This window comes from Quercus lobata, unplaced genomic scaffold (assembly GCF_001633185.2).
Source record: "Quercus lobata isolate SW786 unplaced genomic scaffold, ValleyOak3.0 Primary Assembly Scq3eQI_49, whole genome shotgun sequence".
Classification (NCBI taxonomy): Eukaryota; Viridiplantae; Streptophyta; class Magnoliopsida; order Fagales; family Fagaceae; genus Quercus; species Quercus lobata.
The window spans coordinates 1-72,089 of NW_022154709.1; the positions used below are offsets into that span (position 1 = coordinate 1).

The 72,089-nt window shown below is 37.6% G+C and overlaps 3 protein-coding genes and 1 long non-coding RNA gene across 8 annotated transcripts; 1 reads left to right on the forward strand and 3 right to left on the reverse strand.

Moving 5' to 3' along the window:
- Positions 1-726: 726 nt before the first annotated feature.
- On the reverse strand, positions 727-14,039 carry LOC115972997 (DNA-directed RNA polymerase I subunit 2-like). Its single transcript, XM_031093209.1, has 11 exons — positions 13,359-14,039; positions 8,738-8,814; positions 8,094-8,157; positions 7,504-7,574; positions 5,397-5,474; positions 5,260-5,305; positions 3,003-3,183; positions 2,868-2,920; positions 2,649-2,722; positions 2,430-2,547; positions 727-1,672 (listed from the first exon to the last, which is right to left on the reverse strand). Exons 1-11 carry the CDS (start codon positions 13,833-13,835, stop codon positions 1,535-1,537), a joined length of 1,377 nt encoding a protein of 458 aa, XP_030949069.1. The 5' UTR covers positions 13,836-14,039; the 3' UTR covers positions 727-1,534.
- A 5,457-nt stretch (positions 14,040-19,496) lies between these two features.
- On the forward strand, positions 19,497-24,857 carry LOC115973011 (ERI1 exoribonuclease 2-like). The gene is made up of 5 exons (XM_031093249.1): positions 19,497-19,583; positions 19,760-19,843; positions 22,015-22,607; positions 23,702-23,877; positions 23,974-24,857. The coding sequence occupies exons 2-5, from the start codon at positions 19,822-19,824 to the stop codon at positions 24,425-24,427; spliced, it is 1,245 nt and encodes a 414-aa protein (XP_030949109.1). The 5' UTR covers positions 19,497-19,583; positions 19,760-19,821; the 3' UTR covers positions 24,428-24,857.
- A 1,640-nt stretch (positions 24,858-26,497) lies between these two features.
- LOC115973000 (retinoblastoma-related protein-like) lies at positions 26,498-35,237 on the reverse strand. Of its 5 annotated transcripts, none has more exons than XM_031093214.1 (19): positions 35,024-35,237; positions 34,475-34,617; positions 34,044-34,148; positions 33,820-33,947; positions 33,639-33,735; positions 33,484-33,530; positions 32,555-32,753; positions 32,131-32,197; positions 31,801-31,980; positions 31,526-31,719; positions 30,536-31,427; positions 30,064-30,241; positions 29,868-29,940; positions 29,039-29,215; positions 28,832-28,951; positions 28,612-28,756; positions 28,390-28,502; positions 27,030-27,145; positions 26,498-26,929 (listed from the first exon to the last, which is right to left on the reverse strand). In XM_031093214.1, exons 2-19 carry the CDS (start codon positions 34,604-34,606, stop codon positions 26,779-26,781), a joined length of 3,114 nt encoding a protein of 1,037 aa, XP_030949074.1. In that variant the 5' UTR covers positions 34,607-34,617; positions 35,024-35,237; the 3' UTR covers positions 26,498-26,778. The 5 variants fall into 5 exon arrangements, with proteins under 5 accessions (XP_030949074.1, XP_030949072.1, XP_030949071.1 ...); XM_031093212.1 differs by having other exon boundaries at positions 34,475-34,613; positions 34,991-35,237; XM_031093211.1 differs by having other exon boundaries at positions 34,991-35,237.
- Positions 35,238-70,481: 35,244 nt separating this feature from the next.
- LOC115972999 lies at positions 70,482-71,050 on the reverse strand. The gene is made up of 3 exons (XR_004087586.1): positions 71,030-71,050; positions 70,867-70,938; positions 70,482-70,535 (listed from the first exon to the last, which is right to left on the reverse strand). It is a non-coding gene; the product is annotated as an uncharacterized LOC115972999 (long non-coding RNA).
- Between the last annotated feature and the right edge of the window lie 1,039 nt (positions 71,051-72,089).

The window sequence follows — 72,089 nt, forward strand, 5'->3', positions numbered from 1 at the left end:
GCATTTAAAGAATCAATAAACAGTAATTCAAATTCAATTCAAAAGGATGGATGATTATCAAATGTGTTTAACTTCATTCTTCTTAAAAACCAAATTCAGGCATTAATTGAGAGAGAAAACAAACACACACACACACACACAAAAAAAAAAAAAAAAAAAAAAAAAAAAAAAAAAAAAACAATAGAAGCAAATCTTACCGTGCCATAAACGTTAAAAATATTCGGATCTACTTTTATTAAACCATCCGAGTTAATCCTGTACTCATAAACTCTATTCATAATTGCACCATATGAAAATGTCAGACATAACAATACTAAACGGCACTTCCGCTTAAAGATTACACCCACCCAAAATGGGAGATAAAAGATTAGCACTAAGAAAGAAGCCATTAAACTCTCAATCCTCAAACGTCTGTCCCAGTATAGCTACCACTCGAAACAACACAGAAAACTCTTTATTTTCACCACCAAACCGCGAAGCACCACACCCCGATAAAAATGTGTTATTCCTCCCCATCCATGTTACCCAATTAAACACCATGGACTATCCATCAAGCGCAATGCAGTTGACCATGACTCACATACTTTCAACCGTTCCACAGTGAAATATTCCACAATCCATCATTGCTAAAAGGTAACACCCAAAGAACTCCAAGCATGGAAAAACAGAGGATCACAACCCTTTAGCAAAAACACAATGAATTAGTAAGCTGTCCACTTGTTTCACCCCTATCTTCGGACGTACAACACCTATTTACCAAAGGTGTACTCCCTCATAAGATTATCACATGTATGTATTTTGCTCCACACTACGGTCCAAACAAAGAAAGCCAATCTTTTGGGAGCATTGTACATAATTCACTCCTCCAAGGAAAAGCCACTACAGAGCATCTTAAAGCCTCATGGGAACGAATATCAAATTTATCATCCCTTAAGTCTCCAACTCAATCTATATTGGCCCATACCTCTTAGGATTTTGGGATACAAGGTATCAAAGAACAATTCAAATGATTACTGATTCCAATCATAAGATCAAGTCAAAATTAATATCCACAAACTGTGAGCGTGTCTCCTCTTCAGCACCTCCAAACAGGAGTGAACAAAAACATCCTTCTCCACAGATAAAGAATACAATTTGGGATATAACGCCTTCAACAGTTGAGTTCCACACCAAACATTATGCCAACAACTCACTCTGAAAACATCTCAACAACACATTGAATAACCCACAAATCTATTCCTATCAGCACTGAAAATAATCCAAAGAATACATCCACAGCTAGCTACACTTGTTGAGACTTTTTTAAAGTAAATGAATCATTAATTAAATGCAAAAGGGATGAACCCAAGTACATGGGAAGCAAAAAAGATATACCCCAACTGTTATGAATGGAAAATTACAAAGATCAAGCATCTCAAGAAGAATCAAAAAAGGGATGCTGCCCTGACATTTGAGACACATTTCATATGGAAATGAAATTAAGAGAGGGGAATAAAAAAGAAGAGGAGAAAAGAGATGGCAATTCTTTAAGCACTCAAAAATATAACATACAGCTGCAAAAATCAAAACTTTTGTTCTTGTTGTTGCTGCCCTTGTTGTTGATGTTGCTCTTTTTATTGATCTCATCTTGAAGAGACTTTTTTGCCTTGCGCAGCCAATCTTCTAGCTTTTCCTAGAAATCACAAAATATATAAAGTCAAAAAAACAGTATATACAACCAAAACTCATAAAACACTGGAAAAAAATTAAATTAGCAGGCATGAGAATCATTATAAAAATGCAAGAAAAGTTCATCGGATGACCATGACAACCTGTGTACAACGTATCAGCAAAATATGGTGATAAATTAATATGAGTAAGCAGTATGGCACAAATTCAAGGCCCATACTATGGCAAAATGATGGAATGTTCCTTTATCCATAAATGAATATTTTATGAAAAGATATGCCACAAAAGATGACAACATAGTATAAAGAGAGAGATGATAACAGTTGCATAATAGGCACTGGGTTTCTATACCAAGACTTGTTCATATAATTCTAATATTCAGGGTTGTGAATTTCTTAGCACTATATTTTAACCAAAATGTTAAAAACACATCATTGCAATAAGTGCTGCAAGGACACAGACACATTATTCAAAACCCCACATCAAACAGAGGAAGGGTAAAAGATAAACGTTTTCATTTAAAAAATATAACATTCCCCAAATAAAAAGACATTTAAGTTGTTGCCAATAGACATTACAACTTGATCAGGTTAGGGAATCTGTTTGAGTTGAAGTGGAATTAGAGAAGTCAAAAGCTTGAGTCTTCAAACAGTAGAAGATAACAAAATGATATGAATGCAATGCATTTAATTAAAAAAATGGTTGCAATCATACGTTATACTAGAAAACTTCCTATGGAACATAGCCGTTCAGTTTTTTACCTTGAGATAAATGGTAATCAGATGACCGGGGAGTAAGACTTCCTGATTCTGCAAGGAGTCTGAGTTGTCTGGTACAGATGTCTGATCTATAAGTGAGAAAAGTTTCTGCAGCATAAAGCTAAGGAAAAGAAGCCAAATACAAATTAATCTGTGAGACAAAAGGCAGCACCATTGTGTTGGGAAAGAGAAACATAAGAGGGGAAAGAGAGAATGGCTAACATGAGCAGATTGAACTTGTCATAATTGTTATCAAGGTGAACAAATATGTAGTCTTCAAGAACAGAATCAGCAACCTGCCAAGAAAGGAAAGATGAAACCAATTAACAGAGAAAACAATTATATAGTAGTTACACTTCAGGTTCTGCGTGCAAAGTAATTTTTACCCTAATTCTATTTCAGGATAGAATAAAGTGTAACAGGAAACAAATCATGACTTACATCAGAATAATTTTTGGTTTCCAGTCCCTCCATAACAGGTTGGAAATGCTCTCCTAATTTAGCATTAACCAAGGTTAACTTATATAATTATTATTTAAAATCAATACTGAAAATGCAATATCCCATAGCAAGTACCAATATGCTCTAGACATTGAAGACGAGTGAAAAGAGACAGATCACGAACTTCATCAAGAATAATTTTTGCCCTTTCACCCATAAGCTGAGTGCCAACAGCACCCTTTTCCATCTCATCTCGCTCACTATAGCAGCACGTCAAACTCACATAAATTTCATGATCAGTCGTGTCAACAAGAGCCTGTTTATTAAAATATGCAAATCCATTAGACCAACATAACAGATATAAATAAATAAGCAATTGTGCATGATAATACAATAGGCCAACCACAAAATAGAACTAAAAATACACATTACATAAAAGTCTATCTCATGCTTAAAAATAAAAATATTTTAAAAAAATTCATAAGGTTATTGCAAATATTCACTCCATACTAACTCTTCAAATTTGTTGAAGAATGTCAACAAGCTTCTCGAAAACTAATTCATTAAAAACTTTGGCATATTGGCACCCTAACTGCATAAATGTTGTGTAAAAACAATTGGGCCATTCAATAAATTTTATTTTATTGGCATAACACAAAGATTAAGAGCTGACGAGCATTTTATAATTAAGAACAAAATAGAGGAATCAAAAAGGGAAAAATACATATTAAACAATACAAGAGATAGCAATTTATTTACCTCCATGAATGGAAGCATATGTCAATCTTAAATGATGGTTAATTATTTATTTATTAAACCAAGATGGACCTCACAGACATGCAAACTAACAAAAATAAAAAGAAAAGAAAATTGTAGTCCGTGTTTTGGTAAATAAGAAATTGTAAAGTAGAAATTAAATTTTAGGAAAAACAATAAAATAAAGGCAATTTTAAAGGCATCCCTTGAAATCTGTATCTTCTCATAAAGAGCTAATATGAGCTGCTATCAAGGATTAGATCAATCCATAGGACTAACCAAAGAGAGAATGAACAAAAAATCGATTCCTGGTGGTGGATGGCAAGAAATATGAAAGAAAAATGGGGAACAGAAATGTAGCTCAAATGAAAAATAATAATAATACTAATCCATTCATCAAAAAACCAAACAAAACAAAAGACTCCAAACATCAGAACCTAAAACACAGAGAGAGAGAGAAAGGCCTAAGCTACATTGCCAAAGGAAAGCACTTTCACACAGCTTTTAATATTTGAATGGATGGCTAAAATTTCTCAATATGCCCATCATATAAATGGGGAAGTTCATATTACATTTTAGCACCTTCCATAATTCCTTTTCACTCAAAAAGACACTATAGCCTATATTTGATGTCTAGGATTGTTCCTAACAGTAAGTACACTAGAATTACAATAAAATATCACAAATGTTTTGTATACTGTTATTGTTGTCTTTTACCACAAAGAAACAATCTCTGTCATAAGCTTTACAAGACCACTGCCAGCGGGCTAAGGATCGCCCATGTGCTAGCCCAAGCCCGATGTTAACAACACTTGGAAATAGAAGTCCTTGCCCCATGGAAATTTTTTACCCTAAGAAATAGTTATGTACACATGTATAGATATCACACTTATTTATACTTACAATCATATCCACGAAAGGCATGGAGGACAAAACCTACCCCTCACCTTGAATGCAGGTTGGGTTATAAAATAAAAATTCCCCTCCACCCCATCCATTTATAGGAAAGGTTGTAATTGGTCACCACAAAACAAGCCAAACCCCTAATCCCATGGTTCAAATGTGGCACTTTGCTCACCTAATGCTCAATTAGTATCTCCTAAAATATGTCATTATATTTGAAACTGCAACTTATAATTTAAACACACACACACACACAAATGAATTCAAAGTGTCATTTTTCCAAATTACTGGTCAAAAAAGTATCACTTTTCTCAAAAAACGTCATATGCAAGTGCAAGTTACAGTGGATTTTAGGTATACTAACGGAGTAGACCTCATGTGGATAGTGTCAATTTATAAAAAGAATATGTTGGTAAACCAAACTTTGATCCATACAAAAGGTAGGAAGGTCATATTTTACAAACAGGATTAGTGTACTAATATTAGCCTAATGAGCCTGGGCTTGAAATCTTAAGTGAAAAAATTAAAAGAACTTCTTTTGCATCAACTTTGCTGAACTTAGTGACTGGTTGAATCACCATGAGAAGGGTAGTTGATATGAAGAACATGCATCTGCTTCAGCAAAAATCACATTCCTTAATAACTGGAAAGCGTTATTCATAAAATAGAATCATTCCACAAAATGCAAAAGGCCCAAGGATATCTGAAAGAAATTGCATGCAACAAACCCCACCTTTAGAACAACGCCTACAGGAAGCAAGTACTCCCTCCCTTGTATCCTATAAAATAAAATATAAGGACAAATTAATTAGGCACGTTCAAAATCACAAGCCAAAAAAGTTAGTTTCTTAGACCCAAGCATAGCTTTACCAAAATCCAAGTCTTGCACTTCCGTTACGAAGGTAATACAATTTGACTGATACTGAAGACTGATTTTTTCTTTCACACCTGAAATGACAATTAAAAAGCAATCACAACCACAAAGTGAAAACGAGTAAATAAGCAATAATTTGTGAAAGCTGACACAACAAAGGGATTTTTTGTTGGTTGACTATTAACAATAATGGGAATTCCATCCATGTCCACAAAGAAACATTACTAATATGACACTATTTCATAATCAACATAGAAAAAGGGATCTAATCATTAACATGCATATCACAGAAACTGAAATGAAACTTTGTATTTATGATACCTCAAATGAGAAAACAGGCCAAAAAAATAGGTAACGGTTAGAGAAGAACCAGGTACCTAAAAGCAAGAATTTTTTGATAATATGTGCACTTGAAACACTTAATGTAACAAAGATGTTCATGCAAAAAAAAAAAAAAAAACCTTTGTCATTAGTGACAATTCAATCTCAAAAGACTTGTAAATGTCCCACTTAAAACTTGGGTCCTAACTGAACTATCTAAAAACAGAGGAATGAACCAAGAGCTAAAAAGGAAAAGGAAAAACCAAAAAACAAAAGGCATTCAATTGCTCAAACTCCAAAGTTTACTAACAAACGCTAAAAAAAATAACAACCACTCTCTTGGGCAAAGCCTTCCCTTTCAAATAGCTAGGCAGGACAAAGAGAGGTTATTAAAAGTTCATTGCATTGCCTTATTGTTGTCTATTCGGGGAAAAAATTAAATGAAATGACTTTTTAGGGGGGTCAGGCTGGTGCAGGAAAAGAAAAGATTACAAATTTTAGTAGTCTGACACATTTGACTCTCATTCTAGAGGTAAATCAATGATGTATTTTGGGCTGGGCAAAACTTAAGTACACTACATTAGGCTCTTTAATTAAATTCAAATGCATGGTTGCATTGACCAATGAAGCACAAACAGTGTAATATTTTCTTAGGACAATTAATTCAATACAGCTATGTGTTTGAATTTAATTGGGGAACCTAATGTACTGCACCCTAGGAATTGTACTTAAGTATTATCCTTTTAGGCCATGGTCAACTTCTTGTTTAAGACTTAATTGTTCTTAAATCTGTTTTCTATTTTACAATCTAATTGCCTACCTAACACATGCCTCTTAGGGGAATTCAATAGCCATTAAGTACAGCAAAGTTGATGCAAAAGAATTTGTTTTCATTGTTTTATTTTTTGCGCAAGAGCTCACAAACAGAATGACATCAAATGCATTAATTGGGGAGATCTTTCTGGTCTTACAGTTGGCTGCAGGAATGATGATATATGTTGGAGCTGCAACGCTATTAGTTTTAAATTTTGAAGTTGTTAGGCAAAGGTATACCATACATTGGTGGTATACTACGTTGGACCTATCTTGTGGTTCAATAGGGCTTTATCATTTATGGCCCTTGTCCAATGTGACATTTGTTTTTAATCTCATATTAGGTCCGAGTATACGTGCTCGTCCCCCAAGTTTATTGGGTCTCTTAGTTTTCTTGTCAAAATATGAACAAGGATCAGAATCCAATTACTATTACTTCAAGTGAATGTCTGAACCCTGAAGTGTCACCCCTAGGGTGTGAAATGCAAAATCCTAACTACTGACTCCCAGGAACCCTAGGGTGATTACAGGCTTATAATATCTTCTTTCTTAGAAATTTTATTAGCTAAAAAGCTGGACATCAACCAGAAATTTTAGTTTCAAAGCTCTTTTTCACAGAATCAGGGTAGGATGAATGAACTTGGTGACAGGCTTAGATATCATATTTCACCCTACATAAGTGAGACTTATATATAAATAAGAATGTGAAATTATTGGACCAAAAATTTGTAAATAAATGTCACAGCTATACGCATCTACAGAATTCTATATTGTGGTATCTTTAAAATTCTATATACAAGAATAAGCTGTCAAATTAGATTATCATATTTCAAAATTACACAAAATAAATCCATATTTAAATCCTCAGTTATCCTACTAAATCAGCATGAGATATCTGATAGGAACATAAAAATTAGATATGTAAATAAGACAAGAAGATACTCCACTGGCATAGTATGAAGAGAGGACCTTATGACAACTGCTTTATCGGTATATCCTTCTCTGCGATCACTAAATGAATTCCGCACCATACTCATTGGCTGGATCAAAAACAGCTTACTTCAGCTATGCAATATTTATTAGTAAGGTGGAAAATTTTTAAAAATAAAAATAAAAAAGAGAAAAAGATTACATCAAAAAAAGTACTGATTCACTTCAAAAACTATCCTTGATGCATCAAAAATTTCAATGTTAACCAAACATAAAATAACATAAATTAAGCAACTAACTAGTTGGGAAATTGTTTGGGTGGTCTCGTATTCGGGGTTTTACACAATGTATTTCCGTTTTTGATTTCGTGTAACTTGTTTCTGTTTCTGTTTGATTTGTTTGTATTTGTTTCTAGTACAATATGTTCATCATCATAAACATGATGGACTTTTTTAATGAAAATATCTATTACCTATCAAAAACAAAAAAAGCAACTAACTAGCTCAAGTTTTTTTTTAGATCTTCCCAATATTACAATAAATCCAAGCTCAAGCCATAATATAAGGTCGAACACCTTCACCCACTTGACTATCACAAAAGATATGCAAAAGACAAAAGGGCTCACTTACATAATTCCGCTTTGGCAATATTAAGAGTCGAACCACTCTTTCAAGACCATTCAAGATGAAGTATCTATAGAAACAACGAAAAATTAGGGGGGGAAGAAATTTAATGAACTAGGAATTATATTCAGATAAAACAAAAAAAAAAACTATAAAAATATAATTAAATTTTTTTTTTTTTAAAAACACTGATAAATATCTTTAACAAACTCTCCTCCCTGAAGAACATAGTTGAGAAAAATGCGACAGTAAATAATACTTGAATCTTTTTTTTTTTTTTAGAGTTTCAATCTATGGCGTCCGTTTTTAATGATTGTGCTCTTTATCATCAAACCAAGACACCAATCGGCTTTTGGTATAGGCGGGGATTGATACTTGAATCTTAAAAGACCACGATAAGTAGATTTCAAGCTTTTATCACATTTATAATGGTACTGAAATCTCCAGCACAATTGTAGAAACACTTAACTTATTTGCATTCACTATGTTAGCAAATTCTAGTCTTTTGATTGACAATATGATGCAACTATATACTAATATACGTCTAAGTTTCATAAGCAAGATAATGCAACCATATTCTCATTAGTTTCATAAGCAAGATAATGCATTCACTATGTTTTTATTACTTTGAAGGACATCACAATACTTACCCGCCCATTTCTGATGGTTCTTCTTTGCAAGAGACTAGTTTCTGGGGATCTGCACCTCTCAAATGACAATACTTTGACTGCATATAATACATTCATGAAATACCAGAATGGAAAAAAGAAGAAGAGGATAATTTAGGTGATTCCACCATATAAAATACAGTATGGCTTAATTTAAATAACAAGCAACCAATTTATGTGTTGTTATCTTTATTGAGCACCGAAAGCATAGGCATTCAAAATGTAACTTCATGTGTATGCACTATGCATAACTATATTCAACAACGTGTATTGAACCCTGCATATACACTCATACCAACATCCGAATAGGATGACAAGATACAGGTTAGATCACAACAAACAAATGGTACTAAAGAGATCAAAAAATCAAAATAATTTCTCTTTTTGTTCGGTGAATTTTTTTTTTTTAAATTACTGACTTCATTGGTGGATGAATTAAATTCTAGAAAAATGCTGCTTCACAAATTTCCACATTAAAAAAATTGAATTATTGCATAAATGAAACAAAAAATCATTGCAACATATTATAAAGACCAAATTTACATAAAAGAACATTCAAAAATGAATAAACACCCCTCTAAGGAAAATAAATAACAGTAAGCAAGGGGTGGCTACATGAGTTCGAGCAAATGAAGTAGAGGAAAGATACGACAAAAGAACACTTGATTACCACTCAAACAAACCCGAAGCATGTATCCACACAAACAAAGTCTTGAGGAATAATAAATTCAGGTCATGAACCAATCTTTCATAACCCTCAAGTGTCCGAGCATTCCGTTCCCGCCAAATGCCCTGCATGAGGCAACGGGGAATCATACTCCAAATCCTACCATTACTACCCACTAAAGTTGCCTTTCCAACTAGCTAACAGATCCATAACACCTTTTGGCATAGCTTAATGAACCCCAAACAAAAAAAATATCATGTTCCAAATCAAAAAAAAAAACAAAACAAAACAAAAAAATCAATGAAATATTTCTTATATAAAAATTATTTATTGTACTCCTCCAGAGTAAGAAGAAATGTAGAGAACAACATTGTGGTGGAAGCCATTCAAATATAGTGTGTTTGAAGTCAAGTCTTTTTATAAAGTACTGAAATCCAATGAGGACCAAGAAATTCTAGGGTCTGCATAAAGCTTTGTAAGACTTCTTTTGTGACGGTTCATCTTTCCCATGGCGTATTTGGAAGCCCAAGGCTCCACTTAGAGTGCCATTTTTGCTTGGAAAACAGCTTTGGGAAGAATCCTCACCATGGATAATCTTAGGAAGTGACATCATTGTGATGCCTAATGCCTAGCGGTGAGATTGATTTACTAGCTTGTTGGCAAGGCTGTTTTGGAAGGCATCATGGCATAGGCATTTGGAATGCAATTCATCATTTCCATATGTGGTGTATTTGGAATGACAGAAACCCTCAATGTACATCGAGGGTCATGAAACATCAGTTTCAGAATTGAAGTTCATATTCCTTAGATCCTTATATGAATGGGTATCACTTCATGACAACTTTCCTTTTCTAATTCATTTGAAATGATAAATCTGTGTAATTTTACACAATAGTTGTTGGTGCATCTCTTGTATACTTAAGTACAGACATTCCAAAAAATACGGCATATCCATGTCAATCACATGCTCACATGTTGGACACAAACATGCACGGGACACTCCTGCATGTGTATCCTCAATATGTTGAGAAGGATAAAAATTAAATAAATAATTTCTTCAATTTTAGATACATTTTTAAAGATTTTGATACTTTTAATTTATTCTAAAACCTTAAAATAAACATAAGATATGCTTAATAAATAAATATACCTAAATTAAGTGATATATTAATTGTCATATGCCCCCTATGAGTTGGGTTCTTAAGTTACGCCGTTTTGTGCAATTACACTATTATATATATATATATATATATTCACTCATGAGTTCTTTGAATCACAAACTTAGTTCTAATTCTCCAAATATTACTTCAACTCAACCCATACCCCTTCCCTACCAGAAATAGGTACCCATCTGATGGGCCAACCGAAAGTTGCTCAACAGCCACTAAAATATAGACAAAAGTGCACTAGCAAACCCACAATGAAAGAGCACCAAAGCCTAGGGCACACTTGTTATGTGCAAGCATTACTTTTATTTATTAGTTAGTTTAAATTTGTAGAAACGTGTGTTTAGTGCACTTGTTTTGGTTGTTTGTTCCGCCATTTGCTGCTACTTCTTAGGACTTGATTGTTGTAGTGCTATAGACTAGTGGTACCCAATTTCTAGCCTTGAATCAATAAAGTTATATGCACTTTAATTATGTGAAAACAATTGTATCCATTTTATCAAATTTGAAGGCATTGGTTCCCTTGAAGCTAGTTTTGTAACTTTCCATTATATTTAACCATAATCACTATGCAAATTCATGCAATATATCACATTTTGTGATAAATGAGCATAGACATATAGTTCTTAACTAAACCAGAATAAACAAACAAGCACTCAAAATTAACTAATCAAAACAAAACCACAAATTGTGATGAATTCTATAAAACCAGAACACAAAGCACAAACCTTAAGCATGTATAATAGGCAAGAACTTTTTTTTTTTTATAAGTAATAAGGATTCATTGATAACGAAAAGAGAGAGACACCTAAGTACACAGGAAGTATATAGGGGAGTACAAATCAATTACATAGATTACATAAATCAAGAAAATCCAAAAAAGAAGAAAAATAATGGTTTCTCCAAACTGAGAACCTTCTAGTAAGGTTCTGAAAACAAGAAGCTTGAGATCAAGCATAGAACGCTCATTGTCTTCAAAACACCTACTATTTCTTTCCTTCCAAATACACCACATCAAACAATGAGGGACAACCATCCATATATCTCCATTGCGATGGCGACCAAAACAACCTTGCTAGCAAGCAAAACGCTCAACAACAGACACTGGCATAACCCAACAAACTCCAAATAAACCAAAAACCAAAACATGTCCGATATGAAGCTGGTCAGGGGAATTGGGTTCAGTTTTGGCATGGCTGCTGGTGTAGCGACCATCCTCTTAGAATCTTTTCCAATCTTGTATGAGAATGCTACTGATCGGGAGGCTTCTGTTGAGTCTTTATTGATGAGGCAGCAGAGGGGGAGGAGTTGGGATGTGCAGTTCCATTGTGACTTTAATAATAGGAAGATGGACTCGGTAGCAGCTTTCATCCACCTTTAGGAGTCACACATCCCTCCTACTGATGGTGGGGATTGAATGAGGCGGAAGTTGAGGAAGAGTGGGGACTTTTGAGATTCATTCTTTTATGGTGTGTTGAAGGGGTCTTCCTCTGCCTCTAGGTACTTGGGGGGTCAAGACCTCTCAAAGAGTTTCCTTTTTTTGATTTGAAAGTGGCACAAGGAAAGATGCTCATTTCATACAATTTAAGGAGAAGAGGTTTTTCTATAGTAGATTGGTGTTGTATGTGCCCGTGTAATGGGGGAATCAATGAACTATCGTTTGAATCTTTGATCCATTGTGGGAGGGCCCACCAGTCGTGGAGCTTTGCTTTAAGATCATTTCGAGTTGCATGGGTGATGCCTAAGAGAGTTATTGATCATTGATCTTTTGATAGAATGGAGAAACTGACTGGGGAAACATCAGTCCACTATGTGGAACTTGACACCTTTATGTTTTACGTGGTGTATATGGAAGGAGAGGAACAGGCGTACATTTGGGGATGTGGAGAGCTCAGGAGGACAGCTCCTTGCTTCATTCATAGGAACTTTATTTGATAGGTATCAGGCTTGGGGACTCACATCCATGGTCATTGCTTCATGGTCTTTTTGCATAAAGTAGTCAAACCAAAAAAAAAAAAAGGAACACATATATTGCGGCAATTCAAACTCTCTCAAACTAGTCCATTTTATCAAATTTGGAGTCTTTGGTGATAAATAAGCATAGACACATAGTTTTTAACTAATCCATAAAAAAAAAAACAAACAAAAGCACACGAATAAATCAAATTTAGAGTCTTTTGTGATAAATAAACATACACATTTATTGTTCATAACTAATCCATATAAAAAAAACCAAACAAGCAACAAAACTTATGTCTTGAATTTTACAAAACCCGAAACAAAATGAAACAAATCTATGTTCCGCTGCTTCATGGAACTGGTTGGGAAAACATTTTTCCACTATATGGAACTTGACACCTTTATGTTCAATGTGGTGTATACGGAGGGAGTGGAACACGCTTACCAAACTTTATTTGATCAGTATCAGGCTTGGAGACTCAAATCTAAGGTCCGCTGCTTCATGGTCTTTTTTGCATGAAGTAGTCTTTTTTTCAATCAAATTTTTTCTAATCTATCCCAAAAAAAAAAAAAAAAAAACTTGGGTATTGTGGCTATCCAAACTCTCTCAAACTAGTCCAAAATGTAGAGTCTTTTGTGATCAACAAGCATATAGACACATAGTTCTTTAACTAATCCATAAAAATACAAACAAAAGCACTCAGAGCATGAACCTAGTAATGATGAACATACATACACACACATAGCAACAAAATTCATGTCATGAATTTTACAAAACCCGAAACGAAACGAAACGAAGCAGAGCACGAACCTTGAGCATGATTGGAAACTGTCCGAAATTGAACCGCTCTCTAATGACAGGTCCGTCGTCGTACTGAAAGCAAACCTCCGCCATCAACGCCCCGGTGTACGAGCTCTTGAACTGCCTGCATTCGTAAGGGTACAGGAACTCGCGAAACGTGGACTTGGAAGAGGACAGAGACGAGGACGAGGACGACCGGTCCTTCATTGGAGGGAAAAGCTTGGGGTTCTCGAAGGAGATCTTGAGGGTGCGGTTGGAGAAGGAGTCGTGAATCTGGACGGGCTTGATGCTGTCGAAGAGGATCGAGAGACCCGCGTCCGCCATGTAGTCGAACGACTCGATTTGGTGGCGGAACAGCTCCCGCAGCGGCTCGAGGTCCTCCGGAGCCGGCATCGGCCTCGGCTTCACGTTCCGTTTCGGCTGCTGTGTTCCGAAATACTGGGGAACAAAGGGCGGCTCCTTGTCTTCTTGCTTTTGTTGTGACATCTTTGCTTTTGCTTTTTGCTTTTTGCTTTTTACTCTCTCTGTCTGTATTGAATGAAAACGCAGGTGTGGTCTGAATGTGATGGTTTTGGAGTGACGAGGAGGAGGAGGAGGAGGAGGAGGGAGCTGTTAGTTGGGGTTTTGAAGAGGTTTTTGAGTGACAAAACGAGAAAGAAAAGGGTTTTGAGAGAGAGAGAGAGAGCGAGAGGGGTTTTAGGGTTCGGGTTTGGTTTGGGCTTTTTATGTGACTTGGGCTTTTTATGTCATGGTATCCACCCATCTGGTCCAAACTGTTTTATATATATAGAACAAAGTTTAGTTACAAAATTGATTGTAGCTTAAAGCTACAAAATCACTCAATAAAATAAATACTACAACATATTTTGAAAATCTAACCGTTGAATTGCATGTTCTTTACGCTCTTAATACACGTGTTAAATTTTGTGTCAATCAGATATCATTTACTATATAATCTATAAGTTTATATTTTGTGCATAATTTTAAATTACAAAAACTTACAATTTAAAAATTTTATTGATGACATAGCTATTGATTTTTAATTTTCTTGAAATTTTGCAAGCATGGAGAATATAAGAAGAAGATGTAATCCAATGGTAGATTTGTCAAAATTCACATCCAATAAAAATATATTAAGTAAGTTTGTAGCCTAAGGCTACAACCAATTTTGTAGCTAAACTTTGTCCATATATATATATATATATATACAAATTTACCTTCTTTTTCAAAGTTCAATTAGCAACTTTAAAATTTTCTCAACAAAAAAAAAATTAGATAATTTAAAATGAGATAGAACCACTACGCACCTTTGGCGTAATAATCACTCTATAAGTTTAAGTGTTTGTGGAGTGTAGAGGGTAAGAACTAGGGTTCAACTTTTTAAGAGGGAGTTTCACATACATATACACTTCAATTAGGTTATAGTAGAATTTCTATCTTGTATAAAAAAATAAAAAATAAATAAAAAGAGATAGAGTTATAAAATGAGACTTTTTTTATTTTTTATTTTAGGTTTAGTGTCATAATGTTTAAAAGTGAAATAGAAATAGTATCTTAATTTTTATGATCTTTTAAAAGTTAGAAATATTGAATTTAAAATGAAAAGTTATAATTTAGATTGAAGAAGAGAAAGGAAATAGTTTAAAATTTATTAGCTTTTTTAAAAATAATAAATTACTCTTTTAACTAATTTGTGTTTTAAATTTAAAATTATTTAACTAAAATATAGGAATATTTTAGAGAATTTAAAATTTTGTGTGAATATATTTTAATACACAAAATGATGAAACCCAAATAGAGGATCCCGTTATTAATAGTATGGAAAAAAAAATTGATTGTTTCAATGGAAAACATTATGTGAAAAAGATAAAAATTTAGCTACAAAATTGGTAATAGCCTAAGGCTACAACATTACTCAATAAAATAAACATTACTGCATATTTTGAAAATCTGATCGTTGAATTGCATGTTCTCTACGCTCTTAATACACATTGATGATTCATTGGAAATCAGTAGGTTGAAAGTCTTGGGCGCTGATGATCTTAGGGCTTGAACCTGAAAATACAAATACTAAGTCAGAGGAGACCCGCCAAAAGTCCTCCGATGATAAAGTCAGTGGATTTGTGATTCCAAGTAAAAATGAAGTATTCTCTGAAAAGTGTCCGAATGAATACCTTTCTGTAGAAGAAACCTTATATAGTGTTTATCAGAGGCAGTTATCTCTCCAATCATTGTAGAGTTTGGAGAATTCGCAGGTAACTTCCATAACTACCAAGGAAGTTATATCTTTTGGGGTTCGTCTTCTAAAACCGTTAATTGAGGGAAGGATTTGTAGTCTTGGTAGGGAAACAAAAATAGTTCCAAGTATGTTTAAGACATAGTAAGCTCGTCCGACCAACTTTATGGATGAACAAGCTTACCTTTGGACGAGTAAGCCATATGCCATCTATCACTTCCTTAGGACGAGCTATATGGACGAGTATTGGAGTTGGAGCATTTTTATAACACCATCACACATATCAAATTTTGTGTCAATCGGATATTATTTACTATATGATCTATTAGCTTATATATTATGCATAATTTTAAACTACAAATTTTTTTAAACTCTGATGACATAGCTATTGATTTTTAATTTTCTATAAATTTCGTAAGTATAGAGAATATAAGAAGAAAATATAATCCAATGGTAGATTTATCAAAATGTACATCAAATAAAAAGACATTGAGTAAGGTTGTAACCTTAGGCTACAACCAATTTTATAGTTAAACTTTGTCAATGTGAAAATAGCTTTTTTGTATTTTTCTGTATTTTGTAATATGTAAAAAAATTTCAAAGTAAAATTATTCCTGAACTTTCCAAATTTAACTTGGCATGAGATATAGTTGTTTTCGCCAACATTTTTCTGGAAAATAACTCTATCCACGCGAAGCTATCTAATGCAAAGTTAAATAAGGAAAATCAAGAGATAATTTTCCAAATCATTTTAAGGTTCCTACCAAATATAAGAAAATAAGACATTTTTCTGTAAAAATGGTTTGTAGAAAATGGTTTTTAAAAAATGATAATCTCTAAACAAACAAAGCATTTGTAGAAAACAACTTTGTGTCTCTATCCCAAGTCAAGCTAAATAAGGAACGTCGTAAGATAGTTTTCTTTTAATTTTTTTTTTATATACTACCAAATATAAGATAACGAAAAAGATTATATTCACACAAGATTTACGATCGAAAAAAACGAAGCATTATAATTCAATTCATTATAATAACTTCACTTTCATTTGATTCATTTTTCTAATTTCAATTCAAATCTTCGGGTTATGAAGGGCACAATTCTAATGAAGAATAAATGAAATTTCAAAAGCTTACGTAACAACCGTAAATAAGCAAAGAAAAATCCAAAGACATTCATTTTATATTTGTTACAATTCTCCAAGACTTGCAATATACAATAAATGATAAAAATAAATAAAAAATTATAAGTGATATCTGTTTAATTGAAAGGCCAAATTTTAGATCAAATAAATTCCTGGTGTATTATAATTTGTTTAGAAAAAATATCAAACCTAATTTAATGAATTTGTGTAGTGTTTTAATGCTTTATAGAAAAGAAGGTGAGGTTTTCTTAATTTTAATTTAATTTTTGTGGAAGATGTTTGATTAATTTATATTAACATATTCTAAAATTATAAGTGTAGGGACACGATCTTAGTTAACCCGGTCCTGGATGGTCAGGCCTTGGCCCAAAAGGTCCCACACAATGAATTTTGTAAAGTATGGGCTGAATAACTTGGTTCCAATTGGTTTAAACGGTTCGTTGCATGTGCTTAGCAGATATGGAAACAAGGATGCAGAAAGTGGATGTGAAGGGGGAAATTTTATTCATGAGCATGCATTAGTACAATGAAACCTTGCTCCTCTGTCTCCTCTCTCCTTTTTTCTCCGTCCCCTCTCTTGAAGGACTCTTACATATTATATAGGCCCTCTTTTATCATCTGGGCCTTACACTTGTTGATCATCAAAACCCCTACTTGAGCACCTATCCCATCAGACGCCCTTACCAGTTCTTTGTGAGTTGCAGTGACCAAGGTAGCACTGTTCAGGGGTCTTCTCTTCATTAATGCGGCCAGGAGAGTAGTTGTGGTGCATTTAATGTGGTGGTGACAGCCTTTGCTGGGATATTTTGGGTCTCATTTCTTTTTACGTGTTTGGAGTGAGGGCTACAGTAGCTGGGATGCATCGTTGACCTGGACTTTGGAACGTCCGAGGAGGAATTACTCCTCGGATGTGTTCTCCTTGCTCCAGTGGGCCTGAGTAAGGATTCTGGGCCACGACGTCTTATCGGACAGAATGGTCCTCAGACGGGCCCAAGGCCCAGCCAATCTGTTATTCTGGGCCGGTCCCCACAATAAGTAATACTAAAAAGAAAATTAAAAAATATATACAATTATAACGATGATTTGGACAAATGTGAGATTTCAAAATTTATGCCACAACATTAAAAGAAGTCAACAATGTAAAAAAAAAAAAAAAATTATTTATATATATATATGTGTGTGTGTGTGTATGTATGTATGTATCTATATATTGGTATGAAATTTTCAAATGGTTCTATTAAAAAAAAAAATTGTTTTGTTTATGTCACTTTGATATATTTCAAGTGAATTCAACCTTATAACTCTTTATTAGAAACACTAGGAGGTCTAAAATTTATAAAATTTAAAAATCTTTATTGGATTTGAAATTTCTCAATTCTAAATTTATAAATTTATTATCTAGATGTGTTTCACACCTATGACTATTTGAAATTATAAAATTTAAAATCTATTGAGGTATGGCTAAAAATATCTAAACTATGAAGTTAGATGTTATTTTATATCAAAATACTTCAAAATTTAAGATCTTTGGTGGATTTGGCTAAATCCAAATCTTTGATTTTTTAAAAAAACTACCCAAAAAAAGGTATTTGAATTTTAATCATCCTAATTCAAATTCACTTGCCAAAATCTTGCTACTTGAACACACCATCATTGGAACGTTTTTTGTTTTTGACAACCCTATCCAAATTAATTAATCTATTTTAAGTTACATCCACCATATTATTCATCATTTTTCTGGGTATCTCATAGGCAATGAATGAAAGTTAGTAAAAAATTTGGGACACCACTCCTTTATATATAAGATAACAAAACTACTAATACTTCATGAGTGGAAAAAGAAGACTCATACATACACTACACACAAAATAAAACACTCATAGACATATTCATTTACTTTTTTTTTCTTGGTAAATTGAAATGCATTGTGATATCAACTCCATAATAACTATTCGTATTTAGCTTATTACACTGATTAATTTTTTATTTTTTAAAGAGTCCATTAATTTTTTATATAAACCGAGTACAAACCTCAGATTTTATATTTGCCAACAATAAACTTTACGAGTCAAACTATTTAAAACTCACCTCTTATTTTACCAAAATTTAAATAAACTAGTCGTAATGAATAATTACTTTAATTAAATTCTTAGTAAATGAAATCTAGTAGTATTTTTTTTCACAAACTCTATTGTTTAAAATTTTTTATTTTATAATGATGTATATCAACCGTAGACATGATAAATATTAACATTAACATCCACACACACGGAAAATTATTTATTATTTATTTATTTTTAAAATCACCCAAGTCCGACCATATACCAACAACACTTGTAGACCCCACAGATACAACAACACAATCGTACGGTCAAAAACTAACTGACACACTTCCACCGCCACACCCAAATAAAAAGACCAAAGAACCAAACACAGAAACCAACGGCCAAGATCCCATCAAACCTCGTATCTTTTATAAAATATCTTAAAGCCCGCGCCAGCGTAACCACCCACTGAATGCGCAACACGTGTCCTCTCTTCCCACAAAAACCAGTTACAACAACAAAAGAGAGAGAGAGATAGAGAGAGTAGTTTTATAGTTTAAAGTACTACGTTTCTTACTGACGTTGCGTGGGCCCCAATCTATTCACCAATACACACTTTCCTTATATAACTAATTCCACTACCTATTCTTATCAAAAAAAAAAAAAAAAAATTCCACTACCTATTATATAAAAAAAACACTACCAAAAAAAAAAACTTATTTAAAAAAAAAAAAAAAAAACTTCTTATTAGCTCAACTTACTCTTTTCTCTTCTCGCTCTCATTCTCTCTCTCTCTTCCTCAAAGAGAACAGGTTTTCTTTCTCTCTCTCTCTCTCTCTCTCTCTCAAAATTTTTGTTTTTGATTCTTTGTGTGTATATTTATATATATGTATATATTGTGTATATATACGTGTGTGTGTGTGTGTGTGTGTGTGTGTGAGATTAATAAAGTTTTAATTTTTGTGAAAAATTATGGTGGTGTGTGAAGGTGGGAATTTGTAGAGAAAGATCTGATGTACTTGCCGGGGGATCTCAACTATACACAAGATCATGATGGCCCTTGAAACCAAAGGTACCAAATTTTTGTTTGGTGAATTCGTTTTTGTTTTTTGATCTGACGGTTACTGCTCTGAATTCTCCTTGTGTCAGTGTAATTCTGACTCTTTGATTGGTTTGATTATGTTATTGTATGGTGGTGTGTAGAATGAAACTTTTAAGGAATGAAAGATGAAATTTTTATTTTGAGAATTAGTGTTTGTTTGAGGAAAAGGAGGAATTGGTGCCAGTGGCAGTGTTGGGATAATGATAATTGGTAGTAGTGAGTGATTGGTGAGGATGTGAGAAATAATTGTGATCTGGGTTTTGAATTTCGAGGTGTTTTGAGTAAATTCAAGTCGTTTTCGGGTTTGAATTTGCAACTTACAAGGTAGTGGTTGAGAGTGTGAATTTACATGTGGGAGGTATATGATAGAAAGTTTCATTCTTGGTTATCTTTTTGTTTCTAGAATGTGAAATTAGAGCTGAGAATCAAACCCAATTGACCAGTTGAGCCGGGGTGTATGCCATGGCTGGGGAAATTCTGAAGCCGAGCATTCTATCAAACAGTTTGGTTTTGTGAAACCTATCAACAACTTTTAGCTTAGATGTTCTTAAGAAGCCTTTTGTTTCATGTTTTCCCCTTGGCATTTGTATAATGGATATTTTTAATTGTAGTGGAGTGATGGTGTCTTAAAATCGTAGTGTGATTGAATAAATTTAGTTGAACAATGAACTTGAAGTGTAAATGAATTAAGGTGTTAATGAAGTTTTCTGTATTTGTCTTAGACTTGCTTCAATGAAGTTCTTAGTAGATCCTAATCCAAGTTAGAATTTCCTTGGGCAGTCTGAATGTTTGCTTGAGTCAAAAACATAGTTTTGTAGTGCAATTTATATCTACATATACAGCCATGATAGCTACTCTACTGCATGTGGTAGCAGATGATATAAGTTTGATTTTGAAGATGTTAACTTAGTATGTTAATTTCCTACAATTACTCATATTGACCTGCTTTGAGTTCTCAAGCAAACAAAAGGGTCTCTTTAGGTAGTCTTGGAACTACCAATTTCGGTTGAGGTTCCTCTTAGCGTATGGTCTGATGGTGCCTTGTTTCTTCTGTTTGTGCTCTTCTTAACATAATGTCTTGAGGGTCTTTATTTCTCTTTTTCTCTGTGTATAAGGTTGCATGACTTTTCATTCTAATCCTTCCCATATATATACTCTTCTTTAGTTGATTGGAAGCACATATTTAGCAAAAAAACAAAATTAAAAATAGCAAGAGAAAAAAGTGGACCCTGCTCTGTCATTTTTGTCCTTAGCAATCCAGCCAGATGATTTTGCTTTGATGAGTTTAAGTTATAAAAAATAAAATAAAATATAAATATAAACAAAGGAAGAAGAAGAAGATGACAGTGATCTGTTGAGTTTAATTTAGTTGATTGACCAATCCAGTCTGTGTCAAATTTTGAGCAAGAAATTCCTTTTGGAGCTTTCTTGAGAATTTCCATTAAAAGCATTTGCTTTATAGATTACTTTTTCTTTTTCTTTTTTTTTCAAAAAAAAAAAAAAAATGTTTTCTTGCATGTTTTTTCTTTTGTTTGATTATAAATTTATTGATGAAGATGGGGGTGGGGTTGTATATCTGTGGTTTACTCTCCAGAGTGGGTCCAAAAGGCCCTACCTTGGTGAGGTTCCATGTCATAAAAAAGAAAACAGTGATGGAGATGAGGATGTGGAACTCAAGTATTCCATTGAGCTCATGGATTCATAATCCACTAGGTACTTGTGTAAATTTCCAATAAAAAAGAGTGGACAAGAAGAACATGAGAGAAAAAAATCAACTAAAGAGAATGTTAAAAATGCAAATAATCAATAAAATCTGGCAAAAATGGAAAAAATAAATGTCCATAGATTGCATAGAACGTTCTGTTTTTTGTCTTGTAATTTATAACCAAAAGCCTCCTTTTTAACTTATTTATCACTTTCCAAAAACTACATCCTTTTAAAGCATTATTAATGAGATGTTGACATCTAATAAATCCGTGAATTTCTCTTTTGTGCTTTGTCCAATTCTTCTTATAGGAAAAACTTGAGTTGGTATTTTTTATTTAATTAGCTGTAAAATAAAAGGGGGCTTATTTATGGTTGATGCTAATGATATTCTATATCCTAATAAATTGTTTTCTGCTTCTTAATTCTTACCACAGAAACTATGCAAAGGAACTCTGAGGCATCCGTAAAATGCCTCCAGAGCCAGGGAATTCCTTACAACCCGCGTTGTAATGGGAATTCTATAGACAGCTTTACACAGCTTAAAAATGAAATAAGTACTCACCAAGGTGTGGATGTTGATCCAGACCGCCCATTGGGTGGTGGGTTTCTTGAGCCACCTAATGATTATTACAGCAAACCTACCTATCAACATGATTTTGGCACCTGGTCGACCTTCCAATTTGACTCTCACAAGGTGCCACAATGCCAAATCAATGCATTTGAGAGCCAGTTTTACCCATTTACTGTGGAGAATCAGTTCCCATATGTTCCAATTAATATGATTGCTCAAGGTCACCCCTATGATTTCCAATTTCAAGATTTTCAGTATTTTGTGGTCATAGACTTTGAGGCTACATGTGACAAGGATAGAAATCCCCATCCACAAGAGATAATAGAGTTTCCGTCTGTCATTGTGAGCAGTGTGACTGGCCAGCTGGAATCAAATTTTCAGACATATGTGCGGCCAACTTGCAATCAGCACCTGAGTGATTTTTGCAAGGATCTTACTGGTATTCAGCAATTTCAGGTTTGTTCTGAACTCACTCAAGAAGTGAACTCCAACTTCTTTTCTTAGACTTGTGATGAATTAACTGAATAGACAAGCATATGCTTTTCTTTGGAGAACCTTTTTTAATTATAGTTTAGTGTCTCATAAAATTTCTAGTTTCTAATTAGGGCATTGAGAAATATTTTGTGACATTAGCAATAACTGATATTGTCAATGGTAGTTTGGTTCTTACTTTATGTAGAAAGTTTAACTTCAGACTGGTGTAGCTATGTGTTTGTCTTTGATTTGTGGATTTTAGTATCTGGAGATTTGACAGATGGTTAAACATTGCTAAGAGTTCTGAGGAAAATATTTCCTCGATGAAGTGCTAATTTATGTTTTAGATCCCCATCCACCATCACACCAGCCTATTTACTGTCTTTGGAACTTTGGGGGAAATGTCAGTAGGACTGTATGCAGCCTATATTGGTAACAGCATTAGGTTTTGGTCTTTTTTCCAATCATAATCTAGGTCATTATATTTTTTTTTATATATATATATATATATATTAAAATCTATATATATATATATATATATATATTTTTTTTCCTAAAAGAGAGAAGAATTTTTATGCATGGATTCTGAAGTTGACCATGCTGATATGTGCTTTATTGGATCATGGTCTTAGATTTGTGTGCAACTTTACATTTATATAAGTGGAATATCAGCTGTTCATCGTGAAAAATATTCTCCAACTTTAATGTATGTTGATGTTGGGTGTCACTGTACATGGTAGTTGCTATCATGGATTTTATTTATTACTACTCCTTCCATCTCAAAAAAGATGATGTGGTTTTAGATGACTTGATGATTAATAAGTAAAAGTATCTGGATGCTGCTGCCTGAAACTGATGGAATATGTGACTAAATGATGGAAGAAATAGAAACTTGTTCAAGAACAATACTGGATTTCTATAACTTCAAAAAAAAAAAAAAAAAAAGAAGAAAATACTGGATTTCTATAATATATATACTGAACTGTGCCATGACCAGACTTCTCATATTTTCTGTCGTCTTACCTGTTTGCCTTTTTACATTTTAACTTTGTTCTTACTTTATTGTCTGGTGCCAGGTGGACAGAGGTGTGACTCTAAGTGAGGCTCTCCTTAGGCATGATAAATGGCTTGAGGAGAAGGGGATAAAGAACACCAATTTTGCTGTGGTGACATGGTCAAATTGGGATTGTCGGGTGATGCTGGAATCCGAGTGTCGATTCAAGAAGATTAGGAAGCCTCCTTATTTTAACCGGTAAATATTTATGCAGATAAATAAATATCGTTTATTTGAACTCTTGGCATGTGGATATCTTGTGATTCAGTTTCTCTGTTGGTGTTGTTTTCGTAGATGGATCAACTTGAAGGTTCCTTTCCATGAGGTTTTTGGTGGTGTGAGGTGCAATCTTAAGGAGGCAGTTGAGATGGCAGGATTGGTATGGCAGGGCCGTGCTCACTGTGGCCTGGATGATGCCAGAAACACTGCTCGCCTACTTGTGCTTCTAATGCGCAAGGGATTCAAATTCTCCATTACAAACTCTCTAATGTGGCAGACAACTGATCATTCATTGATGTGGAAGCAGTCCCCAGACCAAGTGTCCTTTTCCCCTAATCAACCCCAAAAACCGAAAGACATGCAGATTCCTATTTTCCAGCATCACCCTTATTGTTACTGTGGGGTGAAGAGCAGCAGAGCGACGATCAAGAAGCCAGGGCCAAAGCAAGGGTGCATTTTCTTTGGATGCGGGAACTGGACTGTCACTAGAGGAGCCCTCTGCCATTACTTCGAATGGGTTTCTCCCTGACCAGGAGTACGAGAAGATATCTCTCTCAATCTCTCATGGTCGTATCCTAAGTTTTCTAAACGTAAAAAAATGAAAAAAAAGAAGGGACAAGGTAGTGGGTTGTCTCCTAGTAGAAGCTTATGCCTTGCTGCTTGGTGAGGTTTTTTGCTTCATACAGAATACCATATAAATAGTTGGCTCATCTGCTTAATAGTGTGTCTCTGCTAAACACCAAAGTAGTCCTTTAAGAAATGGGAGCTCCAACCTGTAAAGCTGACTTATCGTTGACTGGACAACAATTGGGAATGGTGAGAAATGGGTAGTTAGGATGGTGCTTTTACATGCTCAGGCATGCTAAGTTATCTTAAATAATTTGAGAGGTAGGGACACTTATCTTAATGCATTTTCTAATGGGAATCAGTAGATCATCTGCTTGGCCTGGTTTGCTGCATGTCACTTGTTTGCTTTTAGATTCCTATTGCTGACTTGTCTTTGTTGTCCCATCTGTTCACTGTTCTAAATTGTTTGTTTCCCCTTTAGTGCTTTCTTTCAACAATGGTAACCTTTTGGATTTTACATGAAAGTTAACGTAGTGCTGGTTCTGAATTATTGTTATGTTGGAAAAAAATAAAACAAGGAATTCGATTTTTATTGTTTAGCACACTACCAACTTAAAAGTTACAAATATAAATTATTTTAAAATTTTCGCTACTACAGTTTTCTTTCATATCTCTAGATAGTGAATAATAATACTCTCTAAGGACTCGATAAGTTAAAAATACCATTTTTAAAAAAAACTTGTAGAAGCCTTAAAAAAATAAGACGAAGAAATAGGTGATTCTATTTCAAGTTACATCTGCCCCAAACTTTTTGCTGGTTTTAGTATCTCGTTATAATCTATAAAGCGGTGTATCTTCATTAACTCAAACTTTTTGCTGGAAAAGGTTTCTCTCCAAAGCCCTTCAAACTCTTTCTATATCTCTTTTATTAAATGTAAAATTTGAAAATATAATCATTGTATTGCATATTTTTATGCTCTTTAAAACGTATGTTAAATTTCATTCAAATTGAATGTTAGTTATTATTCTATCAATAAACTTATCTTTTATATATAATTTTTTACCACACAAACTTGAACACTGAAATGTTCTGTAGATTAAACTTTGTGAGTAGTGGCAGCCTTAGAGAACTCATAGAAAGCCTGAAACAACCGCAATTTAAAGCAATTATTTTTTTTCTTATCACAAGATATTTGTTCTATCAATTTACATTGTGAATGTAAATTTTCCATCTTCTCACTCAGTAATTAGTTTATGCATGTTGAATTGGTATTCTCAACAAAGAACAAATGATCTGCTCTCGACTTAACTTTGTTGCCTGAGTAGTGCCTGTTATCTCTTTAACTATGGGTGGGTTCTTGCCTGGATTACTAGGTAACAAGCCCATGATTGAGGAAGCACTATCATTTCAATCTTTTACGACTTGTTTGGATCGAGGGAGAGAGAGAGGAAGAAAGGGAGTAGAGTAGAATTGATCAAAAATTAGTCTAATTTCCAACCAACTCTATTTTACTTGGATTCTAGAATTAGTGCCCTTCCATTCCCCTTTTTTTGTGTTATGAATGATTTGAAAAGAGAAACAATGGAGTTTTTCATGATGTTGAACACTACTTAATATCCTCTTGGTTTTCTTTTTTATATTTTGGACTTGGATGAATTTAAGATTGAAGGTCCCTAGGACTGGGAGTACTTGGATACGCACACCTTATAAGCTAGCTCATCATTTGAAAATTCAAACCTTCTTGTTTATAACCCTTTTTTCTTATGGGAAGGGGGGTGGTGGGAAGGGCATGAGAGCGGTGTTCCGTTCCACAAGATGCCTACAGGCCAAGGCAACTGTGCATATTAATGTGCCATTCGGCTTTTCTCTGAGAGTAAAGGGGCAGCAAAAATAATGTGAATAATGTGAAAGGTTTAGCTGCTGGTATGTGCATACATAGGTTATACCTCCAAGATAATCAGGGAAGAGAAGTAAGCCCAAACATGGTTTTAGGGTCTGGCTGTTTACAATGACTGGACAAATTATGTCACACCAAATCCCATATGGAATAGGCACTAACAGGAGAAAGATTAACAATATACTTACAACCACAATAAGCAGAAAACAAATTTTATTAAATTAGTCAATTAGAGCCACTACATTTTTCAAGCTCCATACCTAACTTACATAAGCACATGGGGGTGGTGGCAGCCATTCTACAATAACTCACTGCTCACACAACACCCCATCATAAGCTAAACAAGTATAGATTAAATAAGTGAAGAAATGAGAGAAGAACAAGAATTTACAAAAAAGGACAGTAGCCCATTGAATCAGGAGTCAGGTTGCTCAGATTTCAGTGGTGCACCTGATGAGGATGCACAACTCCCATTTTGAAGGTAGAGGCTGTTGGCAACCATAGAATCACTAACCAAGCCAACGTCAACATCGTCAAAGTTTAGGGTGCCTCTAAGCTTCCGGGTACTAAAGAAAGAAGTAATTCAGATGAGGATATGGTCAATATAGTACAATAACGGGGAAACAGCCTCAAACCTTAGAAGTTGAAGCATATAGAAAAGCATACCCATTCAAGCGGTTATTGATGGCAGTCAGGTCTTTTGAAGGGCTCTGATATGCATGAGTACTTTCTCCAACGCAAGCATAATAGCTTTTCGAGCTATGTGATATCAGAGCATCCATCTGCAGACATAATTCAATTTTTATTAATTTTTTTTTTCAGCATAAGGAATCAATAACTAGTCCAAGGATGCTTAGCTCCTAATTTAAGAACAGGGTATTTGCTGATTCAAGTTCTTTTGATTCAAGTCTGCTTTGAGATCACAGTCACTGCATTATTATCACCAACATTTTATATTTTATATTTTTGGGTTTGGTCAAAGTATCAGCATCACAATCAACAGAGGAAGCTAAAAAATAATATTGATCCAAAGGAAATAAGTTATCACTGTTAGCATTCAATGTTGAATGAGAACAAGAAATGCATCACAGCATTTAGGTGGTCAAATATGTCATCAAGCACCCATAACAATTCCTTATTATGGATGCTTCATCATCAACATAACCTTTCTTTTTTATTTTAATAAATACATTTTTTTTGGAAGAAGAAAATATAGGTGAAGGTCAAATGCTACACTAAAAAATAAAAAAAGACATGAAAATCATCATCTCAGATTGTAGAGAGAGAGAGAGAGAGAGAGAGAGAGAGAGGACATTGATCAAATTCTATTAAAAGGACCCTCAACATCCACTGGAAACTCTGGTTTGAAGATCTCAAAAACACCAACTTTAGTCCAAGAAGTGGAATCTCAACACCCTCCACAAAAATACCATTTTGAACATACTCCTTCCTATAAAGAATTCATTGTGTAGAGCTTAAAATTTTTGTTCCAAGGAAATTGTAAGAAACACAAGTTCTACAGACTTATTTCCATGCCTAGCCTACAAATTTATTTGCCCATCAATGAGATATTAAATTAAGGGAAATTTCTACATAAAAAAGCAGTTGATTTGCTTTCTAATCATACCACCGAATTCATACAAATCTACACACCCCCTTAACAGTTAACTATGAAATATATATATATATATATATATATTTCATGTCCATTCAATTGGTAATTCTCACACCAAAATTAAGTGAAACAAAATCATCTTTTTGGGAGGGGGGGGTGGTGTCAAGGTTCCAACAAACTGAAAATGTAACGGAATTGCATAGTCAACCCTCTGATGAAAGATGCACATGAACTCAAATGTCAAATATCTAAAATGACTTCACATAACACATGAAGAATAATACTCATCACCAAATGCTTGTTGTCTTTTGCTAGAGGTGTGACTCATCAATATGTGAGGTCGACAAATTTGATCAAGAAGCAAAAGGAGCAAATATCCTACTAATAACACCTAAAGAAACATACAAGTACCTTAGATGATCGCAATGGAGAGACGTACACATTGTGTGTAGCTGATACTTTCTTCGGAGACATATCAGGGAGACTTGGAAAAGGAGATATTTTAGGCGATCCAGGACATTGAGCTAATCAGCCAAGAAAGACAAAAGAGGCATATCAGGCAATGACAAGCAGGATGGCATTTGCAATAAAATGAGCTTAACAATTACATATAAATTTGTAACAAAAGTATACCATCATTATTATTGTGGACTTCAGGAACTCGGTTAGTTTTTGTAGTTGCTCCAGCAGGGCCAAGCTCAACCAGCAGAGGCTTTACAGCGGGGATAAAAATTTCATTGTAAAATGTAATGATATCAACGTGATCTGGTCCTGTTTTCTGTTTCCAAACAGTTCGGGTGGTTAAACTTATCTAGAAAACTGACAACTAAAGAGTAGAGATTAGACCACATACCCCATTGCGCCGTGCAGATGACCAATCAACAAACACACTGCGAAAAACTTGAGGTTTACATTGTGGTTGCTTCCTATAGTTGTAAATAATTTCCCTAAAGGTCAGATTGAGTTGAGATATCTGCAGGCAAAAACAGGTCAAGGGTAAGATAAAAGAAGAATGATTGAACAGAAGTCCAAAAACTCTCATGAGTTCATCATAGCAAACCTTTGCAACTCCATAGAAACAACAAAGGATGATTTGGTCAATGTGATGGTTAAAAAATAGAGATGTCCGCTGACTTAGTATTTGTTGAAAAAGACAATACACATTCTCCCTAATCTGCTGAGACTGTTGTAGCCTTTCGACCATACCATTGATTCTGACAGCAGCCAACTTAGTAATCTAGAAGCACAAGTACACAACATTTAACTGTTAATGCATAACCAAAAAGAAAGTAAAGCAGCAGAGGAATTGAATGCTAACTAAGTCCAGAAAGTGAGGCCAGGTAGCAAACTCACCACAAGTACAATTAATGACTGGAACAGATGTTTACCATAATATTTCATTTGTAAATTTATAAAAATAGTGCAAAATTAAATGCAGACACAGAAAAATTAGCATAGGGACAAAAGTTTACAGAACACATTCACTTTTAGATTGTCTCCAAAATCCTCCACCACAGACCAGACAGATGGCTGACAGTTTGATCTACATGTCATCTACAGGAAGACTTCTGATCTTTCCACAGAAAAGCTTCAAATGGGATGGCTAAAAAAATTATTGGCCAGATAAAATATGCCCCCAAATGGATAGCTAGCCTCATAAGGTCTAATAAATATCATTTGTCAATCCCCTCCCTCAACAACAACACCCCCCCCCCCCCCCCACACACACACACACACAAAGAGTCCCCAACACAACATGGAGGAAAGGCGGAGAGACAAATTATCTCCAAAACCTTAGCCATATTCATGATACATCCATCTGGCAAGTTCTCTTAGACTCTTGAGTTAGTGTACAAAGCAATAATTTTCATCAGAATTGTGCTTAATACCTTGCTAAAGAATATATTGATTTCAGTTTCTGCACACGTCTCCCCTCCACCACTTGGATTTGGCCGTGTTGGACTGCACACATAAATATCCAAATGTAGAACCCTAGAGTTAGAGAATAGCCACAAATAAAATCATGCAAATAAATTAGATTCACCACTTCCTGCCTCCTGAGAATACATCTCTGTTAATTAGTACCTTGCAAACGCAGACTGCAAAGGAGGTGGTGGTGGCTTTGATTTAAGGTTACTGAAGGCCAGGAGGCGTTCCTTGACTGGTGATGTAAAGGAATTCCGCTCCACTAATACACTTCGATAGTCCGGGCATGATCTCTTTGGGGATCTGATATCCCCATTCTGACCTGAATAATAATTAGCTAATAGAGTAAGACGTTAATAAAATTGATATCACAATTTATTTCAACAAAATAAAGCTATTCCAACTACTTCTGCACATCCCAATGTGTCTCAGCTTGGTAGTAAGGCATAACCATTGTGGTAGATGCCATGAGTTTAACTCTTACATTTGCAACAACTACTTTTCATACACCATGATGAGTTATCATCCCTTCACAGTACAAGTTTTTTGATGTTAAGAACTTGTGCATTGCATATTATGTTACTTTGAGAAAAATATTGCAAAACTTAAAAAGGAGTAGAGAAACCATTACCTGGTGAAGTCTCATGCTTCTGCAAAGAAGGGAAGGGAGGAATCCCTCCAGAAATAAATTTAGAATTCATGTTAATGTGCATGCAAATTGCATCCAAAGGTGGCATTGGTTCTGCCAATAGTCCAAGACGGTTTATTTCTGCGGAGAGGTTAGGCCTTGCAACTGTCAAAGAATTATACATGGAGGACCCCTTTTCCCATACCATACTCTCCAAAAGTCGTTCTTCTAATGAATTCAGATGCCGCCTCAATTCTCTCGGGAGGGATTCCTCATGTCTAATGAAACTTTCGATGACCTTGCTAAGATCAAAAGCTGTAATGCCAGTCCTCTCCAACACCGCAGGAAACAACATTGTAACAGTCTTATGTGTTGCCAGGACTAGTTCAGCAGAACAGGCGAGCATACATCTATGGAACCTCTCATTAGTCAATAGAGCTGTCAAATTACTTGCATGCAATATTTGGGCCTCTGCTCTACAAATTGCTTCCAATACCCTATAATATAACTTGAGTGCTTCAAATTTTCGTTGTTCTGCCCAGATACTGTCCATGAGATTTGCAGATTGCAGGTTTGTAGACATACAATGCTCTCCCTGAGCAGTACTTGGAAATGTAGCAAACAATATTATTTTTGCCCTTGTATCTACTTCCTCAGTTAAATCCCTATCACAAGATGCCAGGAAACGCTTCAGCTCTGCTGAGGGCTTTGGTGGAAGTGGTGAAATGACAGTACGAAGCCACTTTGCAGTTGTCATTGCTGTGCTTACAGGCGTAGCTACCATCTTTGAATTAGAAACCCCCATATTTCCATTTGCATGAGATGCAGGAGAGCGCTGAGGAGAGAGTGGACTTGTAATCGTCTTAGCAGGTGAGGCTATCGAATCAAATTTCCTCTGAACAAAATAATAAACATCAATATTGAACATATTTTCTTCCACACAAATACTCAAATTGACATCATTTGCACACACATTCTTCATTGAAAACATACCTTCACACCACTTATATTCACAGAACCTCCTGACAAGCTCCCTGAACCAAGCAAGCTGTCCTCATCATTAATGAAAACCCTCTCATCCAGTTCGGCCTTACTACGAATTGCACCATCATAATCCTTTTCTAAAATACCTAAACTGGATGACAAAGATGAGTCCTCCAGTAGATCTTCAAAATATGTCAAACCATCTGCATGGGTCAAAATTTCAGAAGCGTCTCCTAAATTATAAAATCAATAGTTATAATATATATATGTGTGTGTGTGTGTACCTGTGTCGATATTCTCCAAGTTTCCAATTCTACACTCAGATGCTGGTTGAGGCTTTTTACTCAAGATATCTGCTATTAAATTATTGGCCTTTTCCATTATTTTCCTCAACTCATCTTCTGATGTTTGATATTTGTTGCAAAGTGATGCGAGGATGTCTACACCTTTGCCGTCTTTCTTAACTGAACCACACATTAACACAATCAGTACAGATGATGAAGGAAAATAAGGGATCAGATAGCCACAAATCATGTAAAAAATAGACATCTCTTCTGAAAAAGAAGAAGAAATCATCTAACAAAATCTGCTAAAAGGGATAAATAAGGAATTACCAAATAGTTGAGAATCATCAAATTTGAAATTTCGGAAGCGAACAGGAACATGAATAATTAAGATAGCCTGTTACAGATTTCAATAAGCAGTAAGAAAACACTCTTATTGGAAATGTTGTTTCTACATTACCACACAATCTTCTAAAAAGGTAAAAAGTATAGCCAAAAATTATTATCAACATGGTCAAATTGTCAACCATAATGTACAATATACAAAATCTTTAGCCTTAATTGTTTTCTAATCCTCCATCTATGACGTTGGCTCATGTTGCCACACAATCTAACGACAGCAAAACTGTCATCTCCTAAGCTTCAGAATAGCAACATTTAAAATAAGACACATAACATTTCATGCCTCTAACCAGAACAACATCCCAAAACTTTACTAAGCAATGGAATTGAGTAAAGCAGAAAAATGACTTACCAATATGGAAACCAAACCATTCATGCAAGTCACCAAGTCCTTAAAACGGCTGAACGCATGTACGCGGAGTGCCAGAAAAAGCAACCATCCAAAACGGTGGTAGTCTGAGACATAGCCAGATGCACTAGCAACAGCAGACTGCTTATCAACATTTGCTTCAGTTGTCAAGAAAAATTCCCGGATTGCACGTTTGTAGGACCTTGAATTATTAATGTGAAGATAATTATGCCATTTATGCACAAACTCAAAAAATTATTAAGAGAGAAAGTACTGAAAAACACAGTTGTGTATTGCAATAATAGAAAGTTTCATCATATGCACAGTGAAATTCAGATGCAGAAATAGAATAATACTTTTAACATATAAGAATAAAAAAAATATCACTAGAGCTGTTGAGTTCCTCCAAAGTAATTAGTGGAGCTCAAAGAAAAGTCAACAGCTTTACAAAATCCAATCTTTGACACAAAATTGTCTCCATATACCAAGCAAGTACCACCATGTGGCCACCACTGCCCTACACAACCTATTGCCACCTTAACACAGTTTGCCAACCCAATCTACCATGGCAAACAATGGCAATCATCAATGCGCACTACCACCAAAAGCATTAATTTCAATATGGACACTCAATACTTCAGCACACACATCATGACTACTAAAATACACAAATAAAACTAAAGAGATTTGCATGATCTCCACTAACAAAAGAGCTTCTGGAAGTAGCTGTATTAAATTGCATCCTGGGCTCATCCTTCTTGCATACAGTATATAACAGTAAAACCAACTCAAGCAAAAAGAAAGGGATTAAAACAGAAACATGTGGTGTACTCAATGGAGAAGGCAAAATCTTAAACAAAAAGTCAATTGATGATGCAGCAGATACTAAAGTCATTACTTAAAATAAAAGATGCAAAAGAAAAGATACGCACTGGCTTAGTAGACTCAAGTGCACAAAATTGGCCTGCATCTCTTTTGCCTGATCGGATAAAAATGAAAACAAAACCATGAATAGAAGCCCAAATAAACAGACACATATTTACACTATTTTTTTAATTATAGGCATAAATTACTGTCACACCAATACCTCTAGTCTGTTCTCCCAATCTGCACCATATATATTACTCAAAGTTGGACCAGCCTTAACAACAAACTGAGGAAGCTCCTTGAAGAAGTCCACAATGCTATGAAAAACAAAAATATGAGGATGACCCCGAAACACAAAAAAGCAATCGATCACAAAATAAAGGAAATTTGAATAAACATACTTCAGCTTCGCAGCTCTCAATATCTGGCATAACGTATATCCATTATCATCAGACCCTTGCTTCTTCTCACTTAGCCTTTTAATAGAAAACAGAATAAAAGCAAACCAAAACCTTTCTGCTTCATCAACCTGGTACAGACAAAACACAATTCTGTTAGTTCACATAAAGACCTTTCCTCACCTTATCTTCACATTTATGGGACAATACAAACCAATAACACATACCGTTCCGTTGCCAAAAGCTGAAACATTAGTCTGTAAAAGGTGTTTGGTTTCTTTCAACAGCTTCATAGCTTGTGTGCAAGTGTTCTCATCCAACGACATTCCATTCTGTCATCAAAACCCATATTAAATTCACAGAAAGCCCACATTTTTTTTAATAACATAAAAATATAGAACCAACCCGCCAAACCCAAATTTAAATATAACATTACTAACAAGGAATGAAGAGAAAAATAAACCTTGCAAGCCTAAATTCACAGAAAACTCACTTTTCGCTTATAAAAACTGAGTAATGCCAGGGAAAGCAAGCAGTAAAAACTAAAAACAAATAAAGAATTGAACCGCGCAAACCTCAATTTAAACGCATACAATGAAATATAACATTGATAACAATGAACAAGAGAATAAATAAATTAAAAAAAAAAAAAAAAAACCTTGCAGTAGTCGGAGAATCGAGCTTCAGATGGGTCGACAGTAGCCGCCGCGCTATCTGTTTGTGAATTGTTGGCCGATGCTGCTTCCGAAGGCTTAGCATCTTCCATCTTCTCCAATGCAGCTGGACTCATCCAAACCCTAGCTGATTCAATCCATCACAATAACGCACCAATTTCAAATCTTTCACAAATAATTATAAAAAAAGAAAAAGAAAAAAGAAAAAGAAAAAGCTAATATCACTTAAAAACTTAAATTTCCAAAGTCAATATTCTGAGTCCACAAAACCCTTAAAAACCAAACCTCATCATCCAAATTCAAAAAAAAAAAAAAAAAAAATTTACGGAATTTCTAAAATTAAAAGTTAAAGTATGTAAAAAAAAAAAAATAAAGCAAATTTTAAAAAACAAAGAAAATACTTTCTAATTATTAAAAAAAAAATCACATTGAAGAAAAATAGTATTAACAAGACTGAGATTTTAACGAACAAAAAATTGAAAAAAAAAAAAAAAACTTACGAATTTGGTATAGATCTGGTGGATCTCTCTGACCTAAACTGTAGGTATGAAGAATGAAGATACGAAGGCGTTTTTGTTCAGATCGAAACCAGAAATAGGGATTTTTGGGTTTCTGTTTCTCTCTCGCACACACTCTCTTTCTTCAGTTCTCTCTGAACCCTATCTATCTTTTTTATTTTTATTTTTTTTCCCTCTAAATTTTCTCTCTCTTCGTTTCTTTCTCTCTCATCTATTTTAGGGGTTTTTTTTATTGGGGAAACCCTCTCGTGTGGGTTGGTCTCGCGCGGGAAAAAATCCACACATGGATGATGCTTATCAGTTATCATCATCATCATCATGGCCGACATTCATACATGCATGAGTTGCCCAATAGGGTTCTGACACGTCATGGTAGTTTGAAGGTTAGGTTTTTTCTCTTTTGTTTTGGTTTCTTTAGTCTCTCTTATTTACCGCCAAAATTTTCTCCGTTATGGAGAGGGAGAGTGTGTTATTGAAGTCTATCGTTACGGCGAGGATGACGGTGACTAACGGAAGTTTTTTGGGCTTGAAGTTGGAAAAAGCCCTTTGGTTATGAACTTAGTCTGGGTATGTGAAAAGGGGGCCCAGCCCAAACTTGTGTGAGCAATGGGGCCCAATAGGGTCGGTGCCCTTTTTTTTCTTTTTATTTTTAGAGAATCTCTAAATTCCCCTTGAGTTTCTTATTTGTAGATAGTCAAGTCCAGAATTCCAAATGTATGATAAATAAAGGCTAAGAGTGATTTAACAAGAAATAAATCAAAACTACAATAATAAAGATGCTAAAATACACTTTGAACTTTAAGCCTGAAACTTTGACCCATAAACAACTAGAAGAGGCAATTGAGTGAGTTCGTGAGAGGGAAAGGGAAAGTTCCTCTATAATAGTATTTCCACCCCCCAAGCTTTAGAATAGTGAGAATCTTTGTTGGTTGAATGAGTTTTTACTCTAAAGTTTCAACTCTAAAGATAAAATGTGGCTAATTTATTTTGAATTGATGAAGGGGGGTTTATAGTAAGTATTGGGTGTGTTTAATTACTGGTTTTTAGCTAATGGCTGAGGCTTTGGACCTTTATGGCCTGTTTGGAAGTTTTGAGAGGAAGGAGAGTAGAGGGGAGTAGAGGGGAGGAGAGTAGAGGGGAATGATTCCCCTCCACCTTATTTGGATGTTTTTAAAATTAGTAAGGGGGAAGAAAGTAATTAGCCATTCCCCTTATTTGGATGTTTTAAAAATTAGAATGGAGAGGAGAGGAAATGATTAAAATAGACAAATTTACCCCTATTTGAAAATGAACTTGCAACATTGATTTATGATTAATTTGTTAGTATTTTTTTTTTTTTGATAATTTTTTTATGTGAATTAAATAATCAACATTAGTATATGATTAAATATTTTTTCTCCTTTTTTATTATATTAAAAAAAACCATCTTTAATTGATAATAATTAAAATAAGAAAAAAAAATGTTTGGTTTGTTTTTTTACTGAAAAAATCAACAAAATATTGAATTTTGACTATTTCAATAATCACAGCCATCCCACCAGGTTGAATATTACGGCAAGGGCTTACAATGACATTGAAGCATGAGAGTTTTGGTTAATAAAAAATATCTATTCTTTATTTTTAGAATCAATTGAATGGTATCTCAAATAAGAAAAATCTGAAATAATAAGCTTTGAAATTACTTTTAACTGTACTATCTAGACCACACAACCAAGAATAAAATGCAATCATATCTTATATTCTTATGGAATAAATAAATTGTTATCCATTTATTCCCCTGTGTTTTCATAGTGTCTCAAACCATCACTCTTCCTTTTAGTATACACACAATACACAACATAAATAACTGAAAATCCAATAGTGCTAATGCTGATATAGCTGCTATTAACGTAAGAAAAAGAGCACATTGGTGGGCTCTTAAAGCCTCACTGTAGAAGCCTAGAGCGCAAGAGCTTGCGGTGATGTGATCCTCCTCCTTAGGTGCTCAGCAATAATGAAGGCAAGCTCAAGAGATTGTGAGCATTGGCAATACAACCAATTTTTGAATCAAAGGCCTCATATGTCATTGTATCATGCCTGACAACTAAGAAGTGAAAAGCATAAAAATGAATGTAAGCAGACAAAGTTTTCAAGCCACTGAAAAAAGGACACTGTTACAATGAGCTATGACCATTTTTTTTTCTTATAAAATGCAAACAAAAACATTGAATTAACAAAAACACTGTTACAATGAGCTATGACAATGTAAGCAGACAAAGTTTTCAAATTGACAAGCTCTGTATCCAAACTTGGTCCACCAATACCAATTCTTGCCACTATTTTTTTTTTCTTTCTGGTTTCGGGACAAGAAATTTCAAAAAGAAAAAATAATTTCAATACATTATCAACAACCAAAAAAAAAAAAAATCACAAAAAAGGCTCATAATCACAATACCAACACAAAACCATACACGTACACAAATCTTTCAGCATAATACAATTGTTCTGAAATTGCAAACAAATACTTTTTTTTTTAATAAAATGCAAACAAAAACATTGAATTAACATCAAACTCAAGGACTGTTTGAGAAGGAAGTTTAGGAGCTAGACTGACACTCTGACAGTGACCTTGAAGACTCCTGTAAGAGCATTCAATAGCTCCTCTACTTCTGTTTCATTACTGGCTCACTAAATTACTTATAAAAGGCACATAGTTGGTATCAGATTTGAGACATAACATTTTACTAATGGCAAAGTTCCTTCAAGTCACCATGATGGAAATTTTGCAGCTCACAAACTAGCAATTTGGGCAGAAAACTACAAAATGGGAGCTTCCCATTTTATGAGTACTGTTAATGGTTATATGCACCTCATGCTCATAGCTTTCATTTCAATCCGATCTTTAGGATTTACTATTCCCAATATAAGCACGCAATAACAGTTGAAAGCCTGGATAATTGGAATTTTGGATTACCATAATTGGTTTGTTGAAATGCTAATCACACACACACACACACTTATCAAATCAAATATCACATGCATTAGAAAAAATGTGCCAAAGACCAAATATTAGACAGAACCATTCAAATCTTTGAGTAGCCAAACTCAACCATATGACCATATACACTTAACAAATCATTAACAAACCTTTTTCTGTGAAACATAAACTTGTATTTTCATTGAATTCTTTTTATCAAACACTTTAACCCTAAAACCAGATTCTGATTATAGACACAAAGAATTGTCTCATCTTTACAAGAATCAGCGTCAAGAAAATGCAATCGATTTTTGTTCTATTACTGCAAAAGCCAAAGCAAGAAAGCAAAGACCAAGAAAGACCCAGCTCTCACGAAACTAGTTTGGTGATTGATGATTCCATTGCACCCACACCCAGAGAACTCGATCTTGTACTTCTTGGTCATATTCGGATACACTAAGCTATAAACACTAAGCTATTATTTATGCAAGTTCACAATCTAGACTCACTCAAGCACCTTATCAAACACGTTATGAGCAATACTTTGAGACTTTAAATTTTTTTAAAAAAGGCCCTCAAATCCGAAACCCACCCACAAATAACATGTTATTACCCCATAAAATCACAATTAATAAGAAATTACCCAATAAAATCACAATTTTAAGAACATAGTTATTTGATTCAACTTAAAAGAAACCCATGAAATAGAAATTAAAAATAGAGTTTACCTTTGTGAGAGAATGGTAGGCGTGAGAGACAGTGAAGAAGTTGTGAGAGAGAGAGAGAGCCAGTGTAAGTTGAGAGAGCCGAGAGAGCTTGAGTGCCGAGAGAGCTTGAGAGAACACAGAGGGCTTGAGAGAACTGAGACCTTGAGGGTTACAGTGTTTTTTTTTTTTTTTTTAACGTTGAAATGCCTTGTAATTTTTTTAATATAATAAGGGTAGATTAGGTAATTTACATATTTAATAATTTATGTGCTCTACTCTCCCTCCAAATCTCTCCAATTTGGGGGAATTAAAAATGAAGGGTTGGAGGTAGTTGAAACCCCTCCAAACTCCTCCCCCTCCTTCCTTAAAAAACTTCTAAACAAAGTAAATAAATTACTCTCCTTCCCTCTACTCTATTCCCCCTCCTTTTTTTAACATCCAAACAGGCCATTAAGATGTTGAATAAGGGTAATGTTTTAGTTAGCCTTTGCTTGGATAAAGCCATAACATGCTTTAATCACAATTAGGGAAATGTTTTGACCAATTCTGATTAGGTGTTCTTCCCCAACCATTTCAATTCATTGGGAAGATGTTCATAGTGGTGTCCAACAGCCAAGTTTAGCCAAGGGTGCCAGCCAAGCTTTAAAGGCTAAAATAGGTTGGTCAAAATGTTCAGCCACACACAGCAAAAGCTAAAAACCTCCGATTGGGTGAAAATTTCGGGTATTAGACCCTTTTCATAAGCCTTAGGTGATGCAAATGTCCCTAGCCCACTTTACAACACGTATGACTTGGGCTCTTGCAAAAGACATAAAGAAAAGTCAACTCATGCCCTCCAAACCACACTCTCTCAACTTCTCCTTATATCATATGGATCTAGGCCATGCTTAAAAGAATGAAATAAATTATAATACATGAATTAAGCCCAACATAAAGTCAAACTCGGCCAAATTGGACTTGTAGAAAATGTGTCATGAAAACGACCATGAACAATTATTAATTATAAAATCAAAAATTATATAGCATTGGATCTATTATGTTATATATGTATTTAAGCATTACAATGATGTAGTATGAAGTTTTAGAAATAAGAGATGAATTAAAGCAACAAGAGTCTCATGGCTCAATGAGATAGCATGTCTTAAAGATGAAAGTTCAAATAGTGTATAAAACACCCTTGAACGTTTAGACCCTCAATAACATATCAATTCAAGCTTTATGACAAATAATAAGTGTGTGGAAAATGAACACAAGCTATAAACATAATTGGTAAACAATCTAAACCAATTAAAATCACATCCACAGCATAAAATAAAAGGTAAAGATTAAGAGAAGAGAGATGCAAATATAAGGACGACACAACGATGTGTTATCGAAGAGGAAACCGAAATCCTTGGCGTAAAACCTCTTCGCCGCCCTCCAAGCAGTAAGTAATCCACTAGAAAATGTAGTTAGGATACATGAACAGCAATAGACCCTCCAAGCCTTATTTATTCAGTGTACATAAGCCTTCTAAGCTTCTTACTCCAACGAGGTTGCGTTAAACCTATTTCTTTTCTAGCTTCTCGGATTCCGCTACTTGACCATAGCATCAACCAATGTGAAATTGGTTCCTTCCTAACTGCTTCCCAGAATACCAAATAGCCCTCTCACAGTAATGGATATGATGAGAAAATATTTTGGTAAAATGCCTCTTAAGGATTTAACAATGGAGAGGAAGAGAGTAGAGGAATTTGAAAAGTCTTTTATGTGAAGGTTGTGGATGAATCAATTTTGTTTTACTCTCTCTGAAAGCTCTCTTTCTTTCATGGGTATAAGGGGTATTTATACTTGGGTGAGAATGGAATATAAAGAGTCAAGTTTTTCAAAACAGGGCTAGCTCGCAACTTGGCCTCGTGGCTTAAATGAGTCGCAAGATCTAGCCGCGAGATAAATGAACGGCCAGTTGTCCTATTTTGTCATGTAGTGCTCTAGCTAGCATGACGCTTCAACTTCTCGTGTGTAGCTTCTAACGGTTTGAAGCTACGAGTCACCCGGGAGATCCAATCGCGAGTCTTTGTTTTTCTTGCACACTCTTGAGCATTTCTTCACACTATCTCACTCACTATCCTTATAAGAGTCCCACCTAAATACATGGTTACTAATTGCTGAAATACAAGCAAATTTGGCACGGAATAATGCCAACAAGATGGTTGATTAAATTCAACCTTACAATCTCTCCCTTTGGCTATTCTGTAACAAAACCCTAAAACAGACTTTAGACTTAACATGTGAGTTGGGAACAATTGAACAAAACTCACTCACACCTAACTCTAGAAACTGTGAAACTCTTGAATCATATGAACATGAATCTCCTGAAACACAACAATACACCATGATCATTGTATGCAGAAAAGCATAAAATGCATATGAAGCAGGCATGATGTGATCAAGCAAAGATGGAGTTAAAAAACAAACCATGGCTTGATCAAACAATTAATCACTACAAGGTAGTGACCACATTACTCATTCACACTTGGACATACAAGTTAACAAGAACAATGCCAGTCACTTATATGCCCAACACTCAACCAATGCATAATACACTAAGTATATGCATCTAGGAACAATCCTACAAAGGCACAAGAGTGACAGTACTTAACAAGAAAATGCATGATATTTAGTTAGAAGTACTAATTTAACAAAGCATAAAGGCTGCATAAAGCATGGTACAAACCATAAAACCTATAGATAATGAAAATAAACCCTAAAAACTTACAAAAGCAACATGGGTACAAACAACATTATATACTAAAAAAACATCATCAATATATAAAAAGTAAACCATCCATGAGTTATGAGTTAGAACCAAACATAAACCATAACCACGGTGTATCAAATCCATAGTAACAACAATTATCCAAACCATAATACTATAACCATAATACTATAACTATAAACATTAACCAAGTAATCAAGATAAACACAATTTTTGACTGCTCCCACTGCTCCCCCTCAAATTAGTACTCCCCCTCAAGGGCTACTTCAAAAAACTACTTCTTCCCTTTTTTGACCGGAATGGCCAAAGGGTCACTGCTTATGATGTGTGGTGATGCTGTCAAATTTTGTTGTGAGAACATTAAGTTGGTCCTGCATGGCTGCTATCCTCTCAGACTGCTCGGTCTGGACCTTTCTGAGCCCATCAAGTCTATCCAGGATGACCTAAAATGCATCTGGAGGTTTATCTGAAGAAGTTGATGCTCTAGACCTTTTACCTCTCCTTCTGGGTGTTGAAGTTGATGCCTGACCTGTTGCCTCTGCCTCAGTCTCCATTGGGACACCCTCTCCTTCATCACTTTCATCTTCTTCACCTAAAAGACGAACACTTATCCTCTTGAAGGTTTGCTTGTTAATTGATGAAGGTGTAGATATGGGATTGATGTCTCGAGGGATTGCAACACCCTTCTTTCTGAAAATCCTCATGCGTAGACTAGGAAAGATCAGTTTAGGCCTAAAAGTGGTTCTAGTCTCATCCACAATAGTATCAAATATATGGGAGCTGATATCAATAAATGCCTTTTCCTTGAGCTCCATCAGAAAAATAGCTCTGGCATTGTTAATTGTAGTTAACTTCTTTATAGGATACAAGTTAAACATCATGATAATAGTGAGACACCTCATGTCCACTAGAAAGGCTATGGTATTAAGGCATTTCCCTTCTGTTTGTCCACCAATCCCCTGCTGTATAGTTTCTATAGAAAAGCATCCTATCCTTATAGTTGATGAACTCACGATCTTCTAACCCCTTAAAACCTAGCACATGATCAATGTCATGTGCATCTAAGGTGAATTTTGTTCCTCTAACCCAGCAACTCAACCCTTCTTCTCTTATCACAGCATTGGAGTAAAACTCCTTAATCAGGGGTTTACACATAACTGGTAAATCATTTAGCAGATTTTCCCATCCTCTCCCCTCAAAACAACTAGGGATAAAGGTGTCTCTCAAATCCTTCAAATCCACATACCTTTCTTGTATGATTCCTACCTTTAAGAAAAAATTCTTGTATTTCTTAAAATGGGAAACAGACCTAAACAGATTATGGTCCATTTTCATTCTCTTATCTGCTTTCTTGGCAGGTGTTTTCTTCTTTGGGGATGAAAGAGCCATCTGTAGACAAGTAGGAAAGGCCACAACAACAAAGTACAATACATGTGTACAAAAAAAATCAGTACTCTATTAGTGTCATAAAGAGATAAGCGTAGAACAACAAGACCAAAGATGGCTTAAAGTCAGGTATAAAGGAAAATCCTCAAAACTTAAACCAATAACTCAAATAAGTGTACCCATTGGTAGATACTCAAGAACAACCAACATTTTGCAGAAAAGTTCTAATGTTGCAAAATATAACATCACCCAAAGGACAAACATATGTCAATGAAACATATATTTTGATGAGTATGAAATGACACAAAATAGTCAAAACAGAAGCGCACACTAGATATACTAACAGAGAATCAAATCAATATAACCCAACAAACAAAACACAATCATTTTGAATCAACTAAATAAAGTGGGTTCAAATGAAATGGGTATAAGTCAATCAACACACCCTAAGCACAAAGAAGACAAACATTAATGAACAAATCTAGCAACCTAAACAAGTTCGTATAAACCAAGATCCTTAACACGCCATACATGGACAAAGCTCAACACCGAATCACCAACCCTACGCAAATTAGAAAAACAGCTCATAGAATCAAGAGGGAAATGCTCAAATCAAGAAATACTGAGTGAGAAAGTGAGAACCCATACCTTTTTCTTGAAGATTTTGAGTTGAAATGAAGCAAAAATGGAGTTTGCAGAGAGTGACACAGAGTATTTAGGTCAGTTTTAGTTCAAAGAGAAAGTGAATAGTCATAAAAAGTTCGAGGGAAAACTGAAAAAGGTTTTAAAAACTGCCCTTACTATGCAAAACATGCGTTTTTCGCGACTGAGGTAAGTCGCCAGGAAGTCGCCAACATCACCCGCCAAAAACACTTCAATTCAAAAGTTTTGAAAAATTTGCTAAGTCTTTTTTCGTGACTGGAAGTCTCACTCGCGAGGGAGTCGCGAGCTGAGCCGTGAAAATCTCTGTGTACCCCTCGTGACTAGACCTTCCACTCGTGAACAAGTCGCCAAAATTGACCTGCAAGCTCGCAATTGGGACATACGACTTGACTGACCCGCGACTGAGTCGCCAAAACAGGGCAACACTGTTTTTGAAATTTTCAGTTTTTTAAAGAACAAAATACTTTCCAAAAACAACTAAAACACTCAAAAATATTTTGTGTTTGAATCAACGAAGATTGAGCATGTGAAAACATATTTTATCAAGTACAATCACACAAATGAATATGGCATTCATTAAACATAAACTTGTGTGTTGTGTATGGATATCAATAATGAGATAGTCCTTAGTTTAATGTGAAGTTTCAATAATCAATTCAACCAAGACATACACAATTAGCACTAGATCATGTGACCCGTCTCAATTATAGAAGTATGCATATATGACCTCCCACAAGACTTGATTACATAATTTGGAGCTTTACATTTGACTCCACTTTCAATCATCACATTTGATCTTTTTGATCCTTTTGAAACAATCACCTCTCATTGTGAGAATGATATTTGATATTTCACTTTGATGAGATAGCATTTGGCTTTTCGAAAAATCATACACTTTATTTTTGGTCGCTTTTCCTTTTTTCTAGTCAAATACTAGTATGTGTGACAGGTTTTTACAGCTCAATATCTCTTTACATTTGGAGATTTACGTTTGGTGAGCTATTTTTAGCAAAAAAAAAAAAAGAGTGAGAAAATATATAGACACAAGTTTAAGCATGTCTCAAGATCAACATAACCATTCACTAATCATTCATGACAAGTTTGAATATCTATTTACAACAGTCACATAGATTTCAAGATTTCTCCCACAGTGATAAGAGTGTAAAGGAACAAGTTACGCTCGAAAATGCACAAAGCCATTAGCACAAAGGTATAAGGCAAAACAAGTTTTGAGACAAAACTCAACAATGTCGATCAAACTTTTTGACTTTCTACTTTTTATGTGGTTTTTGGATTTTTGACACTAAAGAAGGAAAAGATTGATCAAAGGCAACATTTTAAAAAAAAATTTAAATGATAGAATGCAAAAACAAATAAACAAATTTCAACCAACATAATTAATAAGCAAACAACCGAACAAAGTCACAAAGCATAGGAAGTATTGATGCATGGACATGTTGTAATGCTTATGCATGAGTACCCTTTTTCACCCATACGTCATTTGCGTTTGGAGTGATTTCCTTATAGGATTGGGTATGAGAGTTAGGGATTTTAAACTTTCGTGTGAAACTTTCCAAGTAGTTGGTGAAAGCATCAATCATCTTCATTACGTCCATCATTCCGGGATCACCACTTTGATCTCTTGATGGTTCACTAGCCCAATTTCTCCTATCATTTCTAGGTCCTCGTGACCTTGGAGCAGTTGTATTATTCATTACTTTCAGTTTTTGACAATTTGGTCGAGTATGCCCTTGAAGTCCACAATGATGACACACATAGTTCGATTTAGGACCTCTTTGTGATTGTGGACGAGACTTGGCTCGGGATTCAGACCTGCCCACAGATTGATTACAAGGGTTGTTTAACATCCGTTAGTTCTCCACATTCCTCTTCTTCTTTATCTTGGGCTTCTCAGCAGTAGGGCCAACTTCAACTGACTCTTTGGCCTTTATAAACTTCACTTCTTTGGTGATATTGCCAGATGAGCTACTCCCTCCGGTATATCCCAACTCGGATTTGTCTGAAAAATGTTTTTGAGATGAAATAACATCATCTAGCTTCTTGGTGGAGACCCTCTCTATCTTAGCATTTGCTTACACAACCTCTTGCTCAAGAAATCACATTTTTGTGTAGACTTCTGACAGCTTACCATTTAGTGTCTCTATCTCACATTTGGCCTCCTTATAGTGAATTAGGAGACTTTTATAGTCCTCCTCTGCCTTCTTCATCTTTCTCACAGTTGTTTTGGCCACTCTTATGTACTCACTCGACCTCTCCAGGAGTGAGTTATAATTCTTTTGAAGATTGGCTATGCTTTCATCTTCTTCAGCATCTAATTCTTCAACAACTCCCAATGATTCTTCATCACTATGTTCTCCAAGTTCATGTACAAGCAAATTTAACTTGTCTGAAGACTCAACATGGGTAATAGTCATAAAAGTAGAATAATTCCCTTCTTCGTCACAGCTTTCCTTAGAATCTGAGTTGGATGAATCTGAGTCACTAAGTGTCATGGCATACACCTTACCTTTCGATTTCAAATAATTCGGACATTCTTTCTTAAAGTGTCCATGCCTGTTGTATTCAAAACAAGTGACACCTTGTGTAGATTGAGATTCTTTTCCATCTTTCTTGAATTCCCTTTTCTCCCTTCCTGAACTTTGGAATTTCCCTTTATCACCAAATTTGCCTTAAATTTCAAGAATTTTCAAAAAATTTCCACAAGGTAAGCAACATCTTTGTCAACCACATCCTCATCCGATGAGTCATGGACTTCTAACTTTTCATTAATGGTCTGAAGAGCAAGAGATTTGCTCTTCCGTTGAATGGGTAGCGACATTTCATAAGTCTGAAGGGAGCCAATCAGCTCTTAGACTTTGATGTCATCAAGGTCCTTGCTCTCTTTAATTGCTGTCACTTTGACAGGAAATGTTTCCAACAATGATCGAAGGATCTTCCTTACTATTTTAGAGTCCTCCTTTTTCTTTCCTAAATTGAACTTGCTGACAACCACCTTATTCAGCTTGCTATAGAAAGAGTCAAATGACTCATCCTCACTCATTTTGAGCTCCTCAAACCGAGTGGTCAGCATTTGCAGCTTGGTGTCTTTCACTTTCTTCGTGCCTTCGTAGGTGGTCTGCAATATCTTCCATGCTTCATTGGGAACAGTAATGTGAGAAATCCTGTGAAACTTATCTGGAGACACACCACAGAAAATCGTGTTAAGTGCTTTACTTTTAGCATTAGATGAGGCGAATGCCTTATCCCATGTGGATTTGGCTTCCTCAGGCCCGGTCCAACCTATATCAACAGCATCCTAAACTGATTCATTAATGGAACATAAAAATGCTCTCATGTAAACCTTCCAAAAAACATAATTACTAGCATCAAAATATGGAGGTGCATTTAAGGATTAAGACCGGTCCATCTCAATTTGGGATCAAGGATCACACTATGGTAATAAAACCAATAAAAGTGTACCCGCTCTGATACCAATTGAAAGTTCAAGTAGTGTATAAAACACACTTGAACGTTTAGACTCCCAATAACAAAAATACCTATTCAAGCTTTATGATAAACAATAAGTGTGCGGAAAATGAACACAAGCTATAAACATAATTAGTAAACAATCTAAGTCAATTAAAATCACATCTACAGCAAAAAATAAAAGACAAAGATTAAGGGAAGAGAGATGCAAACACAAGGACAACACAACGATGTGTTATTGAAGAGGAAACCGAAGCCTTCGGTGTAAAATCTCTCCGCTGCTCTCCAAGCGGTAAGTAATCCATTAGAAAATGTAGTTGGGATACATGAACAATAATAGACCCTTCAAACCTAATCTACCCAGTTTACCTAAATCCTCCAAGTTTTTTGCTCCAATGAGGTTGCGCCGAATCTATTTCTTTTCTAGCTTCTTGGATTCCACTACTTGATTATAGCATCAACCAATGTGAAATTGATTCCTTCTTAACTGCTTCCCAGAACACCAAATAACCCTCTTACAGTAATGGATATGGTGAGAAAAGGTTTTGGTAAAAGGCCTCTCAAGGATTTAACAATGGAAAGGAAGAGAGTAGAGGAATTTGAAGAGTCTCTTGTGTGAAAATTGTGGATGAATCAATCTTATTTTACTCAAAGGTTTCTTCTCAAAATTCCCTCTGGAAACTCTTTTTCTTTCGTGGGTATAAGGGGTATTTATACTTGGGTGAGAATGAAATGTAAAGAGTCAAGTTTTTCAAAACAGGGCTGGCTCACGACTTGGCCTCGCAGCTTAACTGAGTCGCGAGATCCAACCGCGAGATAACTGAACGGCCAGTTGTTCTATTTTGTCCTGTAGTGCTCCAGCTAGCATGACGCTTCAACTTTTGGCATGCTTGGCACGTGTGCAGCTTCTGGCGGCTTGAAGCCGCAAGTCACCTGCGAGATCCGGTCGCGAGTCTCTGTTTTTCTTGCACACTCTTGAGCATTTCTTCACACTATCTCACTCACTATTCTTACAAGAGTCCCACCTAAATACAGAGTTACTAATTGCTAAAATACAAGCAAATTTGGCATGAAATAAAGCCAATAAGATGATTAATTAAATTCAACCTTATAAAAGATATGGTAAAGCTCATGCCCACACAATTTACTTTCTCAGAGCTGCTAGGAGCATAAAATGCATTATGCAGTGATTGCACAAAAGTAGTCCTTAATAGAAAAAGCTTTTTTATTTTTTTTGCTAAGTCAACTTGAAAGGCATCAATAGCAAAGCTACTATTTGATAATCAATGCATGTTATTTCATCAGAATAACCAGCCTTTGTTCATTAATTGGATAATTGGGGCAACATATCCTTGGCTGAATATGTTATCAAGAACTACAATAAAACCTATGATGATCTATGTGCAATTGAAGTTAACCTCATTCAAATATATTAGAATATGATCGTCTATAATGGTGTTGGCACCAATGTGCATTACGATTGGTATTTTCGAAACCTTTACAAAGATTGATTGTACAGTGAACACGAACACCACCCCAAGATTCACTATTTGCCTTTTTTTTTTAATACCAGATAAACATTAGATAAAAAAGAAAAAGAAAAAAAAAAAGAGATAGTACAAAAGAGGGCCACCTGACTTATACATGGTCCGGATTGAGTCTACAGTGGCTAACAGGGAAGCAAGTAGTTATAGCAGCTAAGTCTATTATATGTGAGATAATATAATTGGGTACAAACAAGTAATGAGTGGTCAAACCCTGTTGTTGGAGCTGATTCATGTCTGCAACAAAATTCTGCTCTGTCCAAGTTGGATCCTTTCCTTGGTTGCACAGCTGCACAAGCCTGGTGTTGTTGCTTAGAACCAAAATCTTGTTGTATTCCATAAGCATAGCCTTCAAAATCGCTTCTCCCACTGCATCTTGGATTGCAAGCTGTTGAGTCTTTCGTCCACAGCTAGCTCCACCAGAGAAAAGCTCATTCCCGTCCAAAGTCTTTGCTTCATAAGCATATCCATTTCTCTTTCACCTTCTATTTTTGTGAGCTGCTACCTTCAAAATAATCTCCCACTGTTTGCCTTTAATAGTCCTTCCAATAGTTAATTTGAAGGGACGAATGGACTAGGGGATTCTCTCTCACTATACTTGTTAATAACTTAATTGAGGTCATAGCAACCGCTGATTCTTTCCATGTTTTAAAGGATGTTTTGGATTGATTTCACTTACCGTCCAGGCTCCAATTTTTTCCATCTAAGAGTGAAATTAACTACATGAAGAAGCAGTATGGTAGCATTTTGTGATATAAGCAATGCTATCCTCCCATTAGAAATTCAGGAGTGTCTACTATCATTGAAAGATGCCTTGTAGCATGCAAACCTCTGGTTGAGAAATATACTTTATTGAACTGTCTTGAATATCAGTATCTTTTGACTGTCCATATTGTATTGTGGCACAAAAAAAGGGGCTAATGATGGAGAGATATCTCAAGACAAAAAAGTTGATCAAACCAAATTGAAAATTGGAATTTTGAACTTCTTTACACCACACAATTCTAAAGGTATCAGATTTACCTCCCAAAGACAAACACATGAAATGTACCTAATTCAGTTTATACATATAAGCAACATTGCTTATTTTAATTATATTAATTCGTAAGCAAGAAAACCCGTTGGCAAGATGCTTCACTAGATGGAACAAATTTTAGGCAAAAGCTCATTGAATTTGAAAAACGAACACCAATAAGAAAAACAATAGATTGATTTGCTAAAATCTCTTGAGTAGGGCTGTCCATGGGCTGGGTGGATCGGATTTGAGATCAAGCTGCCACTCAACTCACTCAGGTCGGGTGGAAGAAGTGAAGACCCGCGACTAACCGGCAACCACCATGGGTCGAGTCGGATCGGGCTCTGGCAGACAATCAGTCAGTTCGGTTGAAACTGATGAAGGAGTGGTGGTGGGTGGAGGATGGTAGATCTTCGCCGGATCTTACCGGAGGAGAGAAAGATTCAGCCAGATTTAAGCGGATCTGAGCCAAACCTTACCGAATCTAGGCCAAACGTCGCTGAATCTGAGACCAACATTATCGAATTTGAGCAAATCTAAGTCCTTTCAAAGATCCTTGATAACTAGCAAAAGATGGCGGAGGCAGTTACTCACACCTTTTCTACCTCAAATGCTTTGGTTCAAGATTTGAAGAAAAAAATTAAAAGTGTTGAACAGGAGTTGGCCACAATTACCTCCATAGTCAAAGATTTGTCTGTTTCTTTTCCCCTGATTGGACAAAAAGAAAAAGAAAGGAACCAGCTGTTGCTGCAGCTCCAATCTATGGAAAGATCACAGAAGGAACCTGCTCTCACTCCTCCAATACATGTTCATATGCCTCTCCAGCCTCGGCAATCATTACACAAGGACTTGTCAGTACCACCAACCTCCCTATTTTCAGCAACTTCTCCTTATCAAAAGCTCCAACCACTGGTTATAACACACCCTGATCATAATCCCTTTAAACCAAGTGGAATCTTTCCAGCCATCACATATTCTACCCCACCTCAACCAGAGTCCCAAAATAAACCACAAAATCAGTCTTCTCCAATAAAAAGGGACAAAGAGCCATTATGCCAACATCCAGATCCAATCATAGGAGCCTCTTCAAGACCTCCAGACATGAATATGTTAGCCATGAATCCTGATCCCCCAAACCCAATCTCCTCATTTCTCAGATCTCTTACCCTCCAAGATCCCAAGGAACCTTTTGTACTTCCTATAATAGAAGACTCAGACTTAGACTTGTCTGATCTTGGCTTGGAAGAAATATTCATGACTGACCCAAAAGAAGAAGAGGAAGATGATGTTCTCCGTTCTCAAAAGCCTCCATCCCCACCACCAATATTTTCTCCACCACCCTTTGTCCCAGATCACCAAACCAGATTGTCTTATTCATCAACCATAGATTCAAAACATTTGTTTACCCTTGACAATGTCCCTCCTTCCAAATGGCATGATGAGTTCTTTAACATGTACTCTTGGTTTATAGCTGAATTCCAGGTCCCAAATGCCACCGTTTCTCAGATTATTGCCAAGTTTGTTGCAAGGATTACAGGAAGACTACGAGAATGGTGGATCAATCTTGGAGAATACAGACAGAGGCAGGCAGCCTAATGTAAAACACTGGAAGATTTCTTTACAATTGTCCATAACGAATTTCTGGGTGCACCAACCCATTATAAAGAGGTAGCACGGGAAGAGTTTTTGCTGATGAAATGTTGCTCATTTCAAAGGAAAGATCTGGAGAAACATTTTGACAAGATGTCTAGGAGATATTACTCTCTTAATGGTATGGATGATGTTAATGCTAAACATACCTTCCTCAATTCCCTTCCACAACCATTAGGGGATGAGACACTTCACATGATGAATCTCCAGAAAATTACTCTGCAACAAGCCTCCTTGGGAGAAATTTACCAGCATGCACTCATTGCCCTTGAAAAACTCTACAACCAGAGAAAATTTCTTTCAGAAATAAACAAAGTTCATAGCAAGCTCAGGGATAATTGCAAAAGAAAGGATTTGTAGATAAAGTGTTATGACAAGAATTGTTCCTGTTCAACAAAGAAAAGAGATCATTTCAAGAAATATTCCTGGAAGAAAAAACACTATGCAAGTCCCAAGAAAATATTTTCAAAAAAGAAAAGTTGGAAGTTTCTTTGACGAAAGCAGTTTAAAGGAAAAACTTCAAAATTCTGCTTTGTATGCAAAAGACCGGGACATTTTGCAAAAGATTGCCCAAAGAAGGAGAAAGCAGCAAAGCTTCTTGAACAAGCCCAGATCCATGCAGAGGATACTCCATTTTCAGATGTTGAATCACTTTTTTCATTGGACGATGAATATTCTCCTCAAGCTTTGGTTGTCGTGGCCTATTCCAGTTCAGAAGAAGATACAGATCAGGACAATGATGAAGACTCAGAACCAGAAATTCAAACCATTTATACATCCCAGCCCATTATAGCCCCTCTAACCAATCCCACCCCTATAGCCCAGGTACACATCCTCCTAGACACCTACTCCAGACCTATCCCAGTAATAGCCCTATTTGATACAGGGGCAGCAGCAACAATCCTTCACCCCAAGATTTTGCCTGCAGAATGTTGGTTACCCCACAATCAAATGTTCAGAGTGGCAAACGGTGAAACATTCCTTATCACTTTGAAAAGCAAACCTTTGCTCATCAGAATTTTTCCAACTCTCACCATCAGACACCAAGTCCTTGGATCCCCTCTCACAGGAAGAGACCTTCTCATAGGATTTGATCTTCTACATCAAATTCCTAATCTCAGATGGTCCTCAAAAGGTCTAATGCATAAACAACACCTTCTCACATGGACCCAAGTTCCCCATCTGTTTACAGTTGACCCCTTTCAATCTTTGAAACTCCAGATTATTCATGACTGTTGTGCAAATACCCATTCTGAATTCCTCCTTAAGAACCCAAACCCTTTGTGGAAAAACCCAAACTTTTTCATATCCCTTCCCTTCAAGAAAAATGAAGATGTTAATCCCACAAAAGCCAGTCATCGGGGAATGAATCCAGAACATTTAACCTTAGCCAAACAAGAACTTGCCACTCTCCTTTTGGAAGGCCTCATTGTACCAACAACCTCTCCATGGGCATGTGAAGCCTTTTATGTTAACAAGCATTCTGAACAAGTCAGAGGAAAACTCAGATTGGTGATTAATTACCAGGATCTTAATCACTTCCTTGCAGATGACAAATTCCCTCTGCCAAACAAAAGTGCCCTCTTTCAACATCTTTCAAATGCAAGGATTTTCTCAAAGTTTGATCTCAAAGCAGGATTTTGGCAATTGGGAATCCATCTGGAAGAAAGATACAAAACAGCCTTCTGCATCCTTGATCATCACTATCAATGGACTGTCATGCCTTTTGGCCTCAAAAATGCCCCATCTCAATTCCAAAAAGCAATGGTAACCCTGTTCCAGCCACTTCTGAACAATGCATTGATCTATGTAGATGATATCCTCCTGTTTTCTAAGGATGAAGAATCCCATGAGAAATTGCTCACTGAATTCTATAATTTAGTGAAATCACAAGGAATTATGCTTTCAGAAAAGAAGATGATCATTGGACAATCCTCCATAGATTTCTTGGGAGTAAATATTTCAAATGGAAAGTACGTATTACAGCCCCACATAGCTGCCTCTCTTGGTGAATTCCCAGATAAGCTCACAAGTGCTAAACAGATACAGCAGTTCCTTGGAATTGTCAATTATATGTCAGATTTCATTCCCAAAATCTCCAAATATAGAAATACTCTTGCCCAACTGTTGAAAAAATGTCCTCTAGAATGGAATTCTGTTCATACAGAAGCAGTCCAACAGTTGAAAAAATTGGCAGAAAAGCTTCCTCCTTTGCAAATCCCAGGAACAGACAAACGGATATTGCAAACAGATGCAAGTGATGAATATTGGGCAGCAGCTCTTTTTGAAGAATTTGATGGGAAAAGAAATATTTGTGGGTATAAGAGTGGTGCATTTAAACCCTTAGAGTTACATTACCACTCTACCTTTAAGGAGATTCTTGCAGTCAAACATGGAATTGAAAAATTCCAGTTTCATCTTCTTGGGCATCACTTCCTGGTAGAAATGGATATGTCTTCCTTCCCTAAAATGCTCCAGTTCAAAAGAAAAATGCTTCCACACCCCCAGTTGCTTAGATGGTCAAATTGGTTTTCACAATGGTCTTTCCAAGTTAAGCACATCAAAGGAAGAGATAATCTTATCACTGATTATCTTTCCAGAAAGCCTCCAGTCCTCAATACCACAATTCTCCCCTCTCCTTTATGTGTATACCCTATTACAGATCCTTCCTCATCATCAAATCCTTCTCACACAATTCCTAGTGATATCCTTAATATGATAGAGAATCTCCTTCTAGAAATAAAAGACCAAATAAAGACCTTAACTCTTCAAGCCAGAGCCAAAAGAATTATCAGAATCCTCCATAATTATCTCAAAAACCACCAACCCCATTTCCTTGCTGTTTTCCCTGATATTGACCAACCATGGAAAACTCCCTTTGCCTTCTGGATAACAAATTGGACGGTTGCACATTATCTCTACATGTGGTATTTACTTAATGAGTACCATTTGTGTGTCCATTTTGAGCCAGAATTTTACAAATATATTTTCCCACGTGAAAATAGATATTTTCATAAATTCTAATTCGACATTTTGAAAAATGATGCCTATGATGGAGAATGGATAAAATATCCTTCTATAGAACATCCAAAATTTGCAACTAAAATTACATCAGCAACCCTGATTGTTAAGCTTAATTCCAAAAATGATGTTCGTACAGAAGGACTTTTCCATCCTGCAGAGATACAGTGGCTTACCAATCCAGATGGCACTTTACACACACACCGAGACCCTTCTTGGGTATCCTGTTACCAATCCAGAATCATGCTTTCGACATGGCGGTTCCAGATATGGCCCAATCTAATGATGCCTTATTAATTCAAGTTGACCCGGGAATGACACCTATGTGCACCTTTGTTCCGAGACAACTCAATAGAGAACAGATGACTTCTCTCTTTCCAGAGTCATGGATTACGAAATATGAGATGCTCCATCAAGCAGCTAAACCAATCCAATCAAATACTCCCCTTTTCATCCGAAAAGAGAATGGGGAAGTAGAGACAAAATTTCTGACAGCTCCTCCAGAAAAGAAAGATGTAACAGTCTTTCCAACGCAGATTGCTATGCTCCAACCAGTCTCGTATGACAAAGAAGAAGGCCTTAAGATTCAAGGATTTCGAGAGGATGGGAAGCCTTGTTATGAAGGAAAATCATCCACTGGCCACATCTGGTGGGATGTTTGTGATTGTATTGATTGTCAAGAAGAGGAAATGATTGAAGCAGATCCTACTCAAAAAAGGAAAAAATCTTTCCAGCAAAAACTCAAAGAAAGATATGAAGCAGGAGACCCAGAAGTTGACCTCCTTGGAGAACCATCTGGAAAATTTGATTATTATGTTCTTTACCCGAGAACCAGAAAACGAACCCCTCCTTCTTTCCTTTCCTGCAAAGAAAATTTGAACCAACACCAGAAACCTCCATTAATTCCATATTACCAGAAAGTTCTTCCACAAATACCAAAATACCAGTCACTCCCCACTACCCAAATACATAATCCTCCACCTTGTTACATGTTTGACCAAGCCTCACCTTCCTATTCTCAAAACTTTCCTCCACTGGAAAGTTTTGATCATCCCCAGACCAATACCAAACATATCTGAAAAATTAAAAACCCTGTTGGAACTAACCCAGATGGAACTAAAAAACAAGTGTCTTCTGCAGAAGCAGCTTTAAACTGGCAAGCAGAAAATGCCGTGGCCCAAAATAAAGTCCTTTCAAAGATCCTTGATAACCAGCAAAAGATGGCGGAGGCAGTTACTCACACCTTTTCTACCTCAAATGCTTTGGTTCAAGATTTGAAGAAAAAAATTAAAAGTGTTGAATAGGAGTTGGCCACAATTACCTCCACAGTCAAAGATTTGTCTGTTTCTTTTCCCCTGATTGGACAAAAAGAAAAAGAAAGGAACCAGCTGTTGCTGCAACTCCAATCTATGGAAAGATCACAGAAGGAACCTGCTCTCACTCCTCCAATACATGTTCATATGCCTCTCCAGCCTCGGCAATCATTATCTGGGAATTCACCAAGAGAGGCAGCTATGTGGGGCTGTAATACGTACTTTCCATCTGAAATATTTACTCCCAAGAAATCTATGGAGGATTGTCCAATGATCATCTTTTTTTCTGAAAGCATAATTCCTTGTGATTTCACTAAATTATAGAATTCAGTGAGCAATTTCTCATGGGATTCTTCATCCTTAGAAAACAGGAGGATATCATCTACATAGATCAATGCATTGTTCAGAAGTGGCTGGAACAGGGTTACCATTGCTTTTTGGAATTGAGATGGGGCATTTTTTAGGCCAAAAGGCATGACAGTCCATTGATAGTGATGATCAGGGATGCAGAAGGCTGTTTTGTATCTTTCTTCTGGATGGATTCCCAATTGCCAAAATCCTGCTTTGAGATCAAACTTTGAGAAAATCCTTGCATTTGAAAGATGTTGAAAGAGGACACTTTTGTTTGGCAGAGGGAATTTGTCATCTGCAAGGAAGTGATTAAGATCCTGGTAATTAATCACCAATCTGAGTTTTCCTCTGACTTGTTCAGAATGCTTGTTAACATAAAAGGCTTCACATGCCCATGGAGAGGTTGTTGGTTCAATGAGGCCTTCCGAAAGGAGAGTGGCAAGTTCTTGTTTGGCTAAGGTTAAATGTTCTGGATTCATTCCCCGATGACTGGCTTTTGTGGGATTAACATCTTCATTTTTCTTGAAGGGAAGGGATATGAAAAAGTTTGGGTTTTTCCACAAAGGGTTTGGGTTCTTAAGGAGGAATTCAGAATGGGTATTTGCACAACAGTCATGAATAATCTGGAGTTTCAAAGATTGAAAGGGGTCAACTATAAACAGATGGGGAACTTGGGTCCATGTGAGAAGGTGTTGTTTATGCATTAGACCTTTTGAGGACCATTTGAGATTAGGAATTTGATGTAGAAGATCAAATCCTATGAGAAGGTCTCTTCCTGTGAGAAGGGATCCAAGGACTTGGTGTCTGATGGTGAGAGTTGGAAAAATTCTGATGAGCAAAGGTTTGCTTTTCAAAGTGATAAGGAATGTTTCACCGTTTGCCGCTCTGAATATTTGATTGTGGGGTAACCAACATTCTGCAGGCAAAATCTTGGGGTGAAGGATTGTTGCTGCTGCCCCTATATCAAATAGGGCTATTACTGGGATAGGTCTGGAGTAGGTGTCTAGGAGGATGTGTACCTGGGCTATAGGGGTGGGATTGGTTAGAGGGGCTATAATGGGCTGGGATGTATAAATGGTTTGAATTTCTGGTTCTGAGTCTTCATCATTGTCCTGATCTGTATCTTCTTCTGAAGTAGAATAGGCCACGACAACCAAAGCTTGAGGAGAATATTCATCGTCCAATGAAAAAAGTGATTCAACATCTGAAAATGGAGTATCCTCTGCATGGATCTGGGCTTGTTCAAGAAGCTTTGTTGCTTTCTCCTTCTTTGGGCAATCTTTTGCAAAATGTCCCGGTCTTCTGCATACAAAGCAGACTTTTGAAGTTTTTCCTTTAAACTGCTTTCGTCGAAGAAACTTCCAACTTTTCTTTTTTGAAAATCTTTTCTTGGGACTTGCATAGTGCTTTTTCTTCCAGGAATATTTCTTGAAATGATCTCTTTTCTTTGTTGAACAGGAACAATTCTTGTCATAACACTTTATCTACAAATCCTTTCTTTTACAATTATCCCTGAGCTTGCTATGAACTTTGTTTATTTCTGAAAGAAATTTTCTCTGGTTGCAGAGTTTTTCAAGGGCAATGAGTGCATGCTGGTAAATTTCTCCCAAGGAGGCTTGTTGCAGAGTAATTTTCTGGAGATTCATCATGCGAAGTGTCTCATCCCCTAATGGTTCTGGAAGGGAATTGAGGAAGGTATTTTTAGCATTAACATCATCCATACCATTAAAAGAGTAATATCTCCTAGACATCTTGTCAAAATGTTTCTCCAGATCTTTCCTTTGAAATGATCAACATTTTGGATACCAACAGATATGGTTATGCATGAAAGCAACTTCATCTTACAATATAAGAGCATTTACAGCAGTGGAGCTAAAAAGTTATAATATTATTTTAGCTCCACCAATGTACCAAAAAAGGCTTACAGCAGTGGAGCCGAACCAATAAATTTTAGTTGATAGATAGATGTGCACTGTAGCACACATCTAAAAAAAAAAAAAAAATTAATCCAACTCCCGATTAAAATAATAAAACTCACTTTATTTTTTTTCATTCTTTTATTCTATCTCCATCGGGCCATCATCACTCTCCAGAGCTCTCATCTCTCTCACACTCATCAAGCTCTCCACACCGTCGTCGTCCCAGCCCAGCCCACGCCATCGCAAGCTCTCATCTCTCTCACTCATCAAGCTTTCCACACCGTCGCCGTCCCAGCCCAGCCCACGCTGTTGCAAGCTCTCATCTCTCTCACTCATCAAGCTCTCATCTCACTCATCAAGCTCTCCACTCCATCGTCGTCCCAGCCTATCCCACCCTGTCACCGTCCCAGCCGATCCACTTCAAGTCAGTGCTTTCTCTTTTCTTTTGTAGTGAATTTTTTCATCTAGGTGTTTGTTGTTTTCGCTTAATTTTTATGGGTTTAGTGTTATTTTGTGGTGAAAAATGGTGTTGTTGCTATGTTGTTTTGGGCAAATGGTGTTATTTTTTTTACTGTTTTTGCTGGGTATAACATCTGAATGGAGGAATGTATTGGGAATTTTCTATTTGCAGGTGTAGGAGCCAAGTATAAGATTTCTGGGCCTTAAATCACTTGGGCTCACAATTTATTTGTAGTGGGCTTGAAGATTTCCTACTATGAGTCGTTCTCGGCAGAGAGACTCAAAACAACACTCAGTTGATACTCTCTCACTTGACTGTTTTCTCTCAATTTTTCTGAACCCCTTCTTCTCCCAACTTTCTTTTATTTATAGCTAAGGTTAGTGGGGAGATTATGATTACAGTCACTGTTAGTGCTACTGAAGGTCCAATATTATCTGGTTAAAGTGGATGTTTAGGTGAGAGGGCGGTGCAGCATTTATGATCTTGGAACTTGGTTCCATCTTGACCGATTATGTTCGGCAACTCAGTTTCCCGTGCATATTACGATTTTCCCAGGCACGGCTCACATTCTTGCCCGGGAACGTTTAACCGATCACCTCTTGGAATTCAATACCCAAAACTTGTTTGTACATTAAGGAAGTTTCAAGAAGGGCGCAGGGTAATTGGACCTTTCTGCTGGGCCTGTGCCCAAGGCCAGTATGGGCCTAGGACCTCGGTGCCGTACAATAGCCCCCCCTTGATTCATACTCAGTTGCCGAGAAGAATCAAGGAGCTGTCTAGGCCTTTTGACCTCGGGAATCTTATAGCCTGGGACTCATGACTGTGACTTCTCATTAATATTCATCTCAAAAGACGCGCCGTTTCGCGGCGCCAGGCGCAGTCGACATTATTGCCTGATGGTTCGTGAACCGAAGCGACGCACGAATCGATTACGTTTGGCATTTGCTGGGCCGCTCGTAAATCGTGCCCATTTATTGCTTGATTAATCATTTCTTCTTCCCTCATTTCTTTCTGGCTCTATAAAAGTTCCCCTCTAAACATCATTTCATTTTTCCTTCGCCTCTGATTTTTTGTGCTTACTCTCTGCCGACCACATTTCTGTGCGTTTACTCGCTTGCCCAGTGTTCTTTCCCTCCTTAAAACCCAAAGTAAGTTTTTCTTCCCCTTCCTGTTCCTTCAGCTTTATTTCTTTAAGTTCCCTTTTGTAGTTTTAGGCGTTATAGATGGGTTACTCTTACCTTCTAGAATCCTCGGCTGCTTTGGCCACCTTTAGGAGTAAATTTAATGTTCCCGATGACGTGGATGTGGCTTACTGCCATGAGAGTGATATTGAACTCCATCGAGGGTGGGGTACAGCCTTCTTTCCTTTGATGTCAATTTTAGAAGGTGGGGTCAGGTTCCCTGTAGATCCCCTCTTGATAAACACACTCACTTACTACGGGCTGTGTCCTGACCAGTTTCCCCCTAATTTTTACCGGGTAGTTAGCTGTGTCAGTAAGTTGAACCACACCTTTAACTTACAGTTAGACCACCATGACATTAACCAAATGTATAGCCTCTGTGGGAACAAAGCCACCAACTATTACCTAAAGACAAGAGATAATCGGGTACGGTTGATATCTTGCCTACCTGATTCGAACAGGAACTCTGTCGGGGAGTTCGTCAGGGTGCGCGGCAATTGGTTTGCTGGGGACGTCCCTTGCCCCCTTTCACGGCTTGAAATGGGTTCGTACCATCCCCTTGATATAATTGCTTTCCTCCATTTCTTCTTTTCTTCTTACTGAAGTAAATTTTTTATTGTTAGAGACTAATGCGTCACTTGTTCTTTTGCAGACGAAAAAGTGTTTGTTTAGGACCTCAGAGCCGTCCACGCCAAGGATTTAAACTTCATCCTCCGTTCCGAGATATACGTGCATTGGGACGGACAACTCCCGGCCTCGCACTTGATCCTCGGAGTGGAGCCGGTTTATTCTACCTGGCAGTCTTTCAAGCAGGCACTATTAGTTGACAGCCCCCTGCTATCATATATAGATGTCTGCTACATAAACTTTTTGCCACCGAAGCTTACCACCGGGGAGGCAAGGGAATTTGGTCGGCGGTTCACTTGCTCAGACGAGCTAGCTCCTTTGCGAGACGAGTCCGTGGAACGAGTATCTCGGTGCCTCAGAGAGATAGCCCACGAAGCCATACAGCAAGAAGACCAAGTCCAAGAGCAGCCCATTCCCGAGAATCCAGCCGCCGAGCCTCAACAACAAGTGATAGAAGTGGCTGCCTTGCTAGCTGAAGCTATCCAACCTAGTGGAAGGATGGTATCAAGGAAGGTCATGACCATAGACCGGTTCGTGCCCGGTGCCTGACAACCCAATCAGCCCCCACCTTCTTAGGGTCGGGGTCAAGTGCCTCAGCCTCCACCTTCTTCGCAGGCCGGACGGGCCCGTAAGAAACAGAAAGTTACCGATCAACCTTCCACGGGCCCGGGAGATGCCGCTGTCCAGACTCCTCCCCGACCAACAGGAGGAATCGTTATCCATGAGCCGCCAACCGAAGCTGGCACGGGGGTTGCGTCCTCCTCTCAGGTGGCTCCAGCGTGGGAGCCAAAGTTCCTGTTGGACGGCAAGCCACTGCCCTCAACCGCCTGTGTTTGGACGTGGGAGAAGGGCGAGGGCGGCCGTATTGCCCAAACTTTGGCTGAAGATCTTCTTCTTCCCGAGGTCGTACATGCCTTTGAGGAGGGATCCGAGGAGTCTGTGGGGCGCCGGTTAGAGTGGCACGCCATTGTGGTAATTACTTAGTTTATTTGTTTTCTTTCCATACCTTCAGTTATGCTTCTTTATTAATTTTTGTGCTTGCTAGACTGCTCAACTGGCTCACATCGTGGCTGCACGGGCACGGGATCTTGCTGAGGAAAATGAGCGCGAGAAAGGGGCGCGGGAGTCAGCGGTGAAAACAGCGAAGGAAAAACTGAAAGCTGTTGAGTCTGCCGAGAAAAAGGCTGCTGCCGCGGAGAAGAATCGGGCTTCGGCCGAAAAGAGGTGTGCGGAGCTCCTGGCCAAGTAGAGCAAGACGGAGGTCAAGTTAGCTGAAGCCATCAGCCTCAATACTGCCAATGCTGAAGAGTTAGCCAACCTCAGGACAGCCTTGGCGGCCGCGGAGCAAAAATGGTACGACGTGGGTTTCGCTGATGCCGAAAATTCTGCGGAACCGGTGGTGGCTCGGGCTCGGAATATGGGTTTTGAGGCCAGGTGGTTTGCCGCTCTCCAAACAATGGGAGTTCCCGAAGATTCGACTCTGAGAGACCCCGGCCAAATTCCATTTCCGAGCCCCGTACCTGCCGCCCAGGAAGCCCCGGTTACTATTGACGAGGAGGAGACGGCCAGTATGAGGGAGCTGGTCGAACAAATTGACGCCCACGCCGAGCCCGAGGAAATGGAAGCCACCAGCGTCCCAACTATACAGGAGCTTCTCGGTGAAGACCCGCCTTTCCCTCTGACCGTCCAGCAGGAAGTGACACCGCCGACCCAACCTCCCAGCTGATTTTACTTTTAGTTATTATCTTATTTTTAATTCGTTGGTTTTATTTGCCTGCGTCACCGGGTTGTGGTGACTGAACAATTGCCTTTATTTGTTTAATTGGTAGACCGTTTTCTTTTTCCACTTCAATCTGTTGAATGAATTTATATCTATTTGTATGCTTTGCTTGAATCATGCCAGCGCTCTTGCCGCTTAATGGAATGATACCCCCAAAACCTGTTGTGCGGTGCTTTGGGGAATCCGAGAGCGCTAATGGACTTAGCATTTGTAAAGGGTTAGGTTTTCATCCTGCTTGGTGATTTTAGATTAACCGGGATTCATGTTTTTGTCCTTAGAGCATTTATTTGTAAGGTTTAAACCTGCTTGGTGATTTTAGCTTGACCGAGAACCAGGTTTTCTTCCTTAGAGCATTTATTTGTAAGGTTTCCACCTGCTCGGCGATTTTGATCGAGCCGAGGGTCAGGTTTCTGCCCTTAGAGATTTATTTGTAAGGTTTCCTCCTGCTCGGCGATTTTGATCGAGCCGAGGGTCAGGTTTCTGTCCTTAGAGATTTATTTGTAAGGTTTCCACCTGCTCGGCGATTTTGATCGAGCCGAGGGTCAGGTTTCTGTCCTTAGAGATTCATTTGTAAGGTTTCCACTTGCTCGGCGATTTTGATCGAGCCGAGGGTCAGGTTTCTGTCCTTAGAGATTTATTTGTAAGGTTTCCACCTGCTCGGCGATTTTGATCGAGCCGAGGGTCAGGTTTCTGTTCTTAGAGATTCATTTGTAATTCTCTTGGTGTGCGGTCACGGAGCCGAAAACAGCATATACAAATAAGTTCATCATGCTCTTAATTTCAACGAAATATAAGTTCTGGCTTACACGGATGATCATGCGTAGAATTTCTTCAAGTTGTTGGCGTTCCATGGTCGGGGAAGTGGCCTCTCGTCAAGGTCCTCCAAGTAGTAGGCCCCTGCACCCGCGATGGCTGTGACTCTGTATGGCCCCTCCCAGGTTTGAGCAAGCTTCCCTGCAGCAATGTCTCGCATGTTCCCCACAACCTTCCTTAGCACTAGTTCCCCGGCACTGAATTCCCTCCCCTTTACATTTCGGTTGTATCTTTGGGCCAGCTTCTGCTGATACTCGGCGAGCCGTACGGTCGGGCCTCCCTGCATTCTTCTAGCCAATCCAAATGCTCCATCATCAGGTCGGTGTTCTGGACGGGGTCAAACCCGGCGACCTGTGCACTGCATAAGCTCACCTCGGTTGGTATCATTGCCTCTGCTCCGTATGTCAGAGAAAACGGGGTTTCCCCCGTGGATCTCCTGGGGGTCGTGCGGTAAGCCAACAATACACTGGGTAGCTCTTCTGCCCATCGTCCTTTCGCCCCATCCAACCTTCTCTTGAGCCCGTTCAAAATAGTCTTGTTTACTGCTTCAGCTTGGCCGTTGCTTTGTGGGTATGCCGGGGTTGAATACTTGTTCCTGATGCCGAGCTCGCTGCAGAAGGTCCAGAAAGCGTTGCTGTCGAACTGTAGCCCATTGTCTGTTACTAGCGAATTTGGCACCCCAAACCTTGTAACTATGTTTTTCCATACAAACTTTTTTACGTCAGTATCCCGAATATTAGCCAAGGCTTCAGCTTCAGCCCACTTTGTGAAGTAATCTACAGCCACCAACACAAAACGGCGGTTCCCTGTTGCTCGGGGGAATGGCCCGAGGATGTCAAGCCCCCACAGGGCGAACGGCCACGGGCTGCTGACAGGATTTAAACATCCTGCAGGCTGATGGATTATTGGGGCGTGCTTTTGGCACTGTTCGCAGCTCCGAACGTATTCAGCGGCATCCTTCTGCATCTGTGGCCACCAAAACCCCTGGGTCATCGCTCTGTGTGCTAAAGACCATCCCCCAGCATGTCCGCCACATACTCCTTCATGCAGCTCGGTCAGAAGCTCTTTGACTTTTTCGGGATGTAGGCACAAGAGGTAAGGGCCTGCGAAGGACCTTCGGTACAATTTTCTGTCCGAAGACAGCCAGTAACGGGGAGCCATCCGGCGAATCTTGTTGGCCTCGGCCTCATCCTCTGGAACTTTATCTTCGGCAAGGAAGTCTATGATCGGGTTCATCCAACATGGACCAGCCACTGCTACCTGCGCAACCTTTACTCCGGCTTGGTCGGGAACACTCTTCACATAGATGCTTGGCTCCCTTATAAGTTCTATCGTGACAAGCCACGGCATGTCCTCAGTGGTCGATGAGGCTAACGTGGCAAGGGAGTCAGCGTGCTTGTTTTGTGACTGGGCTACCTGGGATATCTTTACCGTTCCAAACTGACCGATAATCTGCTTTGCCGTACTTAGATAAGCTTTCATTCGAGGGTCCCGAGCCTCGAAGTCCCCAGTGATCTGATAAACAACCAGCCGAGAGTCCGAGTAAATCTCTACATCCTTTGCGCCCAAATGCAATACGGTCCTCAACCCGGCCAATAGGGCCTCATACTCGGCTTCATTTTTTGAGGCTTTGAACCCCAATCTGAAGGAGTGTTCCAGTCGTATACCCTCAGGGGTGATTATGACAATACCAGCCCCGGCCCCCATTGCATTTGATGCGCCGTCCACAAATACCCTCCACGGGCGAATTTCTGCACTACAGATTACCTTGCCTTCGTTCTTGGGTGTGAATTCTGCGATGAAATCAGCGAGAACCTGTCCCTTCACCGAGCTTCTAGGTCGGTATCTTATGTCAAACGATCCCAACCGAGTCCCCCATTTGGCGATCCGACTTGTGAAGTCAGATCTCTTTAACAGTGACTGCAATGGATACTCAATGAGGACGAACACCGTGTGTGCCTGGAAGTAATGTGGCAACTTCCTCGTGGCGTGCACCAGGGCTAAAACTAACTTCTCAAGGGGCAGGTACCTTGTCTCGGCATCTACTAAAGTTTTGCTTACGTAATACAGTGGCATTTGTACTCCCTGGTCCCTTAGCAACACAGCACTTACGGCATGTTCAGTGACTGCGAGGTACATAAACAGATCCTCCCCGGGCTTCGGGGCCGTCAACCTCGGCGCCTTTGCCAAGTATTCCTTTAGCTCTCGAAAAGCCTCATCACATCTCTCGTCCCATCGAAACCCCTTCCACTTTTTCAGAAGTTGATAAAACGGCCGACAACGATCGGCAAACTTGGAGATAAATCGGTTCAGGGCGGCTAACATTCCAGTGAGCACTTGCACCTCTTTAGGATTGCTTAGTGGCTTGAGGCAGTTCACGGCCTCTATTTGGTCGGGGTTAGCTTCTATTCCCCGAGTAGAGATCAGATATCCTTGGAACTTACCAGCCCCCACTCCGAAAATGCACTTCTCGGCATTCAGGCGCAATTTGTGCCTACGTAGTATCTCGAATACTCCCCGGAGGTCTTCGGTGTGCTGTGACTCAATTCTGCTTTTTACCACCATGTCGTCGATATAAACCTCAACCGTGCATCCAATTTTTTCTCGGAACATTCTCGTCATCATTCACTGATACATGGCTCCCGCGTTCTTCAATCCAAACGGCATGACCTCGTAGTGATAGTTTGCATTCGGGGAAATAAATGCTGTCTTTTCTCGGTCCTCGGGCGCCAAGGCAATCTGGTGGTAGCCCTGGAAGGCATCTAGGAAGCTCATCCTCGGGTGCCCATATGTTGCATCTACTAGCTGATCAATCTTGGGCATCAGGAATGGGTCCTTGGGACATGCCCTGTTCAAGTCTGTGAAGTCCACACAAACTCTCCATTTGCCATTCTTCTTCTTCACTACGACAGTGTTTGCCAACCATTTCGGGAAGAATATCTCCTTTATGACTCCGGCCTCCTTCAGCCGCTGGACCTCCAGGTTTACTGCATCGACGTGTTCTTTTGACGCTCTTCTTGGTTTCTGCTTCTTCGGGGGGAATAATGGATCCATGTTGAGTCTATGGACAATGAACTCGGGATCTACGCCGGGCACTTCATACGGGTTCCATGCGAAAACATCTACGTTCTGCAACAGGAACAACAACATCTCTACCCTTTCCCGGTCATTCATGCTTGTACCTATCTGGAAATATCTGTCAGTATCTGGAAGAATTTTTACCTTAATCATCTCCTCGGCAACGTCCACCCCAGTTTCCCCCTGGGGTTTCTGTAATTGCTATGAAGTCTCTTTCTCGGCGTGCTCAGCTTGACCGAGCTGTTCCTTTTCCCATCTGACCGCGGCGACAAGGCACTGTCTCGCCACCTGTTGGTTCCCCCTTACCTCGGCAACTCCATACTCAGTAGGAAATTTTACTTTCACGTGGAAGGTGGACGGAACAGCCTCCATGGCATGAATCCACGGCCTCCCCAGGATTGCGGTGTACGGTGAGAATGATCGGACTACTATGAATGTAACTATAACTCCCTTGCCTTCCATGTCCACTGGGAGAGAGATTTGCCCCTCGGGAATTACAATTCTCCCGTCAAACGAGACCAACGGCGTGTCATACTTCACCAAATCCTGGGTCTTTAACCCGAGCCCTTCAAAGAGGTCCGGGTACATGACGTCAGCCCCGCTTCCTTAATCAATCACCCTCTTCACCAGGAATCCGCCTATCAGGGCTGTCACTACCAAAGCATCGTCGTGAGGTTGGACCGTTCCTTCCAAATCGTCTTCTCCGAACGAGATGGCTAGCCGTCCTACTTTCTTTTTCTTCCTGGATGATTCTTCCCCCGTGCAAGCCACTGTCAATACCTTTTTTGTCGCTGCTGCTCTTCTTGGTGCGGCATGGATGACTTCGATTATCCCTAGGGGTGGTGGAAGGGGGTTCCTTTTCTGTTGGGCGCCCTGCCTGGCTTTTCGGTCAACGGAATCTGCTACAAACTCTTTCAAGTACCCTGCCTTAACTAGCTGTCCGAGATGATCTTTTAGTACCCGACACTGCTCGGTGGTGTGTCCCTTGTCTCTGTGATAGGTGCAGTATAGGTTTTGGTTCCTCCGAGATGGGTCGTCCCCCATTTTGTTTGGCCACCTGAAGAATGACTCGTTATTGATCTGTTCCAGGATTTTGTGCACGGACTCTTTAAACGCCACATTAACCCCTTCGATTTGCACCTCTGGTTCCTGCATTCTGAAGTCTCTTTTCGGTTTCATCGGCAAAATGCTTTGCCGAGATCTCCCCACTAAAGGAGCTTTCCCCCTGCTCTGCAGCCGGTCATCCTCCAGGCGTTTGTACTCCTCTATGCGTCTCATCAGTTGCCTCATATCCTCGGGGGGTCTTCTCGTCAGCGACTCCCGTAATTCAGAATCTTCGGGGAGCCCCATCCTGAAGGTGCTCGCTGCAATTTTCTCGTTTCCTCCACCAATCTCGTTGTAGAGTTCCCAGTATCGGCTGGCATAACTCCGAAGGGTTTCCCCGACCCTCATTTTCATGGAAAGTAGTGCATCAACCGACTGTTGCACTCGGCTGTAGGTCACGAACTTGCTGCCGAACTCTTGAATCAGCTCGGCGAAACTGTGTATAGAACCTTTTCGCAACCCATTGAACCATCTTAGTGCAGTAGAGCTGAGACTAGAGAAGAATACCTTACACATCAATGCATCATTGTGTGCATGCAAAGACATCATGTGGATGTAATGGCTAACATGCTCCACGGGGTCTGTCCTCCCCTCATACGAATTGAACGGCGGTCGCATGAATCTGCTTGGCATTAGGGCCCGTTCAATTTCATCGGAGAATGGAGACCGGGCCACCATCCGCAAGGCTCGACTCATGGCGTCCATGGCGGCATTGTGGTGCAGTCGTTCCTCTGACGATTCTGATCCTTGGTCATTGTAACCATGCGACTGTGAGCGGTTCCGCCGATGACGTGGTTCCCGTGGTTACCAGTGTGACACTTGGGAGCGTGATCGGTCTCAGGATCATTGCGTACCAGATCGGCTGGGGCCCTCGCCCTGATTTCTCCTTTGCTGGGGGTTGCGATTCCTTTCATGTCGCCGACCCCTTGCTTCCAGCTCCAAATCCATTACCAGTCTGCGCAACCACTCTAGCTCTCGGTTTCTATCATCATACTGCCGATGCGCCGAGACGCCTGAAACCGTCCGGTGTGTCTGTGCCGACCCTTCTCCCAGTCTGGACCTTTCCTCCTCTCTTGGGTGCTCCCTATCTTCCCGCCGTTTCTGCCTTCTCTCCCTCCACGTTGATCCCTGAGAAGATCCTATGGAGCTGCTCGGTGCACGCTCTCCTGAATGCTCCTCAGACATTCCCCTCGTTTGAGTCTCAGTCGAACCACAGTTTCGTAGGAGAGCCCCACGATGGGCGCCAATTGTAGGAACCAAGTATAAGACTTCTGGGCCTTAAATCACTTGGGCTCACAATTTATTTGTAGTGGGCTTGAAGATTTCTTACTATGGGTCGTTCTCGGCAGAGAGACTCAAAGCAACACTCAGTTGATACTCTCTCACTTGACTGTTTTCTCTCAATTTTTCTGAACCCCTTCTTCTCCCAACTTTCTTCTATTTATAGCTAAGGTTAGTGCGGAGATTATGATTACAGTCACCGTTAGTGCTATTGAAGGTCCAATATTATCTGGTTAAAGTGGATGTTTAGGTGAGAGGGCGGTGCAGCATTTATGATCTTGGAACTTAGTTCCATCTTGACCGATTATGTTCGGCAACTCAGTTTCCCATGCATATTACGATTTTCTCGGGCACAGCTCACATTCTTGCCCGGGAACGTTTAACCGATCACCTCTTGGAATTCAATACCCAAAACTTGTTTGTACATTAAGGAAGTTTCAAGAAGGGCGAGGGTAACTGGACCTTTCTGCTGGGCCTGTGCCTAAGGCCAGTATGGACCTGGGACCTCAGTGCCATACAGCAGGAATTTGTTGTGTGGTTTCTGTGGTCTCTGTAATTTGTGCAGGGAAGTTTACATGTTTTGTTGTCACTATAATTTGTTGTGTTGCACAAAACCACAGAGCTACATTTGGGAATTTTCTATATGCAGGGAAGTTTACATTTGTTGTGTTGATATAAATGTCTCTGTAAATGTAAGTTTGTTGTGTAATTTGTCTCTATAATTTGTAATATAAATGTGTATAAATGTCTCTGTAATTTGTCTATAAATGTAAAATAAATGTCTCTGTAATATAAATGTAAGTTTGTTGTGTAATTTGTCTCTGTAAATGTCTATAAATGTCTCTGTAATTTGTTGTGTTGATGTAAATGCTAGTTTGGAAATTTTCTGTGTGCAGGGAAGTTTATATATATTTTTTCTAATTTTATGGAGTCACGTAGGGACACAGAATTACGTAGAGACCTAACATTTATCACGGGTATCATGAACGGGGATATAGAAATTGACTCACAATTTTTGGGAATGTCTAAAAATACTCCTGTGTCAGTTTCTAATTCTCCACCTCCACCTCCACCACAAGTTGAAAATGCTTCTTTTACAAAAGGAAAATGGAGCTCTAACTTTACTGTAGAGGAAGATAAACTCTTAGTAGCAGCATGGCTCAATACTAGTGTTGATGCCATAAACAGTAATGAACAAACACAAAATACCTTTCGTAAAAAAGTTTGGGAATATTTCATGTAGTACAATACATCCGGTACCACACATACTATAATTTCCTTGCTAAGTCGTTAGGGTATGATTAGTGAAAAGACAAATAAATTTGCTGGGTGTATGGCTCAAATTAACGCACTTCATCAAAGTGGTATAATCGAAGAAAATAAGGTATAAATTATATTACAATAGTGTTAACATGTCCATTCACCAATAGTTTGAAGATATTAATTATGTTATATTTGTTTTAATTTTTTTTAGATTACCAATGCGAAGGCTTTGTATTTAGAGAAGCACAAGGCGAGGCATGGACATATTAGAGACCGAGAAATTCATTTTCAACTCCAATCGGACCTTATTGAACATTTATGGCAATTGCAAGGCAAGTCGTAGAAACTTTCTTTTTTGTATGTTGAGAAGCGTGAGTTATAGGAACTTGTGCGAGTGTGTGAGTTTTATTGTAATTTGGTTTGAGTTATGTATATGAGCAAATCTATGGACTACATTGTTCTTGCTATAATATGTGTTCTATTTTATATGTTTTCTTATAAAGTTCCTTCATTTCATTGTTCACATTGTTCCAAGGTAGCTTCCGGACAATTGAGACAATAATAGGCTATCATGATAATTGAGAAATTGTTTTAGTAAAAAAAAAAAAAATGTATGAGTATAATTTGGGGTTAAAAAAAGCACTTGTTAACACTAGACGATTATTTGCCATCATGTGGCGGCGGCGACGGAAGAGTCGGTGGCGGTGGCAGCGGTGGAAAAAGAGTCGTCGGTGGCGTTGGCGGTGACGGTGGTGGAAAAAGAGTCGTCGGTGGCGGTGGTGGTGGCGGTGGCGGTGGCAGTTGAAGGTGGTTGTGATTGTTGTTTATTGTATAGAATATATTATTTTATTGTAGTGAATATATTATTTTATTGTAATGGATATATTATTTTATTGTAATGGATATATTATTTTATTGTGATATTTATATTATTTTATTGTGCTAAAAGCTAAAATAGTTCCACTACTGCAGCATGTATATAGGTAAAATAGATAAAGTAACTTTTGGTAGAGCCAAAAAGCTAAATTTTTAGCTCCACTGCTGTAACTAAAAAAGTCTAAATTGCAAATCTTAGACACTAAAAATATAAAGGACTTAAAAAAAACATGCAAGCTCACCTCTCACTGAAAAGGAGTTATGAGACGGGTTGCATGATTAATGGAACCATCATCTATAGAGGAAACAATAGCTCAATATCATATTCAAAATTTTTACTAATTAATGCAAGAATTCAGGTGGAAAAAAAAAAAAAAAAAAACACAGGATACTTCAGTAGAGTGGAAGTTCACTAACTCTTCAAGCCTAGTCCCTTGCTGGAAAATACTTCATTTTTTATTTTTAGTTCACAAAGCTAAGAATAATAGAATTCTATCCCTAATTTTTCTTTTCTATATTTTATTTCACTTCTAACCTGAAAACTTCCTAGACCAGACAAAATGGATCCAATGCATACATAAAAAAGTTTCGAGTTCAGGTAAGTGTTTGCTGATTACAGCACTTACTAAAGTTTTGTTGTGGCAAAAACCATCTCAATGGAGCAATCACTAATTTTCTTGGGACTTCAAATTGTCAACCTAAAACAAATAATAAAATTTGTAAGCGTTTTCACAAATTATGCCAAATATTCATGATTTTAAGTAAGATGATCTGGGTTTAGACACATACTTATGCACAGCCTTTACCCTTCATATGGAACATGTTTCAAGCAAACCAAACAATTTGTTACAAAAATTGTCTTAAAAAAAAAAAAATGAATTAAAGAAAGTGAGAGATGTATGTCTCAATCTATTGCATGATGATGCTTAATTTTTATAGCACCTCTAAAAATATTATTCTAAAATTTTGTCTGAAACTTCGACAATTATGATTCTAATACACAAATTGTTGAAAGCTTATGTATAACAAGGGGCACACCTGCATTATATGGTAGTTCTTGTAGTATAGTTGGAGGCTCGGTTATTATTCATACACCCTAATCGAAGTGTTACGAAGCATCTGCCAAAGTAAAAAAATATTGGCACAACAGCAACCAAAGTATTTATTATGTGTATACCAGAGAAACAACTTTTCTTTTGGCAGGACAACAATAAGAGGAAAAGCAGAATAAAATGATAAGAATATCTTACCTTTGGACTATATGGAGATGAGGCAGATGCTACAACAGTAGAAGGTGTGTCAAGATCCAAAAGATTCAAGATTCAACCACTGGGAAAATAAAAATTCCAAAAGTCCTGTGGTTTGAGCATTACGCCATTGCCAACCTGACTTGCAAAAAGAGGGGGAAAAGGGTAAGAAAATTGATAGATTTGAAAGCTGTTTGTCTGAAAATTATAACACATTCCAAATGAGATTAGATATATATATATTTTTTAATCAAGAGACCAGAATGTATTTAGGATGGAAATTTTATTTAAATCTACCTAAGGATTTGTGCATGTATAGACACACTAGACTCGATATCATTTATGCTTTTGAATTAAACAAATTCTCCAAGCTGCATTTGAGAAATTGAAGATATTAACCTAATTATCTTATTGCAATAACTACATAAGACATTAGTTATTTACTAGTTACTCAAATAACATTGTGCAATAAGAACATATTAAAAGCTTACATATAAAGAAAAAAATTGATAAGTTCCTTCAAACAGATATACAACACTATAAAAAATGTGGAACAACTGCAAATTTTTGTAAGAAAAAAGTGCATCATTTAGTAAAGGTAT

Bases quoted from the DNA above. Each gene is read 5' to 3' on its own strand.
- LOC115972997 (XM_031093209.1), bottom strand. From the start codon at position 13,835: ATGTCACAACAAAAGCAAGAAGACAAGGAGCCGCCCTTTGTTCCCCAG. The intron at 8,158-8,737 runs GTAAGTATTGTG...TTGTTTCTATAG, and splicing joins GAACCATCAGAAATGGGCGG to ATACTTCATCTTGAATGGTC. The intron at 3,184-5,259 runs GTGGGGTTTGTT...TTTAATAAACAG, and splicing joins CTGTAGGCGTTGTTCTAAAG to GCTCTTGTTGACACGACTGA.
- LOC115973011 (XM_031093249.1), top strand. From the start codon at position 19,822: ATGATGGCCCTTGAAACCAAAG. The intron at 19,844-22,014 runs GTACCAAATTTT...TTCTTACCACAG, and splicing joins GATGGCCCTTGAAACCAAAG to AAACTATGCAAAGGAACTCT. The intron at 23,878-23,973 runs GTAAATATTTAT...TTGTTTTCGTAG, and splicing joins AAGCCTCCTTATTTTAACCG to ATGGATCAACTTGAAGGTTC.
- LOC115973000 (XM_031093214.1), bottom strand. From the start codon at position 34,606: ATGAGTCCAGCTGCATTGGAGAAGATGGAAGATGCTAAGCCTTCGGAA. The intron at 29,216-29,867 runs GTATTAAGCACA...TTGTGCTTCTAG, and splicing joins TCAATATATTCTTTAGCAAG to ATTACTAAGTTGGCTGCTGT. The intron at 27,146-28,389 runs GTACTTGTATGT...TTATGTCTGCAG, and splicing joins CTCCATTGCGATCATCTAAG to ATGGATGCTCTGATATCACA.